General features: G+C 44.1%; 2 protein-coding genes across 3 annotated transcripts; both read right to left on the reverse strand.

Annotated features, from left to right (window-relative positions):
* Positions 1 to 4,466: 4,466 nt before the first annotated feature.
* b3galt8 (beta-1,3-galactosyltransferase 8) lies at positions 4,467 to 6,298 on the reverse strand (the record flags this gene model as incomplete). Its single annotated transcript, XM_080531516.1, has 2 exons — positions 4,467 to 4,561; positions 5,395 to 6,298. The coding sequence occupies 2 exons, from the start codon at positions 6,296 to 6,298 to the stop codon at positions 4,467 to 4,469; spliced, it is 999 nt and encodes a 332-aa protein (XP_080387642.1).
* A 3,360-nt stretch (positions 6,299 to 9,658) lies between these two features.
* tncb (tenascin Cb) lies at positions 9,659 to 30,167 on the reverse strand (the record flags this gene model as incomplete). 2 transcript variants are annotated; one of them, XM_080532793.1, is made up of 22 exons in its annotated part: positions 9,659 to 9,769; positions 9,918 to 10,081; positions 10,257 to 10,418; positions 10,544 to 10,640; positions 10,782 to 10,933; positions 11,067 to 11,199; positions 11,451 to 11,581; positions 12,056 to 12,199; positions 12,410 to 12,529; positions 12,862 to 13,001; positions 13,456 to 13,582; positions 14,775 to 15,047; positions 18,419 to 18,694; positions 21,523 to 21,786; positions 21,981 to 22,070; positions 23,353 to 23,538; positions 24,194 to 24,463; positions 26,313 to 26,466; positions 27,035 to 27,150; positions 27,511 to 27,774; positions 28,309 to 29,529; positions 29,678 to 30,167. In XM_080532793.1, 22 exons carry the CDS (start codon positions 30,165 to 30,167, stop codon positions 9,659 to 9,661), a joined length of 5,085 nt encoding a protein of 1,694 aa, XP_080388919.1. The 2 variants fall into 2 exon arrangements, with proteins under 2 accessions (XP_080388919.1, XP_080388920.1); XM_080532794.1 differs by lacking the exon at positions 14,775 to 15,047.
* Positions 30,168 to 72,089: the final 41,922 nt, after the last annotated feature.

The raw sequence follows: 72,089 nt of genomic DNA on the forward strand, positions 1-72,089 counted from the left end.
TGTGACGCTGTCCAACAACATACTGTAGCTCTTAAATGCGTTTGGAAATGTTGGCAGAGAGGAGCTCTGCTCATCATGGATCAATTGTGCACTAAATGCCTTCCACTTGCATAATGACTTTCGAGAACAACACTGCATTTGTGGGATTGGGAGTGGGCTGGATGCAGTATGGGAGGTCACACACGGAATGTCAGAGACAATGTAGCTCTGTCCCTCGATTCCAACTTCTCACCGTAGACTCTGTGCTGTGGTTATACAGCCGACTAGAGTGTTGGTTTAGTCACGTTCAGGGTTATACTCTCTGCGAATCAGTATGCAAACACACCACCATTGAAGACAAACCAACACTAGCATTCCATAGAAGAACACACATTTGATAGCATCTTACTGTAAAAGCCTAGCGATAAACACTAGGAATTACTCTGTGGTTATGATAGAGGGGGACAATGAAAATGTCAAATTGAAGTTCAGTAAGAGTTTGGGGCGTCGTAGAAATGTTGGGAGGGGTAAGAAAGAACAGTGTGTCTCTGTGTCGGACCAAAGTAGCTAATAGGAAGGATCTATTACATCGTTAGTAAGTCATCTCGCAGGGCGACGAGCGCTGTGTCAGTGGGAGGAAACCCCAAAAACCTCATCGGAATAGTTTGAGTGCTAAAGTACACCGCCCATACATCATTAGAGACACACAGGAGGGGAAGAAAAACAAATCCCTTGTATTTGACCTGGGGGCATCTTTGCCATCTGTGAGGTCAGGACTTACAGTATGCTTAGAGTCTATCTATCACAGGTCAAGACAGGACACATGTTGATCTGTGCAGTCAACAGTGGGAATCCTGCCGGTTCTGAGCAGGACAAACTCAAATCCTCTGATTACATCATCGTCAGCAATAAAGCCATAGGAGGGGGATTCATTAAGGGCTTCCATGCCACTGCGTTGCCTCCCTGCCTCCCTCCCTCCCTCTATCCCTCCCTCCCTCCCTCCGCTCCACTGCACTGACTCCCACAGACAGACAGCCTCCACATGAATCAGACCAGTTGCTCTCGTGTTGGTCATAGAAGTAACACAGCAGAGACTCACCAAGGTCCGACACGTCAAGACGTCAGGTATTCTCCTATGGTTTTTCCACTGCATCCTATCAGTACAGTAAGGCCCAAGTGTATTCGCCTGGAGCAGCTCCAGCAATATGAGTGTTTCCAGATCACAGAGGATGGGTAACAAGACACTTCCCTGACTCAACACCTTATGACAAGGTTAGGAAGGCACAGTGCTGAGCTGAGGGCTTTCTATATCAGTACAATGCACAGGTAGACAAACTTGGTTACACACACACACACACACACACACACACACACACACACACACACACACACTGTAGTATATGAGAGACTCAACATCAACATGACACACTGAACAATGAAATAAAGACACAGGCGCACACATCTAAACAATGTGAAGACGCAAACAATCTACTGCAAGACAAACAGCAACAGCTAACTAGACAAACACAAGATGATCCATGCAATTTTACCACACAATTACCACATACACTAATCAAACGGTGCCTTTTCCTTAATGTCAACCACACAGGTTCACTGTCAAGTGCTGCCTTTTCTCATAGATACATGTCCCAATATTGTATGTGTATGTTTTTGTAACAAATAAAAAGGTTAGGGTTAGGGAGTCAAAAGAGTGAGCGTCACAACAAGCTTTTTAGCTCTGCAAGGCAGAAGGAGAGGGGCTTAGAAAGTAAAGTATTATAATATTACAGTACTTACTCCATTGATTTAACATGCTATTCATATGCATCTTGAAGGTGGGTGGAAATGCACTGTCCGTCAACACACAACACCCAGATGGGGGTGGGCAGGAGTTAATGTCTTTATCCAGATGCTGGGGAAAACCACATACGTACATGCAACGATAAGCAGAAGCAGACAGACTCAGGACGGTTACAGTTACCACAACATAGGCTTTGAGTTGATGCTGACAATTATTACAACACCTATTGAACAGGAATTATGGTTCACTATAATTGCACACTTGAACTTACATTAAAACATTGATTACATACATTCTCATCACACATACTGTAACAAACATTAATACAGCACAATGTTGTTTTTACTGTACACTAGCTTTATCTAAAACAGTACTAATAGTAAAAAAAAAAAAAGAAGTATAATACTTAGACTATGTGAAGATTAACTGAACTCTACACATCCAGTCTTCTACCTGAGTCATGTCACCTGTTGCATTCACTAGTGATATTAAATGAACCATAATCATACACAAAATCTCCAGACAAGAAGCTACTCTTTTCCCGTCACATGTTCTGTACCATCTCATAATTAGTTTTACAAATAAAAATGTAGCCTATTTCAGAGGTAGACTGCATTATAATGACATGAGTCAAAGCGGTTTGAGAATCAATCACAACAGATTATCTGTATTTATTTCCTGACGTTTAAGTAAACTCGTTGACGTTTTATATACTCAAAGAAAAGAAAAACCCTGAACTAAAGTAGCCTATTTATACACAAACTTGCACAAAATAGCATTGATAAGCTTTCAAAGTGTACTTACATTGTTACCGCGACAATCCGCTTCGTTTGTAAAAGTCAAAATGCTATTTCTTCTTCCAGAAATGTATTCTATTTCAACACTTTGCTGTATTTTAACTGCGTTACATGGAGTTGCATTGCGGTTTTGCTGTTGCCCGTGCGCGCTGTTTCCGTGCAGTGTGCGGCTCTTGCAGTCTCCAGTCAGTGCGCTCTAAGCCGCACGCAGGGTTGAGTCTGAAAGAAGCGCTCCCCTTCGCACGACGGAGGGGGTGAAGACATTCTAGAGATGAAATGCATGTTTGATAGGTTGTCTTAGGAACCATCTTCATTGCGTCGGTAGATATATAGCTCAACTCCACCCACTCAACAATAACAAGCTACCCACTGTTTCAGATGTGGTGCATCCATCTCAATCATGTGTGGAAAGGGAATAGAACCAAAGAATAAGAATGCTTTTTGTAACGTAATAACCAAAATACACGGACAACTGCACGTTCACTTGCACTTTTTTTTTTTGCTTTTAAAACTTAATTTAACTGAAATGTAAAGCATCAATATGCATCAGTGTATCCTTCCAATATTAACTATTCATAATGTGTGGCGACATAATTTGTGTTATCAAACAATTGCTGCATGAAGGTAACATAATGGAGGAAGAGACCCACAGAGCAACAGAATGTGTCTCAGTCTGAAGAGAGCATCAGTCAAAGCATCAACTCCCTGTGGGAAGAAGAGAATGGAGGAAATGAGGACAAAAGAATAGAGCAAAGAATGAGGGGAGAGGAGGGGGTGCATAGAGACAGAAAGGGAATATAGGAACATAATAAACAAAGGCTCAAACTTGTTGTTTGTCACTGTGTGATGGTGCTGTGACTGGTTCCCCAGCCTGAGTGTCAGCCATCTGCTCTGATTGGGGCGGAATCTAGTGATCATGATTAATCATCAGCCTATTTCTGATGCACTGACACTTCTGCTGCTGAGAGATTCTAGCATCCAACCGCCCTGTAATTAGCATCTAACTCCTTCTTCCTTTTTAGTTAATCATTTTTCTGCAGAAAGTATGCAACATCCATAAAACAACAAACATGTCATAACATGATTGATTCATAACATAGTGAACTAATTAATTGCCCTCTAATTGTTGCTATGACTTATAACTGGAAAAACATCTTTATTAAACCCCATAAAGAGACCATCAGATTATAACTCATATCAGAATCAGAATTATTTTTATTGCCAAGTAGGCTATATTGGCACATACCAGAAATGTACTTTTTGGTGAGGTTGGTGCATAGGACAGAAAGATAATACAACAATGTAATAAAACAACAATATAAGAAAAACATGTTTAAAAAGACAATGACAAAAGGGGCATTGGCTGTAAATTGGAGCTAAAATACATTAGACTACATAATGAAAATATATTTCCTGAGGTAACAACTGGAAAATTGCATGATGTTTTATGATAACAATGAAGTTTAACCAACAAAATGAAATCCATTCTTTCACATGCACATAGCCCATTTGAATCCACATGAATTACAATATAAATGTGAGTAACTTACGCCATCAGCTGTTGACATCATGTAACTACACCCCTTATATGAGGGTTAGGCTAATAATCCTCCTCAGATCTCATCTAAACCGATGCATTAGTCATTTGCTAAAGTAGCTAATAATACAAATTCAAGTACAGGCAGATATAGGCAGATTTAGGCAGACAGAGGTATTTTATAACAGCATGTTTGTTTGTCATAGTTGATCATAATATGTCATATTTATTTGAGTAATACTGAAGAGCTATGTTCAGGACATTGGTACTGTGTATGACACTTTGTTGTGGCACAATGTTACAATCCAATACATAATGAGTAAGAAATGGGTAAGAAAGAGTGGACTGGATGTCAGCAGGTGAGATGAACTTCCTGAAAGTTATGCCAAATGAAAAGGAGTTCATGTGGTTTAAAACCAGTCACAATGACACGGGTGCAGGGGCGGACTGGGATCAAAAAACAGCCCTGGCATTTGCGACACAACAGCCCTATTTCCAAACGCAACACGCAACACGGATTGTTAACATAAAAAGTCAGAGGACAGATGCCAAACTACCGACATGTTTGCTGTAAATATGTATTATCAGTAGGCAGTCATCAGTCAATATCTCTTTCAATAGCCTTTTTACACCGAATGTACTTTTTTGTGCTATTTTCGGCCCAATACATGCGAATTTCGGTGCATTCCTACTCCCAACTACACTTGCTCCCTGCATCCAGTTGTTGCACATTAACTGCATCGCTCTCATCAAATTCCCCCATTCTGAAAATGAAAGCAGTGTAACGTTAACTGCTGTTATAAACGGAATGATGACATGAGGTGCGTGTCCACTGGCGATATAGAACTGACTACGATAGTTATGGAGATATACTCCAGTTATATGAGTGGAGCTCCGCCCCATAGGGGAGCTCTGCTCCTATTGGTTTACCCCGCTACCTAAAGCTCTGCTCCTATTGGTTTACCCCGCTACCTAAAGCTCTGCTCCTATTGGTTTACCATAACTATCCTTCTAGATCGTGGAGCTCCGCCCCATTGGGGAGCTCTGCTCCTATTGGTTTAGGGCCCTGGGCATCCGCGATGCAGAACTGCGTGGATGGCCCGGCCGATATCAAATGTTTTGGGCCGCGGTCTGCTGAAATAAGTTATTTTCAATGAAAATCACTAGAGACAAAATTACAAATATATATTTTTTTTATATAATACATTCTGAGCGGCCCAGAGTCTCGCGGCCCTCCTGGCATTTGCCAGGCTTGCCCGGTGGCCAGTCCGCCACTGCACGGGTGGCATATGTACATGGCTCATACTCCAAATGTCGGATTTCAAACAGATTCCTGGGAGGTAGAAGACCCTGGGAGTACACAGGCCGGACACCTAACACCCGCAGGCACAGACCCACATACACATCCTCCAGGGGAATCAGTTTCACAAACCTGGACGCCCATGAGATCTTCTTGGCCAGGTCAATAGAGAAGACATATCCTGCTCCAGAGACATAAGGAGGGAACGTGTCCTCGGGGAAAAGGTCCTCAGGTAAACCCCACTTACTGTTACTGTCCCTACGGGGCCTTCCATCACTGATGACTGACCCTGTAATGTAATCGTGTCTGGGAGAATCACCTAGGCCTAGGAGATGGCTGACAAGGTAGAAAACGTTAACAAAAATGTCAGCGTCCACCTTCATTCCATAAGAGGCCCTCTGGCAGTGGGTGGCCAGCCAGTTCATGATCATCATGGTTTTGATGGTCAAGTTGTGGTAGCTGTCCTGGAAGTCCATTTGGATGATGTCACCATGTTCCCAGCTCTCCCTCTCCAGGTCTTTCTGGATGTAGGAGTTTCGGGCCCTTGTCGGTAGACCCACATAAAACAGAGTGAGGGTCTCCACGTTAGGGACCAAGCCCTGTGCGCCCCATGTCTTTCTGATAGCATTCCTGGACTCACTGTCACCTGGTGCCACTGGAACCATCAGCACCAGGAAAGGCCTTCTGTCCTCACACACTGCAGGCTGATTGAGAACATATTCGTAGGTTGCTGGAGATATTACCTTGTAAAGTTCTTGTGAGACAGGACTTGGTGTTGTTGACTTAGTTTGAGGTATTTTGTTCAGTAAGATATTGACTGAAAAGGCTAGTACTCCTGCAATGGCCAAAATCTTCACTAACCTCAAAATACATATTTTGGGCATTGCAAAAAATGAATAGCTATGATTCTAAAAACTCTTATCTCGAGTGGATTGTTTTGACTTTCAAGTGCTGAAGAAACGACTCTTCTTCCTGGTTACCGTACGTATATCCCGAAAGCACCGCAGTAGAAAGTCACGTTGACATCAGGTGCGTTCGTAAAACTTGCTCTGAGGGCGCCGGAGCGCACACTGGGTTCAACGTTAAAAAGGGACAAAGTAATTTGATTGGACAAGAGGCATTCCATGAGTGCCGATCAGATTTCCAGAGCGTACTTACGAACGCACCCATCGTTTGCCTGTTGAGACACACGGACCCCTCCCCACTGCTATATATAGCATGTCTATGCCACTCCCAGGCCATGGAAACATCAGGAAATAGCTGCTAGACTCCTCACCGATGAACAGGTCAATCTGGAACGAAGCCTCCTGCACTGTCGCTATAGACTTCTATTCTGTACTGCAGCTCATACGGTATTGTTTTGTTCATTTGCGTTTTTTTGACAGCAAAGGAAACGTAAGGCTAAAGGAAAGGGAAGATTTGACATGCCGCCGGCAGGGTTGTCAACTCTCACGCTTCTGATGTTCAGCCTCACGGTCTCACGCTGCCCCCAAACCGTTCTCACGCCTTATTATCACTGCGACAGCAACAGAACTGAACAGGGGAACGTATTATGGTCAACGTCTTTCTTGTTTAATAATAGTTAAAGCAAGCAAACGACTTTCAGGGGTTCTCAAATGACGGACCCAGCACATATTCTTATGAGAAGCCTACTAGTACGTTATGTAACCTTGTTCAGTCTCATCTTCCTCAAATTAAATGCATGTTCAAATGGATTTAAATCTGGAGATTGACTTCAAGAACGTTCCACTTTATGGCTCTGAAAAAGCATGCACAATGTGTTTGTGGTCATGTCTTACTGTTTGATTGATTTATTTGATTGATTGATTGATTGATTGATTGACTGTATGATGAAGTGCTGTCCAATGAGCTTTGAGGCCTTTCTTTCCCATTATTTTATCAAATATGTTGATCAAATATGTTGCAGTGGAGGACAGCGGATGAATGAGCCTATTGAAACAGGATTATTAGGATACCATGATAGTACAAGGGTCAGATTGGGAATTTAGCCAGGATACAGGTGTTAACACGACTACTCTTGCAATAAGCACCATGGGATATTTAACTCGGGAGTCTGGGCCTTTGTTTAATGTTTTATCATGAATGTCTCATCATTTTTAAACAAACTTTGCTTGAACAGACAATATGTTTCTGTACACTTAAGTATTCATTCTGCTGCTACCGTCAACCATTATATCATCAATGAAGACAAGTAATATAGTGCCATATGCCATTTAGCTGACGCTTTTATCCAAAGCGTCTTACATTGCAGTGAGTGCACACATTTTTCAGTATATATGGTCCCAGCGGGAATCAAATGCACAATCTAAGCATTGCTAGCAGCATGCTCTACCAACTGAGCCACAGACGACCGCTATGTGAGCCAGTTCCAGTGACGGTCATGCATGCCCAAGCCATAACACTCCCTCCAACCAGATGAGGTGGTATGCTGTGGATCTTGGACAATTCCTTTTTCCCCCTCCACACTTTGCTTTTGCCATCACTCTCCCTTTTGCAATCTTCTCTCTTAATACATACATCTTCTGCGGATGGTAGTTTCTGTCACATTTACGCCAACCTTTTGGAGAGTGTTCCTGATCTGTCAGACAGTTGTTTGGGTTGTTTTCTTAATCCTGGTGAGCATTATACAGTCATCCACTGTAGAGGTCTTCTTTTTACTTTTTAAAAATTATATATATGTTGGTATATTGTAAAAGTAATCACAGTACCAATCACATCATATTCTTCCCTCCTCATAGTGGATTGGCAGCATGCTGCAAAAGTGTATTTTCCTTAGACAAAGAGCACAGACGACTCATCATTTTTAAACAAACTTTGTTTTATTGTAATAAGGGTTACAGAGAAACACCTGTTGTTCACCCAGTTATAAACAAACATAAATCAAAGAAACACATTAATTTACACAGGTATTCCATAGGGGTCAGTGGTTTAGTCTCCTGCCGTAGCAGAGGGGAGGGAAGGGGGAGGGACAAACAACATTTTGGCCCAATTGTTTCTCAACAAAGCATACAACATAACCCTACAATGTCAATTGGAATTGGCCATTTTGAGCATTAATATCGTTTGTATTCAACACAGTATTCCTCTCTGACTTGTTCTATATATGTATTCACATTTTGCAAAAATGTTATTACCCATTTCATTATATATTGAATAATAGGTCCTGCCTTGGATTCATAAAGAAAATAAAAACAAATCAAAACACAACACAACAACTTTTTCTCTGTCCTGTAGCTAATGCATGATAGCTGGAAAGTAGCCCAGGTACATGTGTAAGACAAATTGCACAGTGCCTGCAAGGCCCACACAATCAATGGAAACACACTATCCACATGTGTGGGGGATGTAGCAGATTATTTTCCCAATGTAATTTCTTTTCCTTGCCCATATTGTTTCAGATGACAGTTTGAGATGAATGGATTGTATGTGGAAAGAGGGACGGTTAAAGTGACGAGGATAAGTCACACAAAGACAAATGAATGACAAGATAAAAAGGACTTTCCACTGAACATATACATTTGAATGAGTCGCGTGGCTTTATGAAGAAAACCCTTTCTGATTCGATCATTTCAATCCAGATATACTGTATGCTTATGCTTGCTGTTCACGTTTTATTCAAAGCATAGCATTTCTATCATCCAGTTTAGAGGTTACCAGTATTAGTGAAGAAGAGGCCCTGACATCTAACAAGACCACATGTAAATAGCCTACCCTCTCTGCAAAAACCCTAATGAACTACGGTGGCTGGTTGGGACATACTGCAGAGATGGAACACATCAGTATTCTACATGTTAATGCCCCAGGCCAGACTCGAATGCACCCCTCCGCTAGTGCTTTCATGTGGGAGTGCCAAGAAAAATGCTTTATACTTGGGTTTCATAGAGTGTTCTCTCTTTGGTGTGTGTAGATTCTGTGTGGGTTTTTTGTGTGTTTTTTTGTGGCCAAAGTCCATTTATCCACATCAATTTGGCATTGACAGTATTTCTACTGCTCACAACCTGGAGGGGGGTGGGTCTGTGGGATGTATAGTTGATCGGTTGGAGTATAGAAGTGCTTATTTTCTGTGAGTGAACAGGAGGAGGGGTGTAGGTTCGAGGCGGCTGGGCTCTTGGCAGTGGCTTTGGTAGCTGCAGGGGGTGTGTGGGATCAGCAGGGGCAGAGGAAAGAGCAGGGATCAGGGGGAGGGGGGGGGGGGGGAGGGGCGGAGTGAGTGCGGCGATGGTTTATGATCGTTTCCTCCTTCCCTCAAAGTTCCTGAAGTTGGATGGCCGGATCTTCATCTCAGCAAACTCGATTGAATGCTCATGGCCTTTCCAGTGGAACCAGTTGACTCCCTGAAGAACCCAGCACAATAATACACAGTAAGATGTTGACATTTAGGACTAATGTCATTCATATTCATACATATGACAATGCAAATCTGAATATGGAAAACATATATATATATATATATATATATAGTATTTGTATACGTGACGGTACCTTGCTGTGACTATTATCTCCATATCGTCCCATAAGGTTGACACGATGGCAGTTCTTATACCAGAAGGCACCCTTGTAGGATAGGGCACAGTTGGTGACAGCGATGTCATTATCATGGTCGTAGGTTGAGAATGGACGACCGTGGTGGTAGGTCATAGAATCACCTGCAGGGAGCGCCAGAGAGAGAGGCTTCAGGAAAAGGCTGCTTCGCATCCATGCTCACATCTCACGCTCACACGAATAGGCCTTTGCTTTACATTACTTCTTAGAAGAATTAAAATAGCTAGAAATCGAATCAATAGCTTGTTCTCGGTTAGCTTTAGAGAAGCCAGAACTCACCTGCGGTACCACTGTAGCCTCCGACGTGTACCTTGTAGCGACTGCGGGGCTCGGTGATAGAGAACTTGTCGTACTGGGCATAGGCTGTCTCCCCCTTGTCTCTGAGGTCCACACGCAGCTCATACTGCCCTGCCGCCGTGATCTTGTGAAGGTTCGACAGACCTGGGGACAAAGGTGACAGGTGTGTTCAATATCGGCGTTCAGGAGACCCTATTGACAGTATTTGATGGTGATACGTAACAACACCAATGATGTGAAACTGATATTATCATTGAGAGCATATATACCGAGCCAGAATTCGTCGTTCATGTCACCAAAACCAGCAGTGTAGTTCCTCCAGTTGCGGAAGAACTCCAGTTTACCACTCTGGCGCCTGACAAAGATCTGCAGGGGGGGTGGGGGGGTCGGAGGGGCAAAAAAACAGGCCATTCAGTCTTGAATCCAACTAATAAAAAGTCCATTACATCTAAACGAGTCAATAAGCTGCAGAGTTAGTTGGGTTGTAGATATTGTCCAGTGACTTACAATCCAGCCACCTCCATCTGTAGTCATGTCACAGTACACCTGGATGGGCTGGCTCTCATCTCCAGCTAGGTAGATGGTATACAGCCCAGACGTGGTGTCTCCATTCAGCAAGGCCTGGGCGCAGTCCCTGGGGTATTTGTATAGCACGCCAACTACACACACACACACACACACTGGATTAGTCACTGAACAACACCAGCTGCCTATCCAGGGCGATAAAGAGAGATTTCCCCTGTAGGGGGTGGACAAAAGGCATGTATAATGGTAGAATAGCTCTGCACTCACTGGTGGTGAAGATGGTGGAGATCAGACGGCTCCTTTTAGGGCCAGCGATGGCCTGCAGTCTCACCGAATACTCAGTAGAGGCACTCAGCTGGACCATGTTATAGGAGGTGGCTGTGGGGCTCAGGACCACTTCCTGGGTGAAGACGCCAAACACAGGGGTCAAATTACATACCAGGAATTCATTTTTTTATATTAAACCCTAGTAATGTAGGCCTAAACTAAGTTCCTTCAAGAAAAAGAAAGTAATTCTGATCTAATCTAATTTATCATACGGCCATTTGGTGACATGACTAAAAAGCCATCTGAGAGAGGAATGGGAATGTACCGTAGCTAACATCAGACAGAAAAGGAGACGGAGGCTCAGCTTGGCAGGCGTGGGCTTACCCTGACGGTGCCGTCAGCTGACTCAAAGCTGAGGATGTAGCCGGTGATGTCGGCCCGCGGGGCCTTCCAGGTCAGCATGGCGCTCTCGGTCAGGATGTTACTGGCGGCCAGGTCCTGAGGGGCGTCCACATCTAAGGACACAGAGAAGACGCAAGGCTCTGAGGGGAGTACTGGGAAAACAGGATGTAACGTGGAGGCTGCAAATGTAGTAGAGAACCTGAGAGGTTAGAGTTTGGACATCTGTAGGTTTGGAACTGTAAAAATAACATTCCCCGTTATTGAACCACAATGATATTGATATTGAGACTTTTTATTTTTTTATGACATTGGTTGGTACTGAAACCATTTAAGACTTGACAAAGGCTACGGCCAAAACCTGTTGTCCTATTAAACCACATTTTGTTGCATCTGGTACTTGAGTGTGCGGCTTTTATTTCTTTTAATTGGATTTTGTCCCGTTGCCAGCACCTCGCTTACATTTTCTGCGGTGTGCGCTCTCTTCTTTTCTATTTGGTACTGAAACCATGTCATGGGGGTAATCAGGAGTGATCTCTTGCCCATAGAGGTGCAGTAAAGTGGAGGAGGGAATGTTCCGGGCCACTCACCAGTGGTGAAGTCTGTCGTGGTGGCTGCGCTCTTGGCGGCCTCTCGGACGGCGTAGACCTTGACGGTGTAGTGAGTGGCGGGGGTGAGGGAGCTCATCTCAAACTCCACAACGTTCCCAGACACTCGCTCCATCACTGGGGCCACTGCACACAAGACACACACACACACACACACACACACACACAGAGAGAGAGAGAGAGAGAGAGAGAGAGAGAGAGAGAGAGAGGCTAGATCAGCATAATGCCTCCTCATGTAATCCCTTGTAATGTACATCCAAATGGAAACATCATCACACACTGTGATCCACCAGTGTGTGTGTGTGTGTGTGTGTGTGTGTGTGTATGACACCTTACCTGTGTCTGCGCTGTAGGTGATGACATAACCGTCTACAGTGGCGATAGCAGGCTGCCAGAGCAGCAGAGTCTCAGTGTCTGTGATATTCATGGCAGTCAGGCCACGGGGCTTGTCCAAAGCTGTCATAAAACACACACACACACACACACACACACACACACACATACATACACACACACGGAAACAACACAGTTAGTGTGGTACTACATCAAACACCTCCCCATGGACAAAGCCATTGTCCGCTTCTGTAAGGAAACATGAGCCCTCTTCACCCCAGGCCAGGCACTCCATTACTGTACATAAACTGCTTCAAAGGCCTGAATGCTCAGCTTTCAAAGACTGTGCATTTTAACCTGATTGCCACAGTTAACAGAACATTAAAAAAAGAGAAATCCCAGACAGTGTGTGAAGTGTATGCATGTGTTCCAGTATGGGTGGGTGTGAACCTGACCTGTGGTGACACTGTCTGATCCAGGCTCACTCTCCTTCTGACCCTTCACAGCGATGACAGTCACCTGATAGGTCACTCCGGGGGTCAGGTTGGGCAGCACAGTCTGAGACGCAGTTCCATCCACAGTCACAGTCTTAGGACTGCCTGCACACACACACACACACACACACACACACACACACACACACACACACACACACACACACACACACACACACACACACACACAACCATGAAGACAAGGTACGTCAGACACCCGACGCTATGTGCTTATAATCAATAAAACCGATCATGTATTTAACATTTTGAAATAAACAGCAGCACATCAAAGCTGTGTTGCATTATTTCTCTAAATCATCCCGTTTTGGGAAAAGAACTGCCACCAGAGGGCAGAATAAGACTAACATAGAATTAGACAGAATGGATGATCCCTGGAGAGATAAATAATAAAATAAAATATTGAATAAAGTCAATAAAATAAAATGAGACCCAAAGAAAACTAAATATATTTTCCTGTAAGGTGAACACTACCACACAACATGCCAATGTGTTCACTTTGGCCTGCAGTCTCTGTATGCGTCAGTACTTGGACACTCACCTCCCTGAGCGGGCACGTAGGTGATGCGGTAGCTGTCCACCCGAGCTCTGGCCACCGTCCAGTGAACGGTAGCAGACGTATCAGTCACGTCAGAGAAACGAATGCCCTTGGGAGTGCCGAGACCTGTCGTAGAATAACAATAATAATGAACAAATGACCAGATAATACACACAGGTAAAAAGGTAGGTCGTTAGAAACTAGTGAACATTAGTGAACATCCTTTAAATGACCTGTAATGAATGAACAGATTCTAGAAACATTCTAGATATGTCATATATGAGTAACAGTAAACGATATTGTGAGTTTTCTGGAAGAAAACAGTTAGAGCCCTTCTTTTTTCTTCTTTTTTGTTGTTATTTGAGAGCAGATACGCCATTGAAAATCTCCGGCTAAAGTAAAGAAAGGGAGACAGACTGAGACAAAGAGGGCCAGGGCTGCCGGCATCTGTCGTCAGTGCTCAGCCACAGTATCTTGCGTGACAGACCTAGGGAGATTAACTTGCCCCCATTCCAAGAACACAAAAGTGAAACATGCGCCCATCGGACCCAAGAGGAAAGCCATACGGAAAGCCATACCCCTAGGGAAGACAGGGGACAACCAAAGACACAGACAACGTCCCCCTTATAGAGAGCGGGGGGACAACCCATGGACAAAACAGGAAAAAGAGAAACATGAAGAGTCGAGTAAAATCTCCTGAGCAGTTCTCTGGACACGGGTAAATGGCAGTGCTGTCAGGCGCTGAGTGTATACACCGACAGTGTTCAGAGATACTGGGTCTGGTTTTAGATGAGAGAGCTGGTGGCTGATTCCACTGGAACCACTCAGGAGTGCTGACAGAGAGACAGGAAGATGATGAGACACTCAACAGACAGACAGGGTTGTGATAAGAAACCAAGATAAGACATCACACACAGATGCTGACAAGACACACAAGGCAGCCTGAGATGGCCTTCATCAACAATTTATAATGGGATCCTACATTAAATAGGCTCATTAACCTACATTTCCAAAGATAACAATGCCAATTTGACCACAGTGCAGCCTTCAGTGCCTTGAACAAATATTATCGCTTTGTTATGAGGTTAGCAAATGTTATGGACTGCAGGGATGAAGATTTTAAAGGTAATTGTTAGAACATTGATCTTCTTGACTGTGTTTTCATGCTGTTATCGTAGGAACAAAACTTGACAACATCAAGAGAGAAACATAAATACATTTGACATTGAAAGAAACAAAAGATGACAGTGAAGTAGATTCATATCATTCTCAAATCACCAGTCTTAGACCATTGCCGGTGTGATGCAACACAGTGTACCTGTTCTTTCCGTCCCGGAAATAGATTGGGAGCGTCGTCCCGAAATGAGCCCAAACAGCTCGATTGCGTACTCAGTGTCCTCAACGAGCTCACTAACGACTGTTGCTCTCTCGTCGCCGGCCATGACAACCTCTTGCGGTTGAGCGAGGGCGCCAGTGTCACGGATCATTATCACAAAAGTATCAAAGATGTCCTCTTCAGCTGTCCAGGTCAGCTTAAAGCTCTCTGAGGTGGTGTCTGAGACCAAGAGATCTTCCACTTCCGGCTCAGCCTCTGAGTGACAAGACAATACAGGTGTTTTCTTCCTAAGAGGACCTCAACAGTACTTTAAGATTTTATGAAGATTGCAGAAGAAAAGACAATGGGTTATATTGCATATTGTGTGCCCCAGTAGTCATACTGTAAGCAGATATTACAACAATATTGTTTTGGATTAAACCCATTACCACATCAGTAGGTTCACAAAACAGGGGAGTAAATAGTGGTTACTTACTCCATCCGTAGAAAAAGGAAAATATAGGTGGGGATATATTGGTGTTGACAGGGTGTTTCACCAGTGTTGACTGTGTCAGGTATCTTTGGTGTTTATAGCACTCGATCAAAGCCATTACAGTGCCTCTTGTTGAGTAGAGGACCAGTTGATGTTTGCCCAATTGCTCAGGTAATTACAGTCTAACCCAATCGTGTCCTCTGTCTCTGACATAGCCATCACTGGTGCTGTAGAAAAGCATTTACTTAGAGTGTGTGCCTATCACAGCCACTGTGGTGAGTTCTGAAAGTAAAACCATACACTTGCTTTGCGCAGTGACAGCGCAGTGATGTTATTCATTGGCAATGCCAACCAATGCAAATCTGAGGGAATTAGATAACACAAGCGTCAGTCTACTGAAGCTGTCATCGCTGTCAAGCGGTCAGTGCAAACAAGCCTATATTCACCATTGATTCAATAGTACATTGATGCGAATGACATGCGCCTTCCAGACAAGTGATGTCAAAAAGAGGCAGTGTGAATACGCAGTTGACTACATGTGTTCACGTCTGTACCTACATCTGTACAGATGGGACTGTGTATAGAGGGGTCTTGTAAAAGCTAGCTGCGTTAACTAGTCATTAGCAGGAGCTAATAATGGCAGGGGAAGAGAAGCTGAGACAGCAGGAGTCTACAGCTGTTGGAGGAAATGCGCTGCAGCAGGGGATGTCTGCTCATTAGGAAGAGACGCTTCCTGAACAACAGCAGTGCAGATAGAGAGATGGGCCCGAGTGTTTTTTTGTTAAAGTAGCTAGAATATAGTAGATAGTTGGACATATCCTGGTGGACTCAATGCAGCCTTGTCTAGATATAGTGGATATATACTATAGTATATTATGCGTAACTCATTAAAACACTTCACCAAGGTTCTCGAGGTCCTGAACCAATGTTATCCCCTTCTTTTTCCTGATTGGATTTTGGCTGACGTGAAACGCACAAGGCATTTGTTGTGAGAAGCAGAAGTGGTGGAAATGAGAACCAGAGCAGACAAATCCCGGGGAGCTGTCACTCTTCATTAGCAGCGAGGCTGCCTGTAGTTGGCCAGTCAGAGAGGAGAGGGAGAGCCAGATCCATCAGGAGTGCTAACATGTGGTCGCCACTGACTGACCCCCACCCCCCCCACACCCCCACACCCCCACACCCCCCATAAACTCAGACTTTAGGGAACACAATCCACACTGACAAAGGGTTGCTTGTTATTGGAGGGGGTACAAGGCGCCAGCTAACCTGCTGAAAGAGGTTTCTGCGAGCATTCCCAGTCCCAGTAGCGGGGTGATGAACTCAGAGCCAGGCTTGTGTTGATGTACATTTCAACTGAGCTAGTCTTTTGACAGGTATTGCATCTCTGTGGGGAGTCATCCGGCATTAGAAGCGTGCAGAAGTTTAACGGCGCAGTACCATCCTTGTTATTTCAAGCCTAATCCCCATCCATCTTCTGGACTACTCATTCTTAATGCAGCATTTTCTTGACAGTGTGGTGAACTATAGGCCTAGATTCCATCAATGTATCGAGCAATACAGACAGAGGATGTTTGTATGGATAGTTCTCTGTTTGATGGATGAAGTGGTGCTAATATAAATGTTGGGCTGGTTTCCCTAGCCATTAGCATGCAGACAATAGGCAGACTTGAGTGTGTGCCCATATTCAGCGTGGACCCTGCAGCCTCTGCAGCCCCAACCCCAGGACAGAGGGGCAATGCCAGCATGAGAATGAGGATCAGTCTAGGACGGGGGACTGGGGGTGCATACAGAAAAGAGCCCTCACACAAAGTGACAAAAGCTCCTCAGGGTTTTCCCTCTGTCAATCCATCGAGCCTCCGTCCATTTGTCGAATGTTTACAAGGGGAACGCTGAGCTGTGATATGTCATGATGACTGCTGTTCATGCTACTAAACGATAATGATGATAATGATACTATCCCGTTTTTTTTCCATATCATGACCATTTTCAAATGGTTTCTAGATAATAATTCAAAACAAAAACCTACAATGACGTTTCAATAAAACAAATCTAAACGACTAGATGAGACACACCCTCTGTCATGATTTAAATATATCATACACAGTGGATGTAAGGAGGTAAAAACAGAAAACAGAGGCCATTTTTAGCAAGGTGAAGGAAGACCTCAAAAGACTAAAGCTATGTGTGTCTGGGTGTGTTGGAGAGCGAGTAGGCGGTAGCATGGGGCTAACTGGTCTGAAATAACAGGTATTACTCTCTCTAAATAATAACAGAAGCATGCAGTGGCTGAGTTCATTACTGTGTTACAGTGCATTATGGTGTCAAAACAGATGGCTAAGACAAGTCACACAAATTCCAAAACAACACAACAGATGAGTGAAACATTGATTACCTAAATAATAATAATAATAATAATAATAATAATAAATAAGTCTTAATGTCAATAGGCTACATTGCTTAAACTATTTCATTCTACATACATGCTATATTTTAGCTTTAGGTCAAATCACTATTTCAGGGGATATTTTTTTGGGGGAGGGTAAATTGTCACGACACCATATTGTAATTTGCAGAATGTCAATGGTTGATAATGACTATGATTGGTTGTGTGGGAGGACATCAGTGCACCTGGTGGACCTGCTCACAGATCAGACACACTGGTTCAGACCACAGTCCAGGTGCTGTGGACACGTCCCGACAGGCAGGCCGGCCTTTCAGGTGGGATCAAACAGGGATCCGCGGGCCCGATGAAAAAAAGAATGGGTGTTGCCTGGGTGGTACTGTCTGTCTGGAGTGTTTGTTTGTTTTTCACTGCCTCATCAAAGAGAAACATGGGCATATATTGGATACATTGTTTGGTGACGAGGCGCTGTATTTCGGAAAAAACTAGCGACCGATGAACTACCACAATGGCTGGACTGGTACCTTTTTGTCATAAGACAGTGAAGTTGTTTTTGAAAAGAGATTAGTAGTCGAATGCTATTGGTGTAGCCATGAAGGGTGTGGGGTGTGTACTGTATGTACTGTACAATAGAGACAGGGTGTTGTCGACAGGATAGAACGACCCTCTGCCCAGAGGAATGAGCTGTCAAAAGAAGGGAGCTTTAAAGAAGAGTGAGACAGAAAGGTTTGCGGCTGACTTGTGCAGGGCTACCTGTGATGGTGTCTGCAAAGACAGGCTCTAAGAGAGACCCTCTGTACACCCCGTACAGACTGACCCTGTACCAGGTGCTGGGAGAGAGGCCTACGATACCCAGGCTCTGGGCATCGGCTGGCATGGTGTGGTTCTGCCACTCTACCCCTGCCTCTGCGTCTGTAATCTCTACCAGAAAGCCCTCAAAGGCCCCCTCCTCGGTGTGCCAGGAGAGGAGGAAGCTGTCCCACGACACGTCGGACACTGTGACATTGCCCACCTCGGGCTTCTCCTCCTCTGGATGACAAACACATCAAGACAACGTTACGTGCATTATTCACATACATAGAACAAAGGCTTGGGAAACGGCCGGTCTTCTCTCAGAGACGTGCCCTCCTCATTATTGACACAGTAGACCAACAATGACAAACACAAGAACATTTGGAATCAATCAAAATACAGCATTTAAGACAGTATGGGAGAAATCATTAGAAGAGCAAAGAAAACATGAAGATTCCATAACACCATAAGACATAATAAGGCAACATTATTGTTGAAAAGAGGTTAGTAAAACTGTTGGCAACAATGAAACAATTGAAACAATGGCCTGATTTGTATTTCAATCTCTCATTTGTATTTCAATCACATCTCGATAGACCAGGAAATGAAAGAATACCTTCTCTGTGTGTGTGGAGGGAAATATCCCTGCATTACCACTACAAAGACCACCATGTTAATACATCATAATACACTTGTTAGCGATAGCGTATAGCTACTACCACCGCTTCAATGCGGGGAACAGTCAAATCTTCCGTGCACCTGAATTAGACTTGCCGGAAACAGCTTGCGCATTAATGGTCCCAAAGGAGCCATTAATCTTTGAAGGTCCAGTGTAGTCCACGTGAGCAGAAGTACACACAGTCCACTTCAAACACATGAAGAAGCCATGCAGTGCAGTGCAGCCTACCCTATAATTCAACACCATGTTGCGGTGTCAGCATTCATGAGTGAGAGGCAAAGCGAACGTCAAGGCTACCATTATCCTCTTTTCATTCCACAGTGGAGTGGAGAGGAAAATAGAGAGAACATGGAATGGAAGACAATGAGGATGGGAATGACCTTTTGCTGGCAACCAGCCTTGGCCGTTGCTTATGAAAGCTGAAATGGGAGTAGAGAACCATATAAATATTATGTGTACTGTAGCTTCATGCTATGTTCAGTGTCTTGTAGTGTGGGCTTCATGAATAGTTACTTGACAGAGAAATGTTGCTAAACTGTTAAGAACTGTTGAAAATGAATATGAATATGCAGTCACTCTTCTCCCATTATTAGCCATGATAGACAAGTATTGGTCTCTGGTCTGGTTTTCAGCACATGCAGATGGAGATGGAGATGGAGATGGAGATGGAGATGCAGATGGAGATGGTATGAGATAAATTATGAAAGATCATCTCAAATACATTAAGGGCATCTTCTGGTCATGCTTTTTGCTCCATTTCTCAAATTGGAGGAGCAATTTTCCATGCAATGTTTCCTCATATTTAATATTTTTCACATTTTTCAAATTGAATCTGAACATATTTAGTGAATAATTTGTGAGGTATGTGAAACCACTCAGAGAATACTAGCACAAGGGTCTTTGACCTTGTTTTCATATTCTACATGCATGTGGCATTGGTGAAACAAGAGATCTGTTCATTCTATTATTCACATCTGGTTATAGACTCCTTTGACTATTGCTCAAGATATTATCATTCAAACTGTTCTCTCTCATTGTCCCTGAGCCTTCCGTTTACACAAAGGCTCCCCACAACTCTACGACTCTCTGAATCTGCTGATTATCTTAAATTATGATAATCCTTGGGGTTTTGTCTCCTAATTTCCCTGTATCAACAACAAATGTCTGACGGGCGGATGTGTCACCTTGAAGTCACTTCAATAACTTTACTTGTACTGCATTAGAAACAGCGCTAGAATTTAGAGCCACCTTTATTCCTCCGGAGGTACAGTATAGTACCTCTCATCGGCTCACTCCAGTGGGCCTCCAAACACTTGAACTCAAATTCTTGTAATCCTTTCAACGCCTCATGATTGTCAAACACAAGTAAAGCCCAGACCTGGGGTGCGCCCACCCCCACCCCCACCCCCCTCCTCTCCAATCCCATTATATCCCTGTAAACGTGTGCACTGTGTTTGCACTACGTGTCTGGGGACGATAAAGCTTGGAGATTCGAACGCGGCGGATTAGGGGGAGTGGTGATCTGGGAGACAATGTTGTAACAGGGGGCCCAGCATGTGGCCTTTTATCTGGCAGCCCCACAGTTCATCGTGGTCAAATCGCACAAAACCAGAGGGGAGTGGGCTCACTCCAACAATTATCACATGAATGAGCTTTGTATTGAGCATACACACACACACACACACACACACACACACACATAATATGCATGCACGCATGCATGCACGCACACACATTTATACTGCCTCTATTCTTCACCTTTGGCAGTATGGGACACACAATATCAATCCAACAAAAGACAGTTATTCTGAGACATACCAGCGTTTCCCTCATGCCATATCAATATTGCCTATAGCCATGCACTTAATGGGCAACTCATTACATAACTGAAAGACTTGCTCTTGAAATGTTTGGCTTGGAAGCACACTGACCACAGGAGCTACTAAATGTCACAATCATCTTATTTGTCTTTCCTTGTTTCTGAAAAAAAAAGTAAAATAAACCCACATGTCCCAAATGAAAGACTCACAGAGGAAACAGACAGAGAGACTTAAGAAAAGCCCTAACAATGACTTCGATTCATTCCTTAGGTTTGGCTGCAAGGCTGCAGAGCAAAAATGAATCTATGGTTAATGAGGAAAAGGCTGGAGGCTCAACAGTACAAAACCTCACGAATTACAGTCAAAAACTCAGAGCCTGAAAGAACCTCTTTCAGACCCGTACTGTACTGTAATATTTCAGCCAACAAGGATGAAGCGTATAAGTAAATCCCTGTCTTTTGAGATTAGCATGTTAATAGCTAAACCTGTAAGTGAACCAGTGTACCAAGTACAGTAAACACAGTTTCAAAAGCTTATACGGAGCGGATGTGGTGCCCAAAACTGACCTGTGGGTGCAGAGATGGTGGCAGGGTTGCTCTGCTTGCGGCCCCTCTCTGCGGTCAGGGTGATGGTATAGAGCATGCCGGGCATCAGGTTCCTCAGGGTGTGCGTCAGAGCACCGCCCTGGACCACCGCCTCTGCCTTGCGTCCGTCAGCTGACACGTAAACCAGCCTGTAGATGTCGATCTTGGCCACAGGCTTCACCCATACCAGTCTCATGGTGGTCTCAGTCACCTCAGCCACGTCCAGGTCCTTAGGAGCGTCTAGGGCTGCAGGGACGTACCGTAAGATGGTTCAGCTAACAACACAGGGGAGTCTGAATGTAGTAGTGTCATTCTAGTGTATGCTGTAGGCTACGTGTGGGCAGTGGGTTGTAGGAACATCGTGGGAGTGCTTGTAAGAATCTGTTATTGCTAAAACGATGACCGTGAATAATGATGTGATATACTGTAATGCATCTCACCAGTCACAGTGTTGGTGGTAGTAGGTAGGCTCTCACGTTCACCCTTCACTGCGGTGACGCCCATTCCGTACTCGGTCCCAGGTCTCAGACCTTCAGAGCAGAGGGACAGAAGGACAACAAACATCAGACCGCATTAAATACCTAGCAATGCGACAGGAACACCGTTGTTTGTGTGTTCATGTGAATTTACAGATGTATTTATTTCCTGGAGAGAAAAAAAAGAAGAGTTTTGAATGGATAAAACTCCCAGCTGTTTGCAGCTAATTGCTTCAATAACAATGGGAAAGACTGCAGCTCTTGAAGGGCGTAATTGCATGAAGAATAATTGCGTTTAAAACTCAAAGCCTCTTCATTCTGGAAGCTCTATTTTGTATTTGCGCTGATGTATTGGGGGAGGCCTCTCTACAGGGCTGAAACAACATTTGCTGTGATACAAGAGGCTCTGAGATCCCCTTAGCCTGACAATTAAGGGCTCTCAGTCCAAATGCCTTTAATTCCTTTATTAACTCCCACAGAGGTCACCACACAGGAGTCTTGCAGCATGAAATTACACCTAATGCAGAGGAAACTCATTATCAATAAAATCACAAGCGTGAAGGCAATTACAGATAATAACTGTGTGAAAAAACTGCTGAGGTGTGTGTGGAGCTGAGGAGGACATTAGCTGAATAGACACCCTGCCTTATGTACTGGGGATGGGCCTCCCAAGGACAAAGAATGGGGCCAGACAAAGACACTATTACCCGTTGATACCCTTTTTTTTTTTTCTCAGGGTGGCTAATCCTTCCATGCAGCGGCGCATGGTTTCAAAAAAAAATAAAAACGCGTCTGCCTCAAAGCATGGCCGCATAATGGGAGCGGTGCATGGAGATGAAAAAGGCCCTGCTTTTCTTGTTTGACCAGGATCTCACATTGAAACAAGCGGCAGTGTTATTCCATTTAAGGACTGAATGCAAACTGCCTCAGGCTGTTTTCTTATAAAGTGGGGGCTTTTGTGGTCGGCCGAACGTTTCACGACACAAAAACAAAGAAGCCCATTTGGAAATAAGTGCATTGAATTTGATACTAACAATTGGGAGGGAGTACCACAAACACTTGGTGGGATTGGCAGCGGAAAAAAAAAACAGTTTACACTGAATAATGTCCATTCACTCTCTCAAAGACTGTGTGGTTGTTGTAAAGTTTTTCATATTGAAAAGGGCCCAGTTTTTTAATAACTAAACAGTTGTTCTTGAAAATTAATGATCTAAATGTTCTAATGTTAACCCGCAAAACCCCCAAACGGGTGAAAATTGCTTTAAGATGTATCTAAATCACTGTCCACTTCCTGTGTTGAGAGGTAAATAACTAGAACCAGAGACAGCAGTCTTACCAGTGATCTTGGCCTGGGTGGTGTCCAGGGGCCCTGTGGGGAACAGCAGCTCTCCGTGGTCTCCTCCAGAGAGGGGTCCGTATTTGATGCGGTAGTTGTCTACTTTGGCCTGGCTGTTCCTCCACTCCAGAGTGATGCTCTCGTCTGTCAGCTCCACCGCCTGCAGGTCCCGTGGGGCATCCAGGTCTGGAAGACGTCCAGTCACACATCATAAACACACAGTACACTGTGTGGTCCAGACCCCCAATTGAGCACAGACCACACTGCTGTTTACAACTTTGTATTAGTTTACCCAACCCGTTAAAGATGGCGGACAATTTCATAGAGGTTCAAAATATGTTCTTTCTGAATCTAAATGATGCACAGTTGATCATACGTCTGTGCAAATGATTTGAAGCACTGGTTTGTATAGGTAATTGGTTCAACGACCCGGCAAACAGGGAAGAAATGTGACAGCAGCTGGTGAAACCGGGAACAAGTCGCCAACCGGCGGACCGCTCTGACCTTTATTCTGAAAAATGTAAATACATTTCAGCGTTGTTGAATATCAATGACACACTCGCTAGTCAAGCCAAAACATTGCAATGCAATGGATTCGGTGAGTAATCCCCACTACTACCTAGTTAGTGTAGAGTAGTGGGGATTACTCACCGAATCCATTGCATTACAACGTTTTGGCTTGACTAGCGAGTGTGTCATTGATATTCAACAACGCATTTTTCAGAATAAAAGTCAGAACATTTTGATTGGTTGCCAACTTTCACCAGTTGTTGTCACAAATCATCCCGAGTTTTGACAATGCGCTGTGTGAAAGACGGGCTCGTCCCTTGTCTTACTGTACCTGTGAGGAAGTTTTCATAAACAGGCACGCTGGTCATCTCTCCTCTCCTGGCCATCAGTGATACCTCATACTCAGTGTCGGGGTAGAGGCTGCCCAGATGGTGCTGGGTGTCTGAGAAGGACAGATTCACCATGTTCCTGTGTGAGGGGTCTGAGCTAGGCCCAAACGACACACTCACACCATCCACCTGGGCCACGGGCTGGAACCATGTGACTAGAGCTGTTGTGTCTGTGACATCACGCACATCCAACTGGCTGGGAGCATCGATCACTGGGGGAGGAGGAGGAGGAGGAGGAGGAAGAGGAGGATGAGGAAGGGAGAGGAGGGAGACATAGGAATAAATACCTCACTGAGAACACAACTTGCTTGCAACTAATAGTGGAAATAATAATATGACATATTCTTGTATTCATAAGGTTTTTCTTGTAATTACAGATCAAATCCCCAAAGCATGAAAGGCACTTTCCGCAGGTGGAATTGATTTGTCACATGCAGCAATAACTTCGGGGACAGTCGACACTCTGCAGAAGACAGATAAAACGGAAATTGGAGCTTAACACAGATTTGCCCCCAACGACGAAGCTGCATGTGTGACTTTCTGGTGTTGTGATTGTCTCCTGAGAGGAGATCTCCTGTGAGCCTGAGTGGTGTCTCCCACACATGGCTTGTGGGGAGGAGAGGGGTTTACTTCATGCAATTAGTTCCCTAGAATGCAAATCCTATAGCATTTGGCACAAGCCTATGTAATGGCAGGCATGAAGAGGCCTTGAGTGACATGGAGATCTGGGGACCCTATAATCCCAGCGCTGTCGTGCGACAGTATGTGTTTGTGTTTAACACCCCACAGCATGGTGCTCAGGTTCCATGCGTTCAACAACTCCCTAGACTTCCAAACAGAAATGGTCGTCTTATAGTCTCAGTCAACACTATAATTTACAAACTGTGCTCCGATCCTGAAGAGGAAGCGGGCTGCCTGAGAGTGAAATGTCAGGTAACTAATGGGTTTTCCTTGCAACGTCGTGTTTACTCTGGCATTGCGTTGGCCATTCTCTAACCATAAAATAAGCAGAGTAAGCTTGACCTAGCATGGGATGGAGAGAAGGCAATAAAAGTTGCTGCATGGACATCGCTCTACATATTGGAATCGCTTTATTCAGATTTGTTGAAACAGAAATCTCACAGGGGTGAAAGCTAACAGTGTAACGATCATATTTCAGGCTTGGAATGTTTCTGCAAAACCTTATTCTTGAAATAATACATTCTCAGAGAATTGAATGGTCTGGTGTGCAGTATTTGTCCCTACCCTTGAGCCACCTAAAAATAGCTTGGCTGGTAAAAGCAGCCAAGCTGGCAGGTGAAGTCAAGTTTCAAGCCCAAAACTGGCTTTATATTGATCCCAAACCCCAAGTACTTCGCACTGATACAAGCCATTAGCCTTTATAGCCACAGACTGATGGAGATGTGATTTTTCTCATAACGGTTAACCATGCTGGGGGGGGTTGGGATGCCGTTTTACTACCTCTGGTAAATGATGCAATGAAACGAAATGAGCTAATCACTCAAAGTTGGCACGTCAAGATTTCTTCTCAGTCTGAGCCGCAGAGTGGATATCCAAGAGACTGATCCCTAGAGAGAGTTGAATCTGTGCCTGCTATCAAGGTGACAATGTGTTTTTGTATTTAAGTTTGATGGCTTTAAGCTGCCTCTTGAGTCTCTGTTGCTGGAAATCCTATCTTCAGAATATCCAGCGGTCAGAATGGCGTAAGAAGGGTTTAAGGCTCATTCCCATATGCTATGAATACAAAGATTATGTTTGAGGCTGACAGGTCTCTGTGTAAAGCTTACCATATTTTGATATATTGCTTTCATTTACTTGTTTAATTGTGCGTAACCAGCATTGGCAGGATTGGCCAGTAATACTGATTGAATTATGAACATTTAATACAAATCTTATTTCAGGGATTAATCATACAATGCTGCAGTATGAAAATCATTGGCCCATATGGCATTCATCAAATCCTGCATTCACCCCTCTCCAATGTGTATCAGTGCCAACATATGACAGGATAAGTCAACTAATGACAAGATAGTCAGTACTGTATACATAACAGGTACTCACTTGTGACAATATTCTTGCGTGCTGGAGGTCCGATGGTCTTGTTCTTCACCACCTCCAGTTTGACCTCGTACTCCTGACCAGGTCCCAGCCCCGACTGTTCAAACGTGTTCTCGGGCGGGGACAGAGAGTTCAGAATCTCCCCGTTCTCCTCTTTCTGCCATCACCCAAAAAGCATCAATCATTACCCACCTTATGTACTTGCTTTGGCATAATGTTTGGTGAGGGAATGGGACAGCCAAACCATACTTAGGCTTTGTGATGTTTTGACTAGAGGGAATCAAATTAATTAACTGTGGCTTCCATGTTCCAGTAGGACTATTGTTCGCTAGTTTACATAAGCATCTTCAAAAGGGGGAACAAAAGCATTTATAATGACAATGAAACAATGACCGTTCTGTGCGACACGCTCATCACAGTTGTCAACAGAACAGCCCCCTGGGATATTTTGTCGCATAAACGGCTGACTTTGAGACAACAGTCTTTGCACACTAGCTCTGCTAAACTATTTTCCACAGCATATTCATCCTGCTTCACAAAGACACATTGGGCAATTACTGAGGCTTGGATAGGGGTCTGTCATGGGGCGTATATGGTTTCTACCACAGGAAAATGGGGGATAATGATAGGCTGTGGGCTGGAGAATTCAACCTCCAGATGGAATACGGAAAGAGACCCATTAACATGCATGCAATGCATCATGGGAGATGAAGCGGCTCACTCACAGTGTTTCTGAAGATGAGGTTCCAGCTATCAAAGGGGATGTCCAGAGGGTCCCACTGCACCTCCACAGAGGTCTCCCTCACAGACTTGAACTTAAGGCCCTCAGGCTCAGGGAGATCTGAGGGGATGGGAACACAGGAGACACATTTGATGTTCTGTTTACTCAACCTCAGGACCCCAAACCTGTCTAACCTCAGGACCTCAAACCCGTTTAACCTCAGGACCCCAAACATCTAGATTCATGGCTAACTGGTTCCACCATGCGTAGATCAAGGGCAAGGACACTAAACAACTCTAAAATACTAAGTGCAATTAGTTATTCGATGACAATATTATTGACAATAGATGTTCACATCTGTTCACACATCCCAGATATCAATTTGTTGATATTAAAAGTTTAAGCAGATTGTAATAGACTAAATTGCATCAGAACCACAGCATGGGAGGAGAGCCTATAAAAGGAGATGAGGGGACTTACGTGTGGCCACCCTGGCGCTGACAGGGACACTCTTCTTGTTGTTGAGGATGGCATAAACACTGATCAGATACTCCACACCTGGCTCCAGCTCCCGGATGGTGGCAGTCTTCTTGTCCCCAGACACACGCAGGTCAAGCTCCAAGCCACCCAGGGCGGTGGGCACGTACGTGACCAGGTATTCTGCCACCTGCATCTCGTTCACCCAGCTGAGGTCCACTGTCTCTGGGGTCACCTCAATCACTGTCAGGTCCTTGGGAGGAGAGACTGCAGAGACAGCCACAGCCAATTAGGGAACATGGTACAGTACAGAGAATACGACTGTTCTAAAGTGAGCAGAGATGTGCTAAATCTTTCTTCCCAATATCATTAACTTGGTTAGGTACTGTATATCGAATCATAGAAAATACACATACTAACTATAATTCCTGTATAACAGACTAACAGACTCTACTGCATTGTGAAAATATTTTCAGAAGTCTACTCTTGGCCAAGTGTGTGTTGACATTTTTCACTGATCTAAGTTATTCAGTTATATAAATATAATTGCATAAATAAAATCACAAATTCACCATGACACCAATGGCCATGGAAAATGTATCTCACCATTTGACATACACATTCAACTGCAATATTATTCATTAATAGTAATGTTACCAATGTTGAGCGGCTAGAAACATTTACATTTAAATGAGTGTCATCACATGTAAATGTTTCCAGAACATATTTGCCAACATAAACCAATTATGTCCCATCAAATGGTCCTCCCAGTAACAACACAGAATGTGATGCCCCTCTTACCATCAGAGCAGTCTTCTCCAATGAACCCTTCATCGCAGACACACACTCCGTTCTCACAGCGCCCCTGGTCCAGACAGTCTCCTGGGCAGGTGAGCACAGAGCAGTCTTGGCCAGTGAATCCCTCGAAGCATACACACTTCCCGTCAACGCAGTAGCCTCTGTCCAGACAGTTATTGGGACATGTCTTCTCACTGCAGTCGTCCCCGGCGAAGCCCTTGTTACACACGCACTGGCCGTTCACACAGCGTCCGCGGTTCAGACAGTCGTTGGGGCAGGTCAGCTCACTGCAGTCCTTGCCTTTGAAGCCGAGGAAGCACACGCACTTGCCGTCCACACACTCTCCACGTCCCTTGCAGTCGTTGGGACAGGTCTTGATGCTGCAGTCCTCCCCGGCGAAGCCCTTGTTACACACACACTGTCCGTTGACGCAGCGGCCGCGGTTCAGGCATTTGTTGGGGCAGGAGCGGTCGGCGCAGTCGTCGCCCTCGAAACCTGCCTCGCAGACACACTGCCCGTTGACACACTGGCCTCTGTCGTTGCAGTTGTCCGGGCAGGACAAGACGGAGCAGTCCTCGCCCTCGAAGCCCGGGTCACAGATACACCTTCCGTTGAAGCAGTGACCTCTCTCGTTACAATCGCCGGGGCAGGTGAGCTTGGAGCAGTCCTCTCCGCTGTAGCCGGACTGGCACACGCACTGGCCGTTGACGCACATCCCCCGGTTGTTACAGTTGCTGGGGCAGGTGAGCTCCCCGCAGTCCTCGCCGGTGAAGCCCTCGTCGCAGTAGCATGTACCGTTGACGCAGCGGCCGCGGTCGTAGCAGTCGTTGGGGCAGATGAGCTCGGAGCAGTCGAAGCCCGTCCAGGGCTCGTCACACACGCAGTCGTCGTCCACGCACTGGCCGCGTCCCAGGCAGTTGTTCAGGCAGTTGGTCTGAGAGCAGTCCTCGCCTATGAAGCCCTCCTCGCAGACGCATCCCGAGTCGATGCAGTGGCCCTTGTCTCCGCAGTCCACCATGCACAGCTCCATGCTGCAGTCGTCCCCTTCGAAGCCCTCGAAGCACTCGCACTTGCCGTCCACGCAGCGGCCCTGGTCCTGGCAGTCGTCGGGGCACTCTGGCTCGGTGCAGTTCGGTCCCTTCCAGCCAGGCTCACACACACAGCCACAGGTCTCCGTGCTCCAGTTACCCCGGCCATTACAGTAGGGCTTGGTGGCCACTTCACCTGAGGGAACACGGTCAAACCGGATGATAGTATTAACATTTGACATCGTCCCTACCTGTGTAGAGTAGTAACGCTGTAATGAATGTAGTCATAACATGATTGTGATGATTCCATAGGTGGAATAAGGAACAGTGAGGGCCTACTATACCTGTGACCTGAGCTGCACAGCAGCCAGCTCCACTGCCACATTGCTCCCTCAGGCTGGACACCTCTGACTCCAGCATCTCCAGCCTGTTCAGGAGGTCCTTCAGGTCAGGCCCGTGGTTGTCACAGCCACAGGCCTGCTTGGGGATGTTGATACGGTGGGTGAAGACGATCTGGTTCTCCCCGTCCACCGTGTGTTCCAGGTGCTCCGAGTCCTGCATCTCCTGCATGGGGGCGGCTTTGTGCTTCACCTCGGTGGTACCGGGGGAGTCTAGGTCTACGGAGCAGAGGGAGCTGGATGGGACGTTGATGTTGTAGACGTGGTTGAAGACCACCGGGGCGTCTGGGTTGGGCAGGGTGATGTTCTCCTTGGTGGTGGTGGGCGTCAGGGTCTCTCTGCGGTGGCGGATGACCTTCTTCACTAGGCCAGCGTTGGAGAGCTGGAGCAGGACGGCCACGGCCACACAGGCCGGGAGGAGGCCTTTCATCCCCATGATGACGTCTTGTCACTCGGGCTCGGTTGTGTCAGCAACAAGAGACGAGAATGGAGTCTAATCTATCTGTGAGATGGCGCAGATGCCCTTTTGTCCCTAGAGTGAAAGAAAGCATGGTGTGAATAGAAGTAAGAGAAGGTCACTGCCCATAGACTACCTGCCTTTGAAAACAGCACAACAATAATGCAAGGTTTTATGCTGTACATATTGGTCAGATCACAATAGTTATTCTTTTGCTTGAATATGATATTCACACATTCCTTTCACGTCAGTCACGTCCTTTAAATAAGCACATCAGTACCTTGCTTTCATTTGGACTTTGTATTATTTCGCCCTTGCCATTCAGTATGGATCCAACCAAACTGGCATACACAGGGGACCATGCAGCTTTAGTGAAATGTCATAGTATCTCACTAAAAGCAATTAACCTTCCACAGTTGCCCTCAACAAAAGACCACCTCCCATGCATTATCCTGTTGCTGTCTGCGACCCATTTCAGCCCCTCTGTTCACAGTGGAGGAGACAGACACTTAGCGGATGACATTGGGGGCTTATTTTCACTATTTCTCAGAGGACCAAAACTGGCAATTACAGCAGGGGTGGTGTGTGTGACCTTGAGTGCTGGAGCTTATTCTCTGACCATGTTTATCATGACAGGCTGCCATGAACAGCAGGCAACACCTGCATGTGGGGACCCTCCTCCCTCCCCAACACCCCAGACTACAAGCCAAGCTGACAGATTAATACTGGTGAGGGGGAGACCATCTGCAGGGTTCCTGCCAGCGCGGGGGTGCAGGGCTTTAGCTATTCACAAACCGGCAGATCAGCATTCTCTGACCGCTCTCCAGACAGCCATTCAGTTCCATTCGGTAACATGATTCTTTCTACACAAGAAGTCACTGGGCCGTTTCGCTAGGCTCCTGAGGCATGTTGTTTCTTTTAAGAGTAACGGTCTGCTGGGAAATGTGCTGAGATTGAATTGTGGTATGGAGACTGCTATAAAACGTTGTGTTTTTCTTCTCTTTGATCTTGTTGTTACATAAATATGCAGGTTAGTTAAACTATGCCCAGCTTGAACATATATCGGTAGCTACATGTACTGTATCAACACAAGGGGAGGTTTTGACACTAGTTAGGTAAATGCCAAAATATCAGGTCTCCAGCAATTTTTTTGTGAAGTTTTGAATAAGTTATTGAATAATAAATTCTAGGCCTATGTGGTGGTTTTTACCATCTCATTACTGACACAGAAAGGGGGGGACATAGGTAAGTGTAAATAAAGTTTTACCATTAACAAAGAACTTCCTGCCTTCAAAAACATGTGTGTCGTTCACCTAATTACATACCAACTTTACATTCTGCACCTTGTCAGAAATGCTGACTCTAAATCTTTAGTGTTACTCAGACACAGTAAGAACAGTGCACCACCGATAGCCTGCTCAATAAATAATATATGATTGTTGATATAGCATTCCAACCAAAATGTGGTTTTCTTTCAATGAACCAAAAGGAAAACAATGGATAACAATCGTGACTGCCGTCATCAACCACATATCCCAGGCATGTTCAGCAGTGAAACATATACATTGAATGACGATAGAGGTAGTTCCATTTTCCCTGGGGTGATGGAAAAAGGATACAGCACACTCGGTCACAGTGACACAGTGTGTAGTAGCATGGAGCAGTGCATGATAAATCTCCTGTGCCCTCTTCTCTGTGAACGAGCAGAAGGCTTACTGGCACTAGCACAGGGAGGGGAGGTCATGAGCAGGTAATTTCCTGTGAAGAGCTGCTCAGTCTCCTGAACCTGGGCTGACGTGTGATTAGGCTGGCTGACGGATGAGCTCCAGTCAGAGGGGTCCCAGGGCTTCAGCTTCCCCCTGATTAGACAGACAGGGATGAGTGGCTCCATGATGGACGCACTGTAAGAGCACTAATGTAGCTTGCTGATGGGAGCGCTAAGATCTGGCCCCTCAGGGGTGCGAGAAACGCAAACCCCCCCCCCCACCACCACCTCACACACATGCACGCTCTCTGCTGTGGCTGAGCATCCCAAACCAGGGATTAAATCAACAAAATAGCCAGAAAATTGCTTTGAGTTGCTACTAGGGTTTTAGTTCTGGGCGGATGGTTGGCTTTCTCATTGTGGAGGCTGGCTACTCTCCACATGGACCTCTGAGAGAAACAACCCTGAGAGACCAAATCACTCTTTGTGTGAGCGCTTAGAAAATCTGCAGCTCTGGCAAAAGACAGCATTATTCCAAAATAACTGAATAAGAGGAAAGCAGCAAAACATGTTGAATTAAGAACTTTTATATCTACTCTCATGCCAGCTACTGAGGACCGTAATTTCATTATGCGACTGAGGTTATTATGAGACATGAATTTGAATACTGTTTTAGCTGTCTTTTACCATGAGAAACACAGAAAACAGACTCCCTTTTTGGACTTCCGTCAGGACACCCCTGTGGCCATGGCACTAAGCAAATGCAGCTGGTTGCTGGCACTCAGATGGACTTTTGACAATTTGACTGCTGCTGCTTTCTAATTCTCTCACTTGTTTTTACTCTATTGTTAGCTTCTCAGACTGCAACAAAGCCAGTTGGCTGCCATGTGGCCAATGTGAGGAGAATTTTTACCAGAGGAAACCTGCTGGCACACATATTTAGAGCAACTGGTCTAAATTAGCCCAGTATTGTATAAGTGCTGAGGCAACACTAAGGTTTTATACCTCACACTGTGGGCAGCTGGAAACATTCTCAATGTCCCTAAAAGCATCTGATTCAAAGTGAAGGTACTGAACATCCTTCCTTTTTGATCATTTATTATCTGAATTATTTATTTGAATGATTGATTGTTTGATTTTTAAAAGTTTAGACAAACTTGACAAACACAACCGTCTGATCCTGCCAAAATCCTTCTGCAGTTGTTAATGGAAAAACCAATACATGAGTGAGGAGATAATGAGTAATGTAATGTAAGATGTAATACTCATAGTCTTCATTAATGAAATATAGGCAATACTGCATACTGTAAATGTAATACTGCATCCATCTTTAAAAAACAACAACAACATATTAAACTGTCAAACAGTCTTACCATGTGAGAAATGTTAGTATGCATGCTCCTTCATTTGTATGGAAAAGAAGAGACAGTGAGATCCCATAGAGATTAGATGTAATCCCTGTAAATCTGCTTCCCATACCTCCCTGTTTGTTCCATTAGTGTCATATAAAAATCATGGTATGTTGAAATGTCCAAGCATTGCAACGATCCTCCATTCCCTTACAGTAACAAGCATACACGTTTATGTCCCTCCAGTATTTCTTTTCTACTACCGTATTGTGTAAATCTAGGGGGATTTTAATCCTTCATTAAATCAAGTGAATGCACTTATTTAACACAAAGCAGGACGAAGAGGATCAAGCTAAGCAAGAGGGCAAAACCAGGACACTATGTCCATTTAAGCCCATAAGCTACAGTATACCAACATTTGACATTGACTGGGAAAGACTTGTGTTATCAGTGTTGTATCTCATTTCTCACTTGAAGTGGTTTGATGGGAAATAAAGAGTTATGGCCATTTCTTTCAATGATTGCTTAACCAGTTTTTTTTCTTCTATCTTTCAGACACAAATTCTCCTTTCAATTGGTTCTGGAGGACCGCTTTATGATTGATGAGGTATTTCCGCCTTTAGAGGATTTCAGACGTCATATGCAAAAGCCAGGATTTCTTTCAAACTCAGCCTGGTCCCATGCTGACAAACTTAATCATCACCGTAGTCTACCTTCACTAATACTCTGCCATATGGTGGGTCGAAGATAAATCACTGCAAAGACAACTGGTCACCATGCTTTCAGCGGGGCTGTCATAGCTGCCAGTTGATGAGCAATTCTCAATACTGGTGAAACAGGAAGGTACGCATCCCGACTCAGTGCAGCAGCTACATGTGTTGTATGACTTAAAGGAAGCTAATATACATCACACACTAGACAAGATAGGAGGAAGAAATATTGCGGTAGAATAATGGGGAGAGCTGTAAGACAACTTGACAACAAACATAATTAATAATGAAGCTGACTGCCCCACTTGATGAGTAAAAACTGTAAATATTCAATGACTACAACCAAAGTCCCATGACTGTATGTTAAACAGGGGAGAGGGGATGCTAGCTTTCTTTTCATTTCTGAAAAATTATCAAGCTTGCCTAGTTTTTTAGGTCACCCATGACAAAACCCGGCTTGCCTTCTCTGGCACACACTCTCTAATCTGGGTCGTCCGTGAGGACTGGATGAACACTTATTGTCTGGGGGTCTTTTCACCTTGAGAGGCACCATACAAATGCATTGGTGGTTACTGTCACAGTGCACCACAGTAAATGACCAGGAAATGCTTTTCCATCAAAAGTTGTTGTGCAAATACAACCAACCGTCATACTAAGAGCATCCATTAATTGCCAAGCCAAGAAAGATCAAATATGTATCTCCCTCTCATTCCTCTAGATTAATATTTCAAGAGTAGGTCTACTGTAAACTGTCTAATACTGAAATCGGTTGATATGTACATAAATCATTGTCAAAAGCCTGCAAGGTGAAGGGGGTTCATCTTATAGCCTCTTCTGGAGCAGTTCAGTATTGATTTGATCAAATCTATAGCGAGGTCATAATCAGAGAGACAGAAGGTTGCTGAGGACAGCACTATAGGCTAGTTATTATCATCAAAACAGAAATGGATTTCCGGGACGACTCATAACGCGGATCGACTACTAGACGTAGGATCGATTGAGAACTCCTGCACTTGGTCATGTTCTTGGTCCTCCAAATGGGTTTCAAAGTTATCCCCGTGCACAGTGGAAGACACTCTCTGTATTTCTCTTCATCTATCATGAATGACCTGTGCTGATATTGCACAGCGTTAGGCTGAGCAAACTAAGCGGTGAACTCAAGAATGCCGCAGATGTGGCGATCAATGAATATCATCTCATCTTGCATGTCAAATCTGTTCACGTTGCAGAGAAAAGGATTAAATAGAGTGATGGGTGTGAGGGGATTAAATATGGTGCTGACTTTGCCCAAGGCCAGACATTGTGACACAGTCCAGTGCCCCCAGACAAGACCGCTCAGTCTCTGGTAGTGGACGACCCTCATTCGTTTTGTCTGGCCGGCACATACTTCAAAGTGCAGTCGGTTGCAGCAGGTTTAGGCTCACTGATTGAACTCAAACAAATTGTTTGGAGCAGTGGTAATGAACACTAGCTTCCATTTGTATGGATGAAAGGGCCAGTAAACGACACTGAAATTGGCCCGACGTTTCACCTTTGTCTATTTGACAGACCACAGAGGTACTAAGGGAAACTCAACTTATTAGTCTTGTGTGCTCGTTAGTCTTTTTAACTGGGTTAATTTCTGTGACATTCATAATTGGAAATATTAAATCAAAATCCACTACGTCAGCTTTAAGAAACGTTCAATTCAAAATTAAGAGGAAACCAGTCCAAGCACATGAAATCAATTAACTGTTCCAATATTTGATTACGTCCCACTCTTATCTTTTTTATTTTCTCTGTATAGCATAACACGAAATGAAAATGAAATGGGGAGTTTGGGTTCTCCGGGATGAAAAGGCTCGATTTCATAAAACTTCAAGCTTGGTTTATTGGTCCTCTGTGACCCTGGCGGATCTGATGGCACAGATAGCGGAGTCGTCGTGGGGGTTGGTGTGTTCACGTCTGATAAGGCAGGCTGTGGGTGGATGCCTCTGATACCAGCAGACACACTTTATCTGCATGCACTGTGAGATCACTTTGCCAAGGGTGAGCAGTATCACACTGATGGAACCACAAGGGTGAGTTGGAGCCCATCCTGACATGTCTGAACGATACCAAAAAAAAAACATTTATTTCACCGAAAGCAATTTCCAACTCTGACACTGAGATACAGAGACAAATAATGGTTCTGGAAATGCACATGGGGAGGGGAGTGCATGGTAGACAGACCTAGCTCAATCCCATTTTATTATGTGAAGATGTCCTGACAGGAAGCCCATCAATATTCTTTATGACTGCCTCACCACGCCTCTGCCCCATGCTGGAGCTCTAGTCCTGTCCAGATGGACAACATAGATGCTAGTCATTGTTCATGAGGTGTTTTTTACATGTTGAGCGCCTGGTGACCTCATGTTTATTAGTCTAACCTCTGTGTCTCTCTCTGCTGCCTTTACAATACATTTACAACCACGGATTTGTGACAGTCATAACAACATAAGCACCCGTTCCTTTCACTTGCTTTCCTGCGTTTTTACAATGCAGTTACAATACAAACCGGCTTGTATTGTACTTGGCTAGGTATATCGTAGGGTATTTTGGGTCAACCTTGAAGACAGATAAACTTACCAAGTAACTAACACCTCACCACAGGTAATCAAATACAGCTGCAAGATGAGCTCAACTGCAGTCCTACACCAAGAGAGCTGGGGTTGGGTCATTATCCATATACGTTACTTCTAGTGACTGTTTGTTAACGTAATTGCTTACAGTACAAAAGTGGCTTAAGAGCAGACACAACATGCATAAAGAAACGGGCAGCATGAACCAATTCACTCACATGCAGACAGACAATACCTTAACATGCCTCTTCATGCTTTATGATCTTATGATTTAATAATTGTTCACTTCCTATGATGTGGTAGACAGAGATAATCTGGACAGAAAATTCCCTTTCGTGAAGAGCACCTCATACATATGTCGTCTGGGGAACATTCTACTATACTACTCCTTGATTTATTACTACAGCAGTATTCCAGACGAGAGAGAACTTTCTCTGTCCTTGGTCCTAGTTCCTCCCTCTCAAACCGCTCTGTGGAAGCAGTCCCTCACTTTGACAAATGTGCTGGTAAAAATGGCAGACAACTTGGTGAAATGATACCAAGTAAAACAGTATATTTACATCTTTTTCTTTTTTATGGGTTATTCAAGGACATGCTAAGGAACACAAAATTAGCATTTTTCTATGCATATTGCAGAATAGACAAAATTAGCTTTATTACTTTCTTCCATCCTCACAGGAAGGATATGTCCCACTCGGAAATGGCGAGGCAGGAATGTTGGCGTGATATGAGGACATCTGTTTGTCCTTGTCTGTAATGAAAGCCTAACGCGCGTCGTGCGTCCTGACTGAGAGTGTCATCCTTTCAGACACTTGTATGAGCCAAATGACCCCCAGGTCTGGGGTTTATGGGTCTCTCATTTACCATTTCCCGATTTAAATCGTCTGCTCTTCTCAAAAGGCCTGGCTTGCCACAGGAACATTATGGTGCATGAATTCCAATGTGCAGGGTCACTGGCAAAGGCAAAGTGTCAGAGCAGTGTCAGCCACATGTGTTCCTCTCTTGGACACCACCAATGGAGGGGCTGGCAACACAAAAGGACCCGGAACACAGAACCCAGTGCTCCACTCCTCTCCCTCTCACATTTGCATCAGAGAGACATTAAAAACCATCTGGGACTCCAGCACTTTAAGACATTGGATTCTTTTGAGAGAATCTTTGTTCCCTGGAGATGACTAATCTGTCAGGACCTTTTTGTCTAGTCTGGGCCAATTTCAGAGAATGACACAGCAAAGGGCCTTTTATAAGGCTAATACATTTGTATGTGTCAGTCTCATATGTGACCAGCAGATATAACCGAAAATCAAAGCACAAAAGCGAGCACAATTCACTAAGGTCAATCGACTGGATTGAAAGCTTGAAGTGTATTGAGAAGTACGTCCTATCAAAGGGGAAGATGGTATTCATAGCTAAAGGTGGTGTTTCACATGGGAAACACGACACACAATCCACTACAAGCAAGCATTGTGTTCTTTTCTTATGGTTTCAGTGCTGTTTTGATTTGCACGTTATGGGTTACTTGAATTCAGGTACCAGCATATTTAATACATTCTCTTTGTTGGAACAGACATCTGGCAGACAGGTGATATTGCTAGACGATGGGCTAGTCTAGGTGAAATGTGCACAACATCTCCAGGAATCCCAACACAGTATGTTGAAGTGTGTGTAAATGAACATTGTACGAAGAGCTCTGAACAGCTTAAGTATAGGCTTCTATGAGAGACCAATGACAGTGTTGTTACAGAGAGACAGTGGGGGTGGGGATGGTTTGATTTGAAGATGGCAGTTGGTTTGTCCAGCAAAAATCCCAATTGGTCCTGAGTTTAATCCAAGCTCCATCATTTCCTGGTATTCCTCTCTAGTTATTAGCATGTATAGAGGAACCCCCTGGGGTCATCATGAATACCACAATTATTGTTCCTCCTCAATCACCAGCGGAGGCGCTAAGTAGGGGTAAATACAGTCACCCTCTCCAAGTGCATTATCAAGCAAGGGGTGTAGGGAGAAAACAGCTGTCTAAACAAAGGCCAGTTTCTCCCTCATCGCTGGGCTCAGTGTCACTGTCAATGACTACTCTGCACATAGCAATAGTACCATAAAACATTTTCAAGTCTCAGCAACCATCGCAAGCATTTGGCACTAAAACATGCCCTCTACACACATAACAAGAAGGCTATAGTGGATCCATTTACATTTACATTTTTGGCATTTAGCAGACGCCTTAATCTAAGCGACTTACAACTTATAAGTTGTGTCTGAAATACATTTGTCTAAGTGAATCATCTAACCATCAGTCATCGCAAGAAAAAGTAATCTATGCTTGGGCCAGCGGCCATTGGCAGTCATAATGGATGAAAGAAGAAACTCAACATATCAGATGTCCTACCTTACTACGGTAAAAGAACAACCACCACTCAAATACATAAGACACTGAAATTACAGAAATCCCCCAAACAACAGAATTCTGACAAAAAAATCTACATAGGCAAATTGAGCATTTTGGAGCAGTAGATACTGTATATACTGTAAGTCGATCCTGCTTCCACCTTTATTTACACCTTTAAAAGATAGGTGGGGTAATACTTTGTGATTGTATCTCCCCCTGATGTGTAATTACCATCCAGCAGAGGCAGCCCTGGCATCCTGGGGGTCTCCTCCTCAGAACCCCCCCACACATATCTCTATTCACATACTTCCCTCACTCTCATTCACGCGGGTGTAATCTCTTTATGGGACGCTATCAACAAACCCCTGAAATAAGCTTCTTACATGCCTAATTTCCTGGAGTCCTCTGATGTAGTAGATCAGTGTGGAGCACTCTGCAGCCCATGGGGCTGAGCAGCACATGGCTTCAGAGAGGGAGTGAGACGGTGGAGCTGGCAGTGAGAAGTGCGTACAGTGATACGACCTGGAGAGAGAGCAGAGAGCAGAGAGCAGCTCTAATGCAGAGCAGCTGTCTGTCTCCCGGGCTACAGAAGCCCGCTGTCTGCTGGCACACATACAGTAGAGAGGGCTGGCCATAGCCTGGCAAACAGCACACAGACACACACAGACACACAGACACACACACACAGACACACACACACACGGACGGACGGACGTTACCATCTACTCCTACCCCAGTTGACCGCAACTCAAGACAACCTCCTTGATACAAATTATTTAGTGTTGATTATTGTACAAATTATTTAGTAGTTGATCCCTGTCCTGGTGCCTCTCCTTTTTCTCAGTGCTAAATATGGTCATGTCCTGTGTTCAGGTGTTGACCTGGGCAAACATGTGAAAGACTTCCCTAATAAAAAATAATGGGCACCCTGAAGCATGTCAATAAAACAAAATGAAGCCAGTCTCAGTTGCTTGCTTGTTAAAAATAAAGACAAATAAGAAAAGACCCAGCTTTGATGAGTGAAATCAACCGAACCATAATTCACTGTTTCCATAGATTACAATGACAGTGATCTGAACATTTCCAATTATATATTGTAAAAAGATACATTAAAATGAACACATTTCATGAAATGAAAATATTATGGCAGAGCAAAATAGCTGAATTGATTCCTGGCATATGATATATGATATGATTTGTGCATGGTATTGACAAAACATTTAACATGCTACATTAAGTCTTAGATATGTATAGTACAGTGGTCTTGAAACATCTGATGACAAAATATCTAAACATCGGTATGAACATCAATTAAGCATTGTTGCACACAGGTAAAGACAGGAGCTTACCTTTCACAGAATCTCACAGAATCTCTCCACTGAGGAAATTTGAAGTACAACAAAAAAATAAACTATTTCAGAGGTTGGTTGAAATGAACCAGCCTCAACAAATATTATTGTGGATCTGTGTCTTTGCCTTCTAAAGCAATGACAGTTCTGTCATTTTTCTTGCTGCTCTCAGTCTGTCTATTCCATCCACCTAGAGAGCCTGCTGATGCTGTAGCCAGTGAGGAGAGAGAGAGCAGCCAGGAGAGAGGGAGTGAGTGAAAGAGAGAAGGAGGGAGAAATCCCTTTCTCTTAAACAGTAGACACTCTGCGGTCAGACCCCACTCCCACCTACCGCTCCTAAATACCCCCCCCACCCCCTCTGACTGGAAGCTGAAGAGTTGAAACGGGATGCCTCAAGGCTGGCTCCCGCTCACAGTAAAGAGAGGGAGAGAGGGAGGGAGAGAGAAAGAGAGGGGTGGGGGGGGACCATTAGCCACAAAGTGGAGCAACCAATGGAAGAAAGGAATGAGTGAATTCAGCATACAATTTTAGGCATGAATATAAAAGAGAAGAGTGCCTTTTGATGACAATCATGATAATAGTGATGGTGGATTGTTATGATTGTGATGAAGACGACGACGAAGACGACGACGAAGACGACGATGATGATGATGACGATAATGATGGTGATACATTTTGAGAGTGCTTTGTCATTAGCTACTCCTCTCCTCCCTCCATCAACTACCTTTAAGTAGGAGTCTGTAACCTTGAAAGTTGATGCATTACATCAAACAGAGTCGGTCTGTTCCCCAGTCGTCCACTGAGCACACAGAGCACCCTTGATTAGAGTGTGTTTAGATATATACCTACACCCCCTCCCACTTCCCCCCCACCATACCCACGACTCCTGAGGACACGGGCTCCTCATTTAGGGTCCCAGGTAGAGCACAATCCAGAGGATGCTGATTGCAACGACCAGGCGCTGCTGCTGCTGCTGCTGCTGCACCGAGCGTTTACTGTAGCGTAAACAGCAGCCTCACCTCAAATAAACAAAGACACAGGAGGACCCAGCGCCACACCGGGACCCACCGTCCCCCCTCGTTGGCAGGGAAAGAGCATGGGGAGACTTCAAAGGAGAGAGAGAGAGAGATGTGCATCAGTGACACTCATTAAGTCAGAATGTGACCCTCCAGACTAATCGTTGGGGCTACAAAGGCTCTGGTGGTGGTGCTGACGGTGATGGAGATCTTCCCTTGGGGAACGTTCAGGAACCCTTTGAATATCAACCCTCATTTGTTTCCTGCTCAATATACGGAGCTGATATGCCCACCAGGAACCTTGAATCTTAAAAGTCGATCTATGTCATGTTCTAATGATGTTTATATACCGCAGAGGAGCACTCTATGGCTATGCAAACAATCTTAAAATGGAAAATGGAGGAAAAAACCTGAATCCTCCATTTCTTTCTCTCTTCTATGGATGAATAACATAGCCGTAGGGAAATACTCTCTCTCTCTCCTCCAGTTTGCAGTCCCACACAAAGTGATAAGCGTTGCTGGCGTGTCAGACGCGTTCCATGTGAAACGTAGCCGTGTGTGGTGAGGGGAGACTGCCAGGCTGAGAGGGGCTTTCTCAGCGGGGGGAAACGATCGTCGCCTTGTTGTTGAAATGCAGTGGGCAGTCAAGCAGAAAAGATCCCCCCGACTAATCCTATATAAAACACAATAGCACATAATGTATTACGGCCATTTGGATGATAGGGCATTTTCAATGACTTGGGGGGGGGGGGGGGGGGGCTGTTTCATTTTTCCTGTTACTCCCCAGAGGATCGAAGAAATCGATACGTTTCTAATATCAAAATAAATCAACCAGTGCTTATTGTGTCTTGTGGGGTTATGATCATGAAATCAACACCACGGAGGAGACGATAGTATGGAGCTGTGTCTATGTATAGCACCTGTTTTAAATGAGTTTGTCTGCACACGCAGAGAGCGGCAGAGTCCCTGGGATCAGGGGAACACATACTGCGCCTCTCCATCTGTTCCTGTTCTCACCTTCCTGTCGCACTCTCTCTCTTCCCCGCGTCGGCAGGGATTCACAGGGAATTGCTTTGGGAGCTCACTCTCCCTGTTTGTGAGTCCTTCCCCCCCTATCTACTTCCAGGGAAAATGCATCGAGCAGGTTTGATTTCCCAGTTGACATCTGTGTGCGCATCCTTCCCTGTCATCCAATTTCTTACCTCCGGAACCAGACACTTGCTTGAGGGAGCCCATTTTATTTCCATTAGCGCGGAGTGATGTTCAGATTCATCGACTGGCATGTACGGTACATGTCTGATAGAACGCTAGACTGTGTGGAGTAGAGAGGGCAACAGCCTGCTAGAAATACTGCCACATTGATAACACATCGCATAAGAATGAAGACACCACAAGAGACTATGAAACGACAGCACATCTTGAACAACATGCTACTACCACTGAGCATGGAGCCAGCTAGATTAATGACTTCAACTTCTAAGCAGCCAATTAGGATGAAATCAATATAACCCTGTAGTTACTCAGTTGTGGTCGAGCCAGCTTCAGTAAAGCGCGAGATGACAGAGAACTTTATCTGGAGATAGTGAGGAAAAAAACGAAGGCAAAGGTTGCCTGGAGCACATTTAATAAGGTCTCCTTGCCACCGTATAATTGGTGGCACTCAACTTGAAGAAAAGGGAAAAGGGACTCTGTGGGAAGTGAGACACTTTCTGTCAATGACAGTGAGACCTAATTATAAGATGGAGCCCCTGCAGCAATTCTCTGTGTCAAAGCAGGCAGCAATAAGGCAGCTGATGGGGCGGACACACCACCCAAGGAGGGTGTGTGTGAGGGTGCAGCTGACCTGGAAAGACCTGTTTACCTCATTAAAAATGAATTCCCAGGTAATAATGGCCTCTACTCCCATTCCGTCCTTCCCAGTGTCTGTACCTTCATCCATTATGCAGCAGCGAGCCGGGACGGTGTGGGTTAAATCCACAGGGAGGGTCACTTGGTCGGTGGAACGCTACAGAGATCTACAGTCTACCTCCGCCAGCCCGGCCTACAGGAACCCATGCTGCTTAATGCAGTAATGAGACAATAACAGCATGATGGGATATGCACTGTAAATGGAGAGTGCTCGGGTGGAGTGCCAGTAAAAGCGGCCATCAGCACAATAAGCCTGTGGCTGCAGTAAGTTAAACAAGGGAGAATCAGCCTATTAGAAGTGATCCATAATTCATAACACAGAGAAAAGAAATGGCTCCAGGATAAGCTCAGTGAGACACGGGGGTATGCAGGGGGGAGAGGGGAGAGGAGAGAAGAAGAGAGTATTCTTTCAGTTTTCTATGGCCTTGACTGTAAATTAGGATTAGACAGAGCAAACGCTGAATTGGCCAAGATGTATGAAAGCAAACGAATTTGACAGCATAAACAGTTTGAACTGGGAAGGAGTCAACCTCCTCATTTCTAACCTGTGGGTTAGAAGGGGTTTCCTCTGCAGAGTCACTGGGTCTTGGACCACACACACATTTCTGCTGTGTACAACCTTATAAATAGCCGGTAGATTTTTCAGCACAATGACGGGACCTTGTGAGTTTACTGCGCTTCCTGACCCGTGTGACCCCCGACCTTTTGTGTGGCCACAGTTCACACAGTGTCCACCGTGACTGTTGCTTCCGTCACACAACTGCTGCTGACCCTCTCAGGGCCGAAGAAGACACATGTCTGGGCGGCAACATGCATGACACTCATAACATCATTGTACATACAAATGCGTGAAATCGACGATGAACACATTTTTAACACATTATATAAAATATCATGCTGGTGTCATTTACACATCACTTGTTAAGGATAACGGGTCAACATTGGTAGATGTTCCTTTCCCATCCCATGGATGGAGAGAAGAAAAAAAGTTTTAGACGCAATCAGGCGTACGTATGTCTGAAATGATGTATTCATTTCACAGTTCATGGGTGAAAGAGATGGGTAAAAGAGAGCCTGTTCAAACATAAACAGTAGAATGTACTCTCGATATAGGGTATATCTCTCTCTCAGTTGTGTATGTTGTTTCTATTGGAAAGATATGGTCCGTTTTAAACATCAGGGTCTGAATGCCAACACATCTTGTATAAACAAACCATGGTCTAACTGAACATGTAAAGACAAGTAAACCATTTCCTCCTGACTGGCTTCCCACAAAGGACTCAATAGTGAATGGGGGGTCTCAGGAGCACATACTGGCCTGCTGAATGAGAACTTTATTGGGGGGACTGAAATGGGCAGAATGCTTCTTTAATGGAGGCAATGCTACATGTTTAACCTGCACCCTGGGAAACTATAAGAATCATGACCTCTGCTCTGTTCCAAGTTATTTGAGAGGACGTAACAATAGATGAGTTGACCTCTGCACATCAAGTGACCGGTGCTGTAAATTAACGTAAATGAAAATAATAATATGGGGCAATGCATCAAACTGTTGATAATGTAGGCTAAAGGGTTAGGTGTTCTAGGCTAAATTCTTGGATAGTCAAGTGAAATCATACACCCAACATAGCGTACTGTTTTCCTATGCTGCCTGAGCACAGTGTCTGGAATGTAGTAGCATATGAGGCAATAAAAACCTCCTGAGGGGACCTCCTGGGGACATTTAACTAGACCTGACTCTAGCCAAACCTCACCGTAAAGGCCACAGGGGAATGCCACCGTCACAGAGTCACACTGGGACACCAGTCGGCTCATCCTAGTAGTGTCTTGTCTGGAGACACTTATAGAGTGACTCATTCATCGTCTGATTTCTTTAAATCCAATCCGCTGGTGTGAAACTCTGGAAACTGGTCGATGACTCGACTCTACAGTATGATTTTCTCCAGTTAATTCGATTCGACGACAGACAAACGAATCCCTTGAGATCCACGTCGGCTTCCCCAGCCTCTCTATTCCTTTACGCGGCTAAAATGACAATTAGATGTGAGACAATCTTCCAGACCAGATTAGCTCACCCCAGCTCTGTGTGTTTTGATTACGAAACACAAAGAAGAACACACATTTTTATTTTTTTATTTTTTATAAATGCACCAACGATGGCAGCACTCTTCTCATTGCTGTGGGGAACACGTCCTGTATGTTAATATCAGCAGCTCATATATCACAAACTGTAATATGTAATATGCAACACCTGCTGACACCTTCCCCATACCTCCTCTAGTTATAAGCCCTATAGAGAGGCCCTGAGGAACAGCATGGCAGTTCACGTCGTGTGTCTCATCCAGCCTGAATGTACGGCTTATTAATGTGACATTGTAAGTAGAGGCACGGAGCTATTTATCTGGGTTTATTCATGTGTAGATTATCATGTCTTGACTTATCAGTCTTCCTTCAAGTCTTTGAACCAGGAGTGAAGATAAAAAAATAAAAAATAAAAAAAAAGAGGTGTCTTTTGCCCAACAAAACATACGGGAGGCTTAAGCCTGAGAATCAATCTGTCAAGTGGCTTCAGTCTGAATGCTTTATTATTTAAAAAAGAAACCCACATAGAGAAAGAGAGAGAAATGTATATATGTTTGAACCATAAAATCTGCCTCCAGTTCGTACAAATGTAATAAATGAGCCTCGCGGATTTGTTTTATATAAGACATACAGTATAAGGGGTTGTGGTTATCAAACAAAGTGATGAATAGCAACAGAATATTGATTTGATACAACAATTGAAGCATCCTGTTCGGACAGACATTGGCAGAGAGAGGGGGGTGTCCTCATGGAGCATGGCAAGAGTTGGAGAGAACTCCCCACCACAGCACAGCCCCATTCAAGACACCAGGCCTTTATGGTCCCCGTTCCACAGTCTGTCTGGGCCATGGGTTGAGCTCTCTCTTTTACTCTTTTGTCTTCTCTCTTGGGGGAGATGAATAGGAGGTTGGGGGCGGAACAAAAGGCAGATCTCGGGTCTATTCGGGGACAAATAAGCTTAGTTTGGGCTATGGCAGCCAATGGAAAAGGGAGGTCTGGAGAGTATTGAGGCTCACCTCTGTCCCGGATGGGAAGGAGATGAGTCATTGGGTGCAGTCTAACAGCTGAGTTCCTCTGTTGCCTCCTTCCCGCCCCCGTGGGTCTGTGGTGCACACAAACCTCATCAATAACTATCTCTAACATGAGCCATGTCGTTCTCAGGTGGAGCGCGGGAACGACTGTAAGCACTGGGGAAAGTCATTTGAAATTGAAAGAAAAAGCTATTTATCATCATAATCATAATCAATCAATAATCTAGATGGGGGGGCCATGGTACGGTTCTCAAAATCATTGATCCACCCAATGTAATTATCTCATTTTAAAATGATCTGTTTTGAAAGTTGAAATCTCTTCCAAATAAATGAAACGATTCCTCTTTCCCAAAACTGCACACTGTAGCTCACAAACCTTCTTTCTCATATTATGAGATTTCTTGAAATGTCACCTTCCAGGAATTGCCATTTGGATTCAACCTGCTTTGCCGGTTTCCCCTTTTTTCTCCTGCCTCCTGCAGACCTGATATTTCGTTTTCCAACGAAACCATCTCTTTGTGCTCACTCCCACCCAGGTCCAGGTCCCCCCCCACCCCCCATTTGGTCTTTCTTGTCTGCTTCTTATCACCACTTCCTTCCAGCTGCATTTCCCCGTCCCCTGTCAGTAATCCAGCAGGGTGCTAAATAGAGGACAAGTCACGCTTCAGAACTGCCAGGCAGCAAGCCCTGTCAACTCCTTTTCCTGCCACCCTCTTCTTGACACACACACACACACACACACACACACACACACACACACACACACGTCAATCAAGTTGTAATGCCACCCACACATGCAGAATGCAATCTATTTTATTCATTTAAACAATCCTGCACTGCTCTGACTTCAGAATTTTGATGTAACAATGTAAATGATAGAGTACCTAGGAGTAAAGTGAAATAGAGTTCTGCACGGCCACATTCACAACTTCAATTTCAGGAACATGGTCCGTTTAGTCAGTGACATCAAATTGCACCTTGTATGTATGTATGTATGTATGCATGTATAAAGCCACAGAGTAAGGAGAGAGCTCATTTGAGAGATGATGAAAGACATCTGAGTGATGACCATCACTGACCTCTGCACATTAACGGAGGTGGACAGCTGACAGCTTGTGTGGGAGATGGCAGACGGATCTGAGGGGAAAGGAGATTATCTTTATCTGTCTGAATAAAGGGTCTTGTCAACCCCCTCTTCATCTCATAGGAAACACCAGTCCCAGGCCCTGCCAGCAGGGAGGGGAGAGAGCAGCCCAGCCCCAGCCCATGATTGATGCCTACCATGGGACAGGTTTGATAGGCTGTTGGTGGTCCACAGAGGTGGAATGCAGCACTTTGCTTAGGAGATGTCACAATGCACTCCGTCAAGTGTAACATGAGTATCAGTCAAGGGCTCTGAGACGGTGGGATCACTGCTGTCAGATTATCAAACTCTTCAACGTCACGTGTCTGGGAAACAAAACCTGACATGTTAAAATATCTTGCAAATGTCTAAGCTCTACAGAAAAATACGTTTGAGAAAATACATGATGGCTATTGTGTTTAGGAATAGTCTCTTCCAAACATTGTGTAGGAAATCATTGCTTTGAAATGCAAGTATGTGAACAAATATATGGAGAACTGTGTGTGGTAGATATACTTGTATGAATCTATGGATAGACTTGTATGTGGTAGACAGACAGTAGGTTCATTGAATGCAGACACATTCGAGAAGGCCCTAGCCCCCACCCACCAGCGAGCAGAGAAAAAGGTCAGATGGCCAGGAGGAACACTCATCGGATGACCTTTTCCCCAGACTGGGGCTTTGCCTTGTCCCCATCTTTCTGTCTCTCTCTCTCTCTCTCTCTCTCTCTCTCTCTCTCTCTCTCTCTCTCTCTCTCTCTCTCTCTCTCTCTCTCTCTCTCTCTCTCTCTCTCTCTCTCTCTCTCTCTCTCTCTCTCTCTCTCTCTCTCTCTCTCTCTCTCTCTCTCTCTCTCTCTCTCTCTCTCTCTCTCTCTCTCTCTCTCTCTCTCTCTCTCTCTCTCTCTCTCTCTCTCTCTCTCTCTCTCTCTCTCTCTCTCTCTCTCTCTCTCTCTCTCTCTCTCTCTCTCTCTCTCTCTCTCTCTCTCTCTCTCTCTCTCTCTCTCTCTCTCTCTCTCTCTCTCTCTCTCTCTCTCTCTCTCTCTCTCTCTCTCTCTCTCTCTCTCTCCCTCTCCCTCTGCTTGATGCCTGTTGCAACAGCCACCAAGACCCACAGAACAACATTAGAAGGAAAGCCTCAGTCAAAGAATTGGACACACTTTGTTAGTTAAATAACTACCCAAACTCTGATAAATCACCTGCTCTGAACACCCAAGCTCTGAGGAAAACAACCATCCATCATAACGTGACTGACACTTGTGATGGACAGGGGTCAGAGATCAGGCCCAGTGGTCACCGGGACAGCAGAAGGCCCGTCGGACTGATCTGAGGAGCCGGGCTGAGGGCTGAAAGCAATCTCTGCTGAAATCAGATAAGCGCCCCGAGGAACAGACCACCTTAAGTGATGCTTGGAACATCCATTATGCCCGTCCCAAACACGATGGATAAACCATTAGGATGTTTTTCTACTTGATGCCTCCTAAGACAGGATGAGCGCCAGATGAACGTGCGTTAATGATTTTGGAAGCAGTAACTCAGTCGTACTTCATCCTCACACCGTGTAGGTTGACCAAACGGAAAAGCTTCCAGTCGCTTGTTATGGAAAACACATGTCGTCAACACCAAAGAGAACATTTACAATGTACAATTGTGTCTTTTCATGTTTGTGCTACAATGTGCTTCTCTGTCTTCACTGTAACCTCAGATTCATACTGCGGTGAAGGATTTCCACATGTGAAAGTCCATAAAGAATCATTTATGCAGACATAGATTGAATCATTGCGATTGCACTCCTTGTCCCTAAAAGTAATAAGGGCTAGCTTGGCAGGGGGATTGCCCCGGTGGTGAGGGTCGTCCTGCGCTAACTACCTGCAGTATTGCAGGACTCCCTCTGGGCCACGATAACCCTGACCTCTGGTCTCAGTCCATCCTCTTATTACTTGGCAATTGATTTTCCTGATCCACGTCTGCTTGGTCACCAGAGACCTTGCTACACAAGATGAAAAAAACATGGGCCAGTGACACAGGCTTGGTTTGTTCTCTAAAGTCAATGTGAGAGTACCACTGCCACAAAAGGATTGTTTTTTAGTTTTTTTTACAGTTCAATAACTCAACAAAACTATAACCAGCTCTCTCACTTCCCACAAGGCAGCTCAGTGGCACCCCAATCCAAAATAATAAAGACCCTCAATGGTTCCTCTCTTACTGTGGGGGTGGGGGGGATGTGGGGGGGGGGGGGGGTGTGGGGGGGGATGTGGGGGTGAATGGGAGTGAAGGGTGTGAAGGGAGAGAATCCTAAGTGTGTATTAATGATAAACTCCCATCCCAGACTCCAGAGGGGCCCTGGGAATCTCCTGAAGTGTGCAGTCTGTTCTCTTTATGTATCTCCTCTTCTTCTTCTCTTCACAACCCAGAGAGCTCTTTGAAACAAAGAGAAAGCATATTGAGAGTCATGCTGGGCTCACTTACGTGGGCTAGCACATTTTTCAAAAACACACATTATATCAGAAATTTGCCCCAAAGCCTTCCTTCATTGATAGCATGTTATGTGAATTCCTAATGAAATCCAATCACAGAGCATAAACATAGAATGAAACCATATGTTCTCTTTGAGAGAGCATTGTATATTGTTGGTGGTGCGGATCGGGTCGAAGCTATAGGGTTTTAAAGTTGACAATTTGTGCTGAGACAAGCATTGCATAATGTTCTGCATGTTCTGCATGGGTACAATTTCTATTAACGAGACCATGTACAGCATACAGTATCGTAGGCATGGGGCCTAACAATATACATCCTTGTCAAACGTATCAAAAACACATTAAAATATAGCCTAAATATTGCTCTGGTATGATGACCACAATAAACACATGTTTTAATATACTCTTCAACATAACATGATGAAACCAAATCTGGTGTACTCTCTGCAGTAACCTCCCCATACATTAACTTGTTCTATTTTCCATTGGATATGCGTTCATCTGACATTATTTTCAGTCTTTTTTTTTCAGGGGAAATTACTTCCTAAACCCACCATGAAGATGAGCTGACTCATGCACTCCAGTTCTACCCACGCCTTGCTTTACCCCGGCAGATCTCTGCTGTCTACCACCACATACTGAAGAACTGGTCACTGGCCAAGAGAAGCTAGTGTGGTGAAATGTGCTATCAGTTTCCACCCAGGGAAAATCTACACCTCATCCATGGAGGCCAACACTGCATCCATCATGTCTTTGACTTTGGCATGTAATTAGCTGTCTTCACTGTAGTTTATTACAAATGAGCCTTCACATAATTGATACTTTAATTATAGTAAATGAATTGTTGCTGATGTACAGTATGCATGAGTGAACTAAACTATAACAACATATATGGCAATGGTTCACCCCTAGACTTTTACATAATTACTTTTGCGGCTAACCCACATCTGTATGCTACCAGCCTACCACAGTTCACACAAGTCAGATTGTAACCTTGAAGTCACAGAAACAACATCTAAAAACATAATCCAAACTCTACAGTACTTCAAGAGAAAAATAATCTGCGATCCCTTACTTTCCCCCCCATCGAAATCTTGGCTAAACCAACGGCCACTGAAACATAATGTAATTGGCTCCATCTGTATGTTGTACAGTACGTGTGTATGCTGTCTTAACATACTAGAAACCTATCAGTTCTCTCAAGACACGTTCAAAGGCATGTTCTGTATAAACATTTCCTCTTACAATCTGGTGTCTACTCAGTTCCCTTCACATGAGGCTCCCCTGTTATGAGTGTGTGTGTGTGTGTGTGTGTGTACATATGTGTGTGTGTGTGTGTGTGTGTACATATGTGTGTGTGTGTGTGTGTGTGTGTGTGTGTGTGTGTGTGTGTGTGTGTGTGTGCTTACATTGGTTTGGTCTACTGAGAGAGAGCACTGGCCCATAGCGGCAGCCTGTAATTGCAGAGGCAGCTTCTGTTTGAGAGCAGAGAGCCTGCTGGGTAATTTCCTTTAAAAGCGCCAGAGGAAGTATGGCTCCTTCACTTCCAGCACTTATTCAAATGGGTGAACTCGAGCCATTCCAGAAAATTAATCGGCCCAAAAGCACATTCTGAGTCTTCCACTGACGAATACATCTAAGATTAAACAAATAGAGCTAACACAACTACACGCTACTGACTATTCGTCATACAGTATGATACCAATGCAATTTCCAATGAAAAATAGTAGCCAACACCTTAGATTCTAAATATTGACTAGACTGTCTATTTTATTTCAGCATCTGGAGGAGTGAGGTGTTGGCTAATACTCGTATTAGAAAATATATGGTCAGTCTTAAAAGCCAAACTATGAAATGTAGACAGAGTTATGAAGGGTCACTCTCCTCTGTATCTGTTCTGTCAAAGCACACAAATAAACCCGATCTCTCTATGGGCTTCAAAGCACCCTGGACTGTGAATCAAAGGGGGTTGGGGGGGGTAATATACACCACACATATCCCTATAGAACATGAGAAGTCCCCCAGGACTAAGGCAGCTGGCAAAAGGTTACAACCTTGTCTGAGGGTCCGGACAATTTAGTGCAACACGAGTCTGCACACTAGCAAATATACAGCCACCTCTAGACACCAGAGGAGTTCAGTGTGCCAAATGTGAGGTCTCACTGGAATGAAACAATGACTGGCCGTAAACCAAGAAGGGAACAATATGCAATATGTTTCCTATCTAAGATTTATAGAGATAAAAATGTATATAGTAATAATTCATATAGATTTATAGAGAATGTCATCTTCTATAGAGCATCCTCCTTGCAACGGGGTCTGTCTGTCAGCTGTGTTGCTGCAGATGATGCCCCCAAGTCCATTGTGCTCTGCTACTGTAATAGTATTCTTTAGCGCATCTATTTCATACTTGAAATGAGTATACTGTATACAATTTGATATGGATCGGAATATATTTGAGAGAATTTCTTTTCTGATGATAAGTGGTGAAACAATTGAGGATTGTTTGCTTGGAGCTGTTCTAGATAGAACATCTCAGCCCTTATTGCATGAGTGTCAATCACGTACAAAGGTCAGTGGTGTAATTAGTCTGGCTTCTCAGAAGGTGCCACTGCTTCACAGTACAGCATAAGGTCTCCATTTACATTTTTAAAATATTCTCCAGTCTTGTGGAAATAAGCTGGGTATTCATTGCTCCATGTCAATCCATAACTCATCTCATGGAATCAATAGCTATGGTTTATTATTCTCATATGATGATTTGATATGATACTTTCTGGCATCATATCTTCAAGAACATCAGTGGAGGATTTGAGGTAGAAGAATTAAGGGAATCATGTTTTCCAAGTCGAAATGCAAACCTCAATTGGATATTGAGTGAATGAGTATGTGAGAGAAGAACAGAAATGGTAATTAGCATGCAGACATTTAATAATGGTATTGGAGAACTGGAGCCTTTGTTATTGTATATAGACAATCAGTCAATACCCATGCCCTTCCACTACACACCACCATGGATAGCTGCTCTTTCAAACACTACCGTTCAGTTATGCGACTGAAGCAAGCATGAGTGAGTCGACATGTTGAGGGAGTAACATACCCCCCACACGTAGCCCCTCTCCTTCACTCATCAAATATGTACCGAAGCTGTGCAATTCAAACATGAGCCTCAGCATGGACGTTTCACGAACAGAGGGCCAATCCAAACACACTAAATCATCATCACATTTGAGCCATGATACAAAACATCTGTATTTTATATAGATGGTATATGGACTGCACTTATATAGCGGTTTATTCCAAAGCGCTTTACAATGGCCTCTCATTCACCCATTCACACACACATTCACACACCAATGGCGGCAAGCTACCATGCAAGGCGTCAGCTCTAGTGCTGTCCCAAACGACTATTTTTCTAACGATTAATCTAGCGATTATTTTATCGATTATTCGATTAGTCTAACAACTAATTTATCGATAAGTCTAACGATAATTGTTGTACTGTAAAAAAATATATATATATATATATATATATATATATTTGTCTCCACCTCACTGCTATGTTTAGCCAACTTGAATGCCAACATGGCCATTTAGAAGTCTGTCCATCACCACAACACATAGCTAGCTAACGTTACTCTCGCTGCTATGTTATGATTAGCTAAATTGATGCTAACGTAGCATGCGAGCTACGAGCTAGATAACGTACAGTAGGTGCTCGCACCACAATGACAATAGGCTACCGTAGCTAGCCAGCTACATAGCTAACGTTACTAACACCAGAAGACAAGACATACGAACTGTGGTGAGCTACATTGCTTGTGTAACATTAGCTAGTAGCTATCCATTTTTCACTCATACACTTAATTGTCTCGCCTGGTAAAATAAAGGAAAAAAAAAACAACAAAAAAACGCCATTTTGTTTATTTACGACTAACCGACGCATATTACGCTAACCGACGTATTGACGTAGTCGGTGACGTCGACGACGTCGAATAATCGTAACAGCCCTAGTCAGCTCGCTCATTGGGAGCAATTTGGGGATCAGTGTCTTTCCCAAGGACACCTCGACACGTGGCCAGCCGGGGATCGAACCGCCGAAATGCCGACCCTGCGATCATTAGACACCAGCTCTACCTCCTGAGCCACAGCCACCCATATAGGACAGAACTGAGCATGTGTTTGTGCATAACTCTGCCTGCGTACTACCTTTAAAACACAGGTATTTTAGAAAGATCTCTCTGTGTCTCTGTTCAGATTGTAGGTCGGATATATTGTACTTGACAAGCGAGACACCGTCTGGTGGACAGGTTTTTCCTCTGAAGTTACAAGATGAGGCTTTCGAGCTGTCATAAACCACCAATGTGAGCTCCCAGACAAAGACCACATTTTCTATAAGCCTCCCACAAAGCTCTGTATACATTGGGATCTATCGCCTGTGCACTCAACCTTGCCATCCCACAACAGTAAATTGTCCTGTAATATGATTGGCCTAACAAGACAGAGAGAGGAAAGTTCCGGAGCCAAGGCACTAAAATATGGATCCAGGGGTTTTGACCAAACCCTTGAGGGATGGAGGATAGCAGCAGGATCAGCACTAGAATGAAGGATTTACGAGGGAGAGAGGAAGAGAGTCACTGATGATGTGAATGCACAACACGGCAGCCCTCGAGCTCTTCTCAGCTTTCAGCTGTCTCCTGTCTGCTGAAGCCCTGGCCACAGCTAGGACTCACAAACATCTCTCCCAAAAAATCCCTCCCACTCTCTCTAGCAGGTCTGTGTGCCTGTCAATCAATATTGACCGGGGTGAGACCCTGGGAAGGGCTTGAAAGCCAGGATACAAGACTGCAGTATATTTTGTTATACTGTACGCAGGGGGGATGTTGAATGAGAACAGTGTCAGGATTTCGCTTGGCATTCTAGGACGTGTCTTGGATTGGGCTTTAGGGGGGTTTACAGCATGATCTCAGAGTAAAGACTGGAAGAAGAAACTTCAGTGAACTTAAGCGAGCCCCCTAGAGGTAGAGAGGTCACTTTCCTGAATGGACACATTCAATCTCATGATAAGTGATGTACTGATGCAGTGTGGAGGCTGGTGGAGGTACAGGACGTACTTGTGTTTGATACCATTCCTCATTCCGTTCCATGCAGTACGATTAGCCTTGTCCTCCGGTTTCTACCCCCACCAGCGTCCACTGCTGTGCATTAGACGTGTGCGTTGCATGTGTGCATAGTTGACTGCATACATAATCAATTCAGCATAAGGTTTTGGGCACACTGAGCACCGATTTCCTCCATATTCCTCAGCTTGTTTTTTTTGTGCATACCAGTGGAAACATTTATATTGCTGCACATATTTCATTGGATTTTGAAGAATAGAAAAAGCATTGAAGTGTAAACCGAATAACCCTCCTTTTGCCTTCAGAAAGCCCAGGAGTTTTTGATATTACCGCCATCCCTGTTGTGTTAACTGACAAGCACTGCAGCTCTGTAATCCTGTAGCATCGCTTACTGGGGACGCCTGTAAAATCCATTAGAAAAAGGCTATACATTGAATTGCTGGAAGAGTATCAGGACTGAATGGATGGAGATGGTGGTCTACTTGTTTTGATTTCCGTCCATCACTTCCACTGCTAACCAGCGGGAAGCAACACAAAGAGCTCAGTGTCTCAGTCTCTAGGTGCAAAGGAGAGGAACTGCTATGCTGCATCCATACATTATACACTATACCTGCACACGCACGCGCACACACACACACACACAATGAAAGATTATAGGTTCTAGCTGCCTTCCCTACAATCAGTCACATGTAGAGACCCTCAAACCACAGGTCTGAGGCTCTCTCTACATAGGGGCTCCAATCAGAAGGATGCCCTGGCTAGGACTACTGAAGCATGGGCTGATTGAGGGGCTGTGGACTGGGAGAGCAGGCCCTCTGCTTGGGCTTCTCCCCAGCATGATGACATGTCATATAGACCAGATGGATCACCCAATGTCTTCTCCACGTCCTGTGTCAAATAACCCAGTGACTGGGCTCATCTATTCACAACCTCCCCCACTCCCCCGCCCCCACCCCTAAACAATCACCTGCATTGTGAAAGCATTTATAAGAGTGCAATCTGCACTGGAGAGCACAAAACGTGAAATATTATCCTCTATCGCCCACTCTCTCCCTCCTTCCATCCCTCCCACCCTCCACACGTCCAACCCACCCCTGCCCACTCATCTTTTCCCTCATCATGTAAAGGGACTCAAAGGAAGAAATGATGGAGCACTATCCTATCCACCTCTATTCCAGCTCTTAGACACATCCATACTGAGAGATCCCCCCCTAGACAGACATACTGTTGTAATATACTGCCGGTCTGTGATGTGAGCGTCTGTGGACATATCAAGTTATTGGCTCCCTAAAGCTCTTATTGTATCAGCAGTGCAGTAACCATTTATCCAACAGAAATCAAATAAACAGTTTGAGTGTAGCTGACTGGCTGTGTTTCGTGTGTGTGTGTGTGTGTGTGTGTGTGTGTGTGTGCATGCGTGTGTGTGTGTTATTGTGCGGACTACTACCGCCTAACTATCTAGGGGGAAGTATACAGTACAGCAGAGGCGCTGTTAGGGTCTTGAAACAGCCCAAGTTTCGTCTAGACTCTAGAGGGAGGTGGATGGGTAGCTGAGTTTTTGGTTGAGGAGTGGGGGCTTGTGCAATCGACGCTGATGCGCTAAATTGATAACTTAAGCCGGCTAACTTTGGATCATCCTGTATATGTATAGCTGCAGTAGTCACTACCAGCATTTTCCACAAATTATAACTTTGGTTGTCAAACTTGTTTGTAACAGGACTGAGTGGACTTGACAGGATTAGGCATTAAAAAGAGGACAGACTGCCAAACACTGCCAAAGACTGTCTAGAGAGCATTTGTAAACAGTAGGCAGTATGATCTTTAGGACACAGCCTACATAATGTGAAGCATCCAGGAATCCGTTTGGAATTAGAAATAACGAATGAATTAACTCTCAATTGATTCCCAAAACTGTTAGATGTGTGGCTGCCAAAGCTAAAAAGCTAAAACAGTGGGTTAGAACGTGTTGATCAGGAAATCAACCACACCTGAGAACAAGTGGTTAGCATAATAGCTAACAGGTGCAATTAATTAGTCTGTCACGGGTCATTAGGGTTTGGGGATCCTTTATAAGCGCAAGTAAACATTTGTCAGGTGTAGCAGCAGTTCTATTCTGACAGGGCTTTTGGTAATCTAACGTTAGTTGTGGCTACCAGTAGGTTTTTGGTTAACAACATGGCAGTGGCTATCAGACTCTCCTTGTGCTATGTTCTTCAATTCAAAATGGTTTGTTTCCTTTGTATTAGAAAATTCATGTGGATATTTCTTTGTAATTGTGTGTAATTGTGACTGTGTTTCAAGGCCGCTTGGGTTTTTTGCCTGCTGATTGGAGGAATAGCCTGTTATCCTGCACCATAAATTGTTCATGTCAATTGTGAAAAGCAGAATGTTATGGTCAAAATTATTTAGCGTTTTAAGCTTCTCTTTCCTCAGGTGACAGTTCTGGCTAGTATTACCTAAATGCTGCCAGAGACCGCAATGATGGCTCTCAGAACAGCATCAGTGATCTCTCGGGACTGGCTCCAATTCCTTCCTTCAACTCCTGTTCAAGCTTCCAGCAAGGCTCTACCAAAACCGCTACACTCCTGGAGAAGTCCAGCCTCAGTCTGGCAGTGATGTTGCTAATGGCGGAAGCTGAATATTGCTGTCCTGAAAACCTACCTATTTCTCAAAAGGCATTAGGCTATGAAATGTCAACTAGGATTGACATCAGTAATCACTTTGTCAATCTATGAATTATAGAGATGGGGTCAGTTTAATTTGTTCTGTTGATTAGCTATTGCCCATTTCACATGCTAAGCAAAATGGTAGCTGTTCTACCTTACTCTCTGAGGGTGATCAGCAACTATGAAAAAGTGGCATGGACTTTCTGTATTGAAATCAGCAGAGGTGTTAGGATCTTGAAACATTGGGGGCTTAGCCCAGTCCAAGTTGTCAATGGGGGGGATTGTTAGTGGCATTTTGGGTTGAGTGGGGGCTTGTGCTAAATCAACGTTGATGCACTAAACCAATGGCAAAAAAAAAAAAAATTCATCCGGACATCCCGGGCTATTCATAAAACATTCGGAGCTAGAGACCTGGATGTCCAAGCCTAACGACCTCACTGCAGTACAGGTATAAATTAAGATTCCAGACTACTGTATATTTTGCATGTACTGTGGAATGGCAAACCAAGCAGAAACACAGCAGTATAACATGACCTTACCAGCATGATAATCTTTCCTGAAGGTTGTGAGAGGAAAAAAAACATTGCAGTTCTCCCATGGTCTCCTAAATGTAGCTACAGTACTGAATGCACATGGTTGTAATCATGTCTCTTTAGACCTTGGAATTTAAAAAGGTGAATTTTTGGGTGAGATATCATCAAGGAGCCAAATGAAGAACAGGGTCAATGCAGTATTTTACCATCAAATACTCCACATCACATTGTCTCTATAAACAGACACTATACACGTTGGACTTTAGAAGCCTTCTGTTCTGAGTATCAGTTAATTGGATTTGAATGTCAAATGCTTGCATGTTTACAAAACTATCAACAATGGCAACAGCAGGTTCTTGTTTGTCATCCATGAAATAGGAGAGAGAGAAGGAATGTAACATGAATGTGATATCATCCCATCTCAAACACCTTAGAGAATACCTCTCTAGGGAAGGCCTCTCACCAGAATAGCTGCGATGGAAAAAAGCTCTTTGGGAAAACACATTCTTGAATCAATGTCAGACACATTCAAACAAGGCCTGTTTCCTTTGTTCTTCCCCCCCACAGTCCTCCTAATGGCTCTTCATCTTCAATGCTAACAATGAAAAAAGAGGTAAAATGATATTTCAAATTAGCAGACAAGTGCCTCATTAATGCCAATTTGACATTGATACTTGCAGTAACACCCAATGGAGATGTATTACTACCACTACGTTCCTTTAGGCAAATCATTAAATAGGACACTTGCCGCCAGATCCTACCATAAACACTGGATGAGGTTTACAACTCTCTTGTGGCCTGTACAGTCAATTACAATTACCACAATGGCCTGGCGGTGAAGATATCTATCGTACAGCCGCTGAGGTTTATCGCCGTCCCCTGCATTAACAGCGTGCAGCGTCTGTCACGGTAGAACAGAAGAATCTCACTGAAGAACATAAAGCTGTGTCTCGTCTTCTTTGAGCCGTAGCTCAGACACGCAACCTGAGATCTTCACTCCACACATACCTGATCTAGCCACCTTTCGATGACTCCAGACTAACTCATGGACCAGGGTGGTGAGTGATAGGGGTGTTAAAACATCGCCATATGCATCCGTTCAGGCAGACATTGAGTCTTCTTTTCCCTCCATCAAACCCAGCAGGTGTTGAACCCAGATACACTAGAGGTTTAGAGTACCGTCATACCATCAATGCTGTATGTACCCAATCTGGGTCAATGTTTGTACTGTACTCAACAATGAGGTTTAGGCCAGTGATTTATTATCTTAGCTACTTACTTAACTACTGCATCCATGACCAGTCACGACCAGTCACGCTGAGCCATCAGCGAAGAGCCACTTCTCTAAGAAGGAGGAGCGTAGTGGTCCTAGTAGTGGTTAGATAATGACCTCATCAGCAGAGTTAGCCAAAGGAGAGCAGAGGAGGTTTAGACTCCTTTGTGAGCGCGGCAGGGGCCACACTAAATCCTATTTGGCCTCCAGAGCTCCGACACAGCTCTCTGATTACATCTACGGGACACTTCCCAGCCATTACCAGTACGGCTGATGGGATTCAATAGTGGATGTAATGACACTAAGCGGCAGACTCCACGAACATGCTGGGATACTGGCAGCGAAGCCCATCGGACCACCAAACATCATCACTTGGCCATTAAACAGGGAGAGTAGAGTAGGGCATGGCTTTAACAGCCACTTAAAGCCAGTGCACTGTGCGGCCAAGTATGCCATGTAAACACATTCATCTCCGGGTGTGGATAGGGCTCCGATCAACTGGTCTGAGTCTTGGCTGGTGGCTTGTTAGCATTGCATCACTTCAACACCTACGTAGTCCTCTTTACAGAGTTGTTGTTTTTTGTAACCATCACATCAATCAGTAAAGCTAACAATAAACTGGTAGGTTGACTTGCTCTAACCTAGTATAACATGTATATTTTGGCATAGTGTTTTCGAAATGTTATCGATGATGTGCGAAAGGGTGTGAAACACCAACAGAGGATGTATTGCTAATATCCCACTGCCTTGTAGTAAACAGAAAGTAAGACTGTAGCCCCGTCCCCTGGCACAGTGATAGGCAGCCCGCTTTAGAGAAAATGGCAGGCTGAATAATGCAGCCGTTTGTTCTGTGGGATGAAAAGAAGCTGGCACTTGGGCACTTCAACTGGCATGCGATCCAGTTGGGCAAAGTGCCGTCCTCAAAAAAAAAAGAGGCCTCGAACAGGCACTGGCTTCATAACAAACGGGCCAGAGGAATGGAGAAAATCACACTTTCTGGTGGTCTGCGGGTCATGAAGTTACTAGCCGATAAAAAAAACACCGAAACATTTAATTGAGCTCCGAGGAAGCCTAACAGCCATACCTGTTCCACTTGGACACAAACCCCCTGCTTGTGGCCATGGAAACCAGACACTGTGAAAAAGCACTGTGCAAGGTGTTTTGTCCCCCCCCCCTCTCCCTCCCTTCCTCATTAATGGGTTGCCAAAAGCACTTGACTGTAGCGAGTTGAAGACCCCCCCCCCACCCCCTCCCTTCTCGCTGGGTATTTAGCTCAGCCCAGAGGAACTGGGGGGCCAGATGAGAGAGGCCTGTGCCAGGGGCTCCAACGTGCCAAGCAGCCACGGAGCCAAGGCAGTTGCATTTGGTGTGATTAGATAGCCGTTATGTGTCACACAGGGCTGGAAAAACTAGGCTTTCTTTCTTTCTCTTCCACGGATAGAACAAAATAAAAGAGTGTTATTCAAAGCAGATAAGGAGGAAATGATTGCCGTCGTTAGTCTCTAGTATTACGAGGAGAGTGTTTCTCATCCTCCGAACAAGGGCACTGTGTTATTCAAGAACAAGAAAGATGATATTATAATTATCAAAATAGAAGCGAGCCTAACTAGCGTACTGCATGTCTAATGGCAACCAGAAGGCAAAATGTAGGTCTATACTGTATATTCATATCCAGAAGGGGGATGGGGGGGATATCTATTTTTTTTTTCTCAACTCTATTAATGCATGCACATAATCAAAAGCTGATGACTGATATTGAACTACATACTGTAGGACTACTGTAGCATTGACTCATGTGCTGCTCATTAGAACACAGACCCAACCTGTCATACTTGGATTACATACGTAATTCACCAACGATGAGTTAATGGTATAATACCTGCTGACAGTTCTGCTCTTTTGTTACAAACTTTTCACCTCCTCTATTCAGACCAATGCACGCCACTTTTCTGCCTTTCAGGATGATTATTCTCTTGACCCTTCCAGGTTAAGGCCATTCCATTAGGATCACCTTTCACAAAATGGCCCAAGGCAGCCAGGATAGAGCCATGGAGCCACAGCATCGGTCCCTGCAGTCATCACTCTGTCAATCAAGAATCCCCATTAGGCTTTTGAAATATTTAAGGCTAAATACACTTAGTAGAAGGCAAGCTGGCTGAATTTTCTTCGGGAACCCACATTCGCTCCCCTTCTCGCCGAACATTTTGGACTTAACATCAGAAGAGCGTTGCAGTACATTGCCTGTAATCATTTGACTCTGAAGGTGAATGGTACAGATGATGACCATTTCCGTAGTGCATCTATCTATCCGATGCATCATGTTGACATTAGGATTAAAATAGTCTGGGAGAGTGAACATGTAAGCTTCGACATTAAACTTGCAAATGTGATGGTGATGAAAAGAGCGAGTGGCACTGTACATTAGCCGTCCGCCGCTCCAACAACTTAATGGATGTTCATTACTGTGCTATCAGCTTTGTTCCTTCAATCTCTTCTTTCTCTGGTTCACTGCAACCTACCATTACCATGCCCCATTCACTGATTTCCATGGAAACTTTCAAATGGCTCACTAATGCATGATTACATTTCAGTTATGGGAACAGATTCTTTATTTTTTTGGGCACCTCAACACAGAACACAGAAATTCAATAATAATTTCACTAAAATATACATGTTAAGGGGATTGGAGTAGTATCAGACTAGTATCACCAAGTGAGTGCAGGTAATTAAACTATGCTATAGTGGTTACTACAACTATATATGTTTTCTTATGCCTTATCCTACCCATTTATCATTTCACTGGTGTGTATTGATTTAAGTATTACTGTCAACTGATTCCAGTTTTTCAGCGTGTTAATTGGACCATTGTTTGCTCTGAATGGTGCAAAAAATATGTACTGCACTGGAGCTCTTAAATAGGTTTTAGTTGCTGAATTGTGTCATCAGGAAGTCACTGTGGATCTCCGGATAAAAGCTGAGTTACTGAACATGGTACCCAGGTAAATCTCAGTTTCTCCGTTTCTTGAGTATGGTAACGTTAAATGAAGGCATCTGAAAGGTTACAGGAAACCAGTTCTTTTGAATGTGAAACCAGTTCTTTAGAATGTAGACTCTGGTGCTTGTCACCGGGGAAAACGTGATACCATAATAAGGCCTACCCGTCTCCAAGCACAACCCAACTTCCCCCATCTGTGGAGTGTGACCCTACAGGCATGCCAAGGTAATGTGGGGGTAATTCTGCAATCAAATAGCTCTAAGAGCCTCTCTCCGGTGAGGATTCCTCCGCCTGCAGCCCTCTCCTAGGCGTTGTTCTGCCTGTTATCTTTGGCAGCACATAAACCTGCACAGTCTCAGGGTTTCCTCGCTACACTCCAACCACCGTCTCATCACACATATTCATGTTTAGCTCATTAAGTATTCAAAGGAGAACTACATCTTCAACATCTGCTTGCTTGAGGGGACTATGTGTGTGTGTGTGTGTGTGTGTGTGTGTGTGTGTGTGTGTGTGTGTGTGTGTGTTTGTGTGAGTGTATTTGTGTGTGTGTGAGCCCCATCCTCCATCCTTGAACAGAGCTTTGCTCATCCCCCATTCAACCTTTACTTTGCAAATTTTCCCTCATTCCCATCCATGACTGCAGTGTTCAGTGGGTCATGAACAAACAAGTTTAATGGGTTTCAAAAATGTTTTCTCGCTTTACCCTCCTGTTACCTTGCAGATTAAACTGAGAGATTTTGATACCACTGAAATGCTATTTAACTTATTTTTTTCAGCATGAGCCTTTATTTAATCCTCTAAAAAAGAATAAAAATAAATAATATAAAGGAAAACAGTTACTTTAATCACTTTACATAGATGATGTTCTGGGTCAATTTGACACGGTTGGTATAGCGAATAAGGTTTGTTAACCTTAAATAAACTTCTCTTTTGTTCCCTTTCTCACTCCTCATCCTCCGTCATCTCTCTCTCACTCATACATCGGCGCGCACACTCACTCACTCACACACACACACACACACACACACACACACACGTACACACACACACACACACACACACACACACACACACACACACACGTCACACATGGGGGGAGGGGGGATGGGGGGCATACCGAAAAAAGTGGGTCCTACCCAACCTTCCCTCTTTCTATAGAACAGAACAGTATGCTCACTCTTGAAACATCAGCAAAAGACTTTCTGTCTGGTGACGTGCTAGAACAAGGACCCCAATTGAAATAAGCCAGTGGCTTTCTTGGGTTTTTATCCTGTTAGTTGACCTTGTATGTAATATGTACTTTCATGTACCTACTTCTGCAAATCTTCTAATAAAGTTTTCAATCAATCAATCAATCAATCAATCAAACACCTTGACTATGACGATGATTGAGGAAGAGGTGTCTGTCTGAGGCCGAGGACAATGTCGAAATGACCTCTGAAAGGTCAGACTCCTCTGATGAAGAACAAACTTCCTTACAGCCTGAAAGTGAGGTCTCCAGGTCAAATAATAAAACATCTTGAACGGTCCTCACTCCCCATCCCCCCATGAAAGCCAGGGAAGAGTGTCTGCTGAAAACACAGAAAGGTCCCAGATCCCACAAGATATGCTATTAGAAATGTGAAATAGGTAAAGAAATACATAAACTCAGCATTTGAATGGTTCAAAGCATTTTAATTCATATTTTTGTTTTTTGTTTTTAGGCTGTTAATGACTATTTTAAGGTGACTTATAAAGCACTGAGTCAATTTGACCCAGAAGATAAAAGGTTATACACCTATCCAAGGCTATACACCTTATCGAACATCACAGGAGGGTTAAAAAAAAAAATCAACGCAGTTAGTGATCAATACAATAACACATTCACACACACATTCATGCACTCATTAAAAAACAAAAGCATATTTTCCTTGACATTGAACAGGCCAAAGGGTGCAGAAACGAATCCTGCTGTGTGTCAAGGGCCAAATAGACTTCCAGGGTTGGGCTTCCTTGGACAATTCAAGGGAAAGCCCTTTTTATTCTGTGAAGCAGCCTCCATCTAGTCCAAAGCAGCGCAGAATAAGGAGATCAGAACAGGATTGTTATCCCCAAGAATGGCTGTCATTTGTTCATGGTGGAACGCCAGTTACCAATTCCAGGTAATTTTACTAGTAAAGTCTAACTCTTACTGTAATAGACTGTTGTACAGATTCAGATCCAGGCAGAACACAACCATATTGGACAATGTTTTGTTGTGATGTTAATGAACCCCTTGTTTGCACGGTTTAAGATCAGGCATAGGCCGTTGATCTGTCCATAAACCCTCACCTCCACACTCACCCTGTAATCCTCTTCCCAGACAGACTGATGCCAGCTCAGCACGGCTACAGCCTGGAGTCCCCCCCGGTCTAAAATAAGCTGAGACCCTCAGTCTCAGGCCCACTCTCAGGGGCCACATGCTCTAGAGGCTACCTCATGCCCCAGACACTGAGTGATAACTCAAAACCTATGAGACACCTAAAGCTGCAAACCCACCACGGCCCAGGATCGTGTTCACGTCCTGACATTTGGAGTTTTAGAGGCTCTCGTTCGCCTCTGAAAGATAAGCAATGATAGTTGGTCAGTTAGAAAGACCAAGATTGTGAGCTGAATTAACAATTGCCCCAGAATCCAAACTCCCGAAAGAGCAAACCATGCGTGAGAGAGAGCACAAATCACTCCGGCCATAAGTCATTAATATGTCTATAGTGTGCACGGCACTCATTAAAATATACAGCCACTTAAAGTACATCTGGAAGAACTATAGTCTCAGTGACCTTTTAGAGAAGCATTTTCAATAAAGAAACAAATGGAGGGCGCCCTTCTCAGTCTCAGTGTTGACACGGAATACTAAAGTGACTAGCCTTGAGCCTCCGCACTCTCAGCAGGGCCCTGAAACGGCCCAGATTAAACTGATAAGACCATAGCTCTCTTTGTTGCCATAGATTTTTTATTTACAGGACACGCTTGGGCTGGGATTCAATATCACCAGGGAGCATGCTTTGAATTTCTATGAGAAAGATCTATGATCTTTCTCAGCATAAATCTCACTCAGGTTATCATTCCCCAACTCTGTCCCTATCCATCCACACATGTGATGGTGTAATTGTCATAATCTAATCCATTGTTTGATAAGCACACCGTATGCCCCCCCTAAAGATCAATGTGCGATTACAGAAAATATAGAACAATGAGATAGACATCCCTGTGAAAGCCTATGGGGTGCATGCAAACTGTTACTAACAAGAGGTTCTCTAATCTGATAAGACAGGGCAGGGGGAATGAGGGGTGCATAGAGCCTATGCAAAGCCTCAGTAATTATTGTCTCTTTATAAGATGCACATGGTTCAATTTTACACAGACTTGGATCAATAGTGCGCCTGAATAAACAGTCTTGTGGGATTGTCTTGTCCGCCTGAGTAAATTCAAGTGGAAATTGGGTTGATGAGCAAATATGACGCATCAATATTTCATGAGATAGAATTTCTATCATTTTTCTTTTTGGGGGGGGGAGGCCAAGACCCTCGGATTTGATATTCTAAAAAGTCTACATTTATATTACAAATATGCAGAATTTCAATCCATGAAATGAATGTATACAAATTGAGGATATCACAATTAAAATCAAGGAATAATATTTCAATATAACACAGATTTATTTTCATGTGTAGCCACTATTTTGTTCCCAAACTCCCAAATTCCACACAAAATCAACTCTTAGCGGAAAAAAAACTATTCTGAGTCATCAACAAAAAAAAAACATTGTGACCTATCTGAATGGATCCCAGCATAGAGAAGTGAGAAAGTGTAGCTACCTTTTCTATATGAAGCGAGAGACGGTCAGTGGCATTGTCAGGCAGTGGCTGCATACACGGTTGTGGTTCCCCAGTGAACTGAGACAGATGTCACTGGAGACACCTGCTCTGGCTCAGTCTCCTCCTCTTGGTCTTGGGGGTCTTTTGCCCTGCCCCAAAATAGACCCATCGCTCATCCCACTGGCATGCTATTGTCTTAAGCATGAGCTCGGATTTATGGTCAAACTCATTAAGTGACATTTCAGCATTTTCTGATGGCTACAAAACAGAAAGTCTTCAACAAATAATTTCTTTGGCATAGCAGTTTGGATTGCTCCTTATGATATTTGCTTTGAGCCTATGTGACTTTATGTGAAAAGGGAAAAATATAGCTTTGATGAAGAGAACTAAATTAGTGAGAGACATGGAGAGAAAAAAAAAGATCTAAGAAGCTTACTGTGGTCTATCTTACCAAGGGAGGATGTCCGGGGTTGGGTGGGGGCTGCACTCTCAAGCCATCTGTTTGGATGTTTCATGGTGGGCTCACATCAACACCCACATGATTGACTGACAGTTTGGTAATCCAATCTCTGCTGCTCCTACTGTGTAGCCTAGGACAGACTTCCTGATGGTGATGGAATCATATCAAATCACATGGAACATCACCTTGGGCGTAGTATCACACCTAAGGGCATAATAACAAGTGCTTTAGTTAGAGTTACTGGACACTATGGTCATGAGGCAGAAGGATACAGTATTTAATCAGGCCCTTGCTGGTGAAAGATAAGAGAAACAGAGTGACCTACATTCCTCTTCAGCTGTATGACAGATGTCCTGGTGTCTTTACGGTGTAGTGTATGCGTGTGTGTGTGTGTGTCTGTGTGTGTGTGTGTGTGTGTGTGTGTGTGTGTGTGTGTGTGTGTGTGTGCGCATGTGTGTGTGTTTATGATGCTGGGGTTCTACAACAGGACACACAATTAAAATGTGCAACTACTGTAATCTAGAATATGTTCTCCTTTCTCAATATGGTATGCACCATGTATTCATCCTGTTTAGGAAACCTTAACGCTAAATATGAACAGCAAAGACTAATTGAAAGACTCACAAAGACATCCAAGCTCCCGTCCGCCTTTCTCCCCATGTCATGACTCACTTTGTGAGCCTTAACCTGTAATGGGCTGTAAGGCTGTAAGCTGTGTTTGACAAACGACTGAACTCTTTTATTCATCCCTAGCCTTTGAAATACAAATCTGGGTGTATAAGCTATAGGACGTATTAGTAAGAGGATAGCATATCTCACGTTGCACATCATAGTTCTGCAACACAGCTGTGGTACAGTACATAACGACAAGGTCATGTTTCATAAGTGTCTTGCGTGTTTCTGACTCATGCTGGCCTTCCTTCTGTGCCAGGGAAAATCTCTTTGAAAAAGAGTGATCCATTCTACTGTATGCACACCTGCACTGGCTCTAGTCTGAAATAGGCAATATATATATAATCATTCAAAAATGTTCATCCAACTAGCTGTAGACTGAACGGTACTGTAAGTTCATCTAGTGTATTGTGGTATTGAGTAGGAGGTTTCCCCCACCTCTACGGGAGTTGTCTGGGCACTGCATGTAACAGGATTCAGCTCAGGTACTCTAGGTCATCTAGTATCATCTCACAATATGCTACAGCAGATGGTCGTTTGTTTTAAATAAGTTTCCCACCATGTTAACTCCTGTAATTGGAGGAGTATAGGCATGAGAAAGTTCCCTCATCAAAGTGTTGTGTACTTTATGTGACTGTTAAGCAGTGATTCAACAGCGAGGTCTCTTATGTTTCCGGAAATGTTGTGAGTTTGTAGAGCGTGAAGGATGACCTGCTCCCCGTCAAATACACCCACACGCTGCTCATCTCCCTAGAAATACACGGTGTGTAAAAAACACACTCTTGCCAAAAAAACGGACAAATATAGCTTCATGTGGATTTTATATGACGCTGCCTTTTTGGTCAACTTCTATGCCCCCCATACAAGTCATTAAATTCTAGCCAAGAAGTAAACAAGCACGCAAGTCACTTTTTCCGGGTTGATTTTACTACAACTACTTTGGGAGATGTTCCATGATTCAACTAGTGGCTCATTATCATGTTGTGTAGGCTACAACCTTGAAAACCTTGAAAACATCAGAAGGATGCATTTCTTTTTTATCACAGTGTATTCTGACCCTGAGGTCTCAAATGTATGGCATCATCACTATCTGTATGAACATTTGCTTCTCACATAAACATGTTTGAAAAGCCATACAAACCCACGTATTGTATCTGCACTGCAGATAGTACCACGGTAATTCACAGAAGAACCACATCAAAACAATGAACAACAGTCCAACATAGAAGATACAGCAGCTTCAAAAGACAGGGCTGATGCCGTGTCTGAGGCACTCTCTACTCCTGACGAATTAGCAGCAATTACATCATATTTATATATGCTTATAAATACTGGACACATATTTGTTTTCCAATCATCCCAATCTGTCCCGCAATCCCATCTGTTTATGCTATACCTATCATCAGCATTTTCTTCAAAAGAGCGCCCTCGCATTCTATTAAAGCCCTATCAGAGAGCCCTAGGGGGAGTTTGTTATCTGAAGAGGCCCAGCTTGTATTACCGCCAGGGGTTCCCTTTTTCCCACCGGCTCCAAGCAGCCAAGATTTCAGGCTTTGTTCAAATGTGTCCATCCAAAACTCATAAAGCATCCCTCCAATGGGAAGCTTATGCTTTTATATCCATCACAAGATTAAATATTTGGTTGCCAGGGGAACGCAAGCTACCGCGTGCTCTCGAGGTGGAGAGGTTGCAAGAAATGCACTGGAAGCGCAGCCCAGTGTCTCTGAAGGAGAATACATTCTCACTCAAATGTAATGGGACTATCTAAAATTGTTAATAACAATATTGTAGCAATAACTGCACCTGTATACTGTAGCATCAGAATTCAATTGAATTTTCAGATCAGATCACATTGCATTGGAAAGCGAGATATGCTTGCATTGTTCAACCAGGAAGCAGGCTGGGGAGTAGAAATCAGCTGTGACAGATGCTCTCAGACAGTGTCATTTCTGAAACTCATTAAAATGAATGAGGGCCACTGGATTGGGCTAAATGTGTTTATCTGTGGCCAATAGGAGTTGAAAATTGATTGAATGTGCTCAAAGGATGAGAGTTCAAATGGAAATATTGGCATTTGTGGCTGTGACAGACACAGCAAATGCAGCATATTGCCAAGAGGAATTTCATTTCCATTCACAGATATTAACCCCGATGCAGTTTTCTATTCCTATAATGAAATGAAAGGGGGTAATCGAATCAGATGTTTCACCAACCAAAAATGATACTTTTTCTCGCCCTTCAAGTGAAGTGTTGCAGTGGGCAGTGCGGTCTAAAAGACAAGATTCATTGCGATTCATAGTGTCTGCATCCACATTCTCTTCCACATTATTTAAACCACACCAGTTTTACAACTGAAGTCATCACACAGTGTGTTTTTTCATTATTTATGGCTGCTCTGAATGATTCAAATTACAACTAATGCTCACTGATCCTCACACACAACCTAATTATTCATACCTCCAATAGACGGGGTTTATGAGCTTATCAGGAATTGATTGTCTCTGTCATTTACTTTTTCATCTCATATCACAGTGAGGTATTTCACTTGGTGGCCTTTTCCTTCGCCCATATATCTACGATCTTCAGAGGCAGTGTTTCCTCTACATGCATTTCATCGTGGCGGGCCGCCACGATGGAATTTCCTCCGCCACCATTCAGATTTCTCAAAAAAAAAAAAAAAAAAATTAGGCCGCTTTTCAGACCTTCACAGCGCTAGACACACCCACAAGCGCGAAGCGACGCGCTTGCAAAACTGTTTTGTGATTGGTCGAATACATCTAGGCTGCGTGTAGTCTACAAACTACTTCAAATGTTACAATATGCGCGACGACGGTGCTGGATCCTGGATCTGTGCATCGGTGTGCAGGAAGAACACGGAGCAGGCGCCAGACCAGACTAGATAATCGTGGAGTGAAGATATTATGAAAGTGTACGTGCTTGTCGATCACCCGTCGCATCGCGTACGCTTTAATAATCTCTTCACTCCACAATCATCTAGTCTGGTCTGGCGCCTGCTCCGTCTGTTTTTCTTCCTGCACACAGGTAAACAGATCCAGGATCCAGCAGCGTCTTCGGGCTCGCGCAAACAAACCCGGCGAATTTTTTTACTTGCCCCAGGCAAGCGTTACTGTTGAACCCTGCTGATACATGATTCTTCCCTGCACATTGACAATGTTTTCTCTCTCCTCTTTCTTCTGCGTTGTGAAGGGATCCACTGCAGCGTACACGAAAAGCGGCTACTGTGTCAACCGCTTCCCATAATAGTTACAACAACCATAAAGCCTCCATAATGATAATGAAAAGAAGGGGAGACGAATTTTTTATTGACAACGGAATTACATGCTGGAAAAACATGCAGACACAGACAATAAGAGACACACGGGAGAAGTACGGGAAAACATTTTATTTTTTTGGGCCATCCTCGAGTTTTGGCTGAAATTACGTCGTTGTTTTGAGCGCGTGCGCGTTTCATGCGGTCAACGCTACCCGCCACCATTGTAAAAATTGCTGGAGGAAACACTGAGAGGTATGTTGTTATGTGTTTTATGTCTACCCCTTCAAGTAGATTTACTAACCTAAGGGCATGGTGTAAATCAGTATAACGTATGTACTGTGCTATAATAACATGTGAATTCCTGTCAAAAAAAGAAACAACAGTATACTTCCAAATTCCATTTCATGTTGTGTACTATGTAAAAAGCAGAGTCAATGTATACAACCGAATAGATGTGAAAATGAGAAAACATAATTGCATCGCATAACACCATCTAATCAAATACAATGCAAATGCAAGCTGCGGTTTGGAATCAGCTTTGCAATGACAAATCCATCTGGACCATTTCCTTAGTTAAATCTTTCAACAGGTAAAATCGCCAATATCCAACCAGAGATATTGTTACAAAAGAAAATCTCAAGGCTCTGTTATATTTCAGCTCTGGGACAGCTTGGTCTGTGAGGGAGATGACCACATACACTGGGTCAGACAAATCACATGACATAACCGTTGTTCATTAAGGTATCATTCATCTTCTTCCCCAAAGAGAAGATCATCTAATGCAGTTCGCAGCTTTGTAAGCAGGTAAACAGTAACGATCTGGACTCGATCAAATACCGAAGCCTTTAAATGACCTGTCTTGAAACAATTACAGATTGCAATCGTAATACAGATGCTTTGGCTGTTACTGCGTCTATTTCAAGACGTAAATTTGCCGAAAATGAGATAATGGTGTAACAGTCTTGCTTTAATGTGTTTTAGCCCTCACTGTAATTGCCAAACTGCTGTACAACCCATCTTCTACCATGGTGTGAGACCTTAGGCTGAGGCTTACTTTTGTTTTCAAGGTTAGGTGATGAAGTGGTCCATTTCCTGTAAGGTCGTACGGCGCCTGTTGCCAGGAAATATACAGTGTGCACCATTCAGTAAAGGACTACATGTCAGCAAGTCCAGTGATATCATCGGACTAGTTCAAATGAACATAACAACACTAATGCAGTTCGACAAGGAACACTAACCATATCATACATTATACCATGAATGACAAATCGTCACATAAATCCAAAGTGGTGTTGATTGCTAGCAGTGAGCCATGTGAAGGTGAACAGAAGAGAACAGAA

The sequence above is a fragment of the Nansenia antarctica genome, assembly GCF_963989245.1.
Source record: "Nansenia antarctica genome assembly, chromosome: 5".
Taxonomy (NCBI): Eukaryota; Metazoa; Chordata; class Actinopteri; order Argentiniformes; family Microstomatidae; genus Nansenia; species Nansenia antarctica.